Below are 72,089 nucleotides of genomic sequence, written 5' to 3'. Positions count from 1 at the left end.
AAATGTCACTTCTTGTTCACATTTCCAATAAAAATTTGCCTTTAAACATTCTAGAATCTTTCTCTATACAATCTCTGGTAACATAAAAGACACATAATTTTAGTTAAAAAATTCCTTAAGATTATAACATAGTGTCAGAGTGCGCACAGTGTGACTATGTGATTTAATCCAGGAGCAAATACAGTAAACAGAGGTTTGTATTTTAAATAGTGGTTTGATCTACAAAAAATATGTACTTTAGTTAGATCTCAAAAAAGCAGCAATCAACAATTACATCACGGAAGCACACATGGAGAGAGAGATACATCCCAACAAGGCCTCCTCTTAGACTCTTAAAGTGATATCAGCCCAAAAACCTTGCTGACTCATTTCCAGTATTACATCATCATTGCAGATGGTCAGCTCTTAAATCATTACCCTGACACATAGTATATATTTCAGCCCTTACCACATATTTCCCCCATTATTCTATATGTATATTATAACCAAAATTTTTAGCCCACTGTAACATGTATGTCTTCACTTGTTCTTCTTCTGTTTCAAATTTCAAAAAAAAGTTTATACATTTTAGCAATTACATGTACATCATTTGTACTTGATTCTGTTTCAAACTCAGTCTTACAATGCTCAAAATCATAAATTATTTTGTATACTTTAAATTTTATCTAACTGTAAATGAGATTATCATTGGCAAGTATATCCCCCAGTTACCAATTTTTCTCTTTATTTTATATTCCTGTTGACAAAATTCTAGTATCTCATGATAAGTTGGACATTTGTGGCTGCCTATTATTTCTTATTATAAGGGAAAAGAAAACAGAAAAACTACTTTTGCTGAATGTGTTGCCATTTCCAAAGTTTAGAAATGAAGTATGAAGTATACAGGGTGAGCATGTCTTCACAAGAAAAAATGATAACTAAAACAAAAAGTCAAACAGACAACTTTTCCATAGTTTTCTATGGTTTGATAATCTGTGTTGAATCCAAGCCAGGAAGGCAGTTCTTCTAATATTATTCTTTTCAGTTATCTTGAGTCTCATCCTCTTCAAATATAAATTAATCACCTTAAGCATTCCCTGCTTTGAAGAATATTGCCATTATAAAATATTTCTGCACATTGATTTTCAAACTTCTTGTAATAATATTGTCTGCACTATTTCAGCACTCAAAGTTACTCAGTCTATGATGGGAACACTGTCTAAAAAAACCAAAGAAGATAATACCAGAATAAATTATATTTCCTCACAACCATTCCTCATTTTGCCTGTGTTTATTTCCCCTGATCAACCTTCAGCCACTTGATAGTTCCAACTTATATTATATAGGTAGACCTCAACTTACAATAATTCATATAGTAACCATTCAAAGTTGCAACAGTACTGAAAAAACTGACATAATCATTTTTCACACTTACAATCATTTAAGTATCTTCATCAGAGGTGGTATATAGCAGGTTCTGACCAGTTCTGGAGAACCAGTAGCAGAAATTTTGAGTAGTTCGGAGAACTGGAAAATACCATCTCTGACTGGAGATTTTACAGTATCCTTCCCCTTCCATGCCCACCAAGCCACACCCACAGAACTGGTAGTAAAAATGTTTGAATCCCATCACCGATCCCCATGGTCACATGATCAAATTGATCATGGATGGTTGGCAACTGGCTCACATTTATGACTGTGGCAGTGTTCCAAGGTCATGTGATCAACTTTTGCAACCTTCTTATGAAAGTCAGTGGGGAAGTCAGATTCACTTAACAACTAACGTATCAACTACACTGATTCACTTAACAACTATGGCAAGAAAGATCATAAAAAAAAAAAATTCACTCATAACAAATGTTTCACTTAGCAATAGAAATTTGGGTCTCAGTTGTGGTAATAAGTCTAGGACTACCTGTATCACATTTCCCATTATCCATAACAAGAATAATAATGGAAGGTGTGGCATATTGCAATCAGAAGTGCATCAGTTTCGGGAACACTTGTCTTTCCTTTAGTTCATTTTGTGCTGTTGCATATCGGTCATCTCATGAATAGTTCCATATAGTACTGTAATTATAATCCCATGCTATTTGTGGTAAAAAAAAAAAAAACATTTTGCAAAGCTTGCAATTGAAGGTATACATTTTATGCAATCCGATGAACAATTTGATTTCTCTTCCCTCCAGGATTTTTAACTTGATCAAGGAAACAAGAAAGGTGAAAACACTTTCAATGGTCTTTGACTCAAATATTATGTTAAATAAGAAAGTTTAAGTGATTCCCAGCTTTGTTCTGAGTAACTGATAGTTTCTATCTGCAAAGTTGATGAAGGGAATCTTGTATATGCTGGAAAAAATGTGAAGGCTTTCAGTCACTTTTGACCTAGTCATGCCTACTGCTAAGAAGTGGATCCTGCCATATTTCAAGGTCAGGATCTCTAAACAGTACCTATCCATACTTTCTTTATGTAGGTCATATTCCTTTGGACATGAACAAGATCGTTATTTGTATGTATGTGATCACACATTCTCCAAAATAAACTCTCATTCATTCTTTCTACTGCAAGTCTAGCTTAATTAAAATCGTTTCTCAGAAACAATATACTCTGTATATTAAATGCTGAAGAGACAAAGCCACATGAGACTCTTATTTCCTGCAAGTTCAGCGTATGCATTTCTTAGAAGCAGCTAAGCAACTAAGAAATTTGCAAGATATTACCCATATCAATTTACCTTATCCTTATTCCTCCAAATTTTACTTAAATATTCTCTCTGCATAAACACAGATTACAGATTTAGATCAAAGACGAACAACTTTAGTCAAAGGCCTATACCAATAATTTTCAACCTAGGCAAAGGTGTTTTTTCCCAAAAGAAGGCAACTTGTTTTTTTTTCTTTTGAAGACCTTTTGCTTCTCATCCAAAAAGCTTCTTCAGCTCTGACAGGACAGTGGGGAATGGATTTATATTCCCTGCAGACAGCTGGTCATTTGCATCCTTTTAGAGGGTCCTTGAAGCACTTGGAGGTTTATCTACATCCTCAGAGTCATCTGAGTGGTGCTCCTGGTTGCTGTAAGTCTGCAATTTTTCTTTTGGAAATCCATTCCTACTCCCACACCAATTCAAAGGGTATCCATTACAAATTGTATAGCTAAAGTCTGTAGAGACTCAGTCATCCTGGTCGTGGTTGTCCCATAGTGCTTTTTCTTCCATTGCCCACTTTCCTGTCAGAGCTGAAGAAGCTTTTTGGATGAGAAGCAAAACATCTTCAAAAGAAAATACAAGAAAGTGCAATTGCCTCCTTAAAAAGCACCTTTGGGATAACCATGACCTGTATGACTGAGAATCTCTACAGACTTTTAAACAGGGGTGCAATCAACTCCAAGAATTCCCTGGCCAGCTTTGCTGTAGCTTGGCTAGCTGAGGAATTCTGGATGTTGAAGTCCACGTTTCTTCAAATTGCCAAAGTTGAGAAACACTGGCCTATGAGGTTTAAAAATAAATATGTTTTTACTGTATTTCAATGTAATATGCAGAAGAAGAAAAAGATGTGAAAGAAAAACAGAGAAAATAATGAAAATTTAGCCCCTCATTTAACGATTGGTTGCTTAGTGACTATTCAAAGTTACAACAGACCCATCCCCATATTCAAAAGCTAGCTTAGAACTTGGTTCCAGAGTTCCAACTGCAGCCCTCTTCTCTTCAGTCACACGACTGCATTTCAGATGCTTGGCCATCTGGTTGCCTTTATGGCTAGTTGAAATGTTCTGTGGTCATGTGACTTCATCTTATGACTTTTTTTTTTTACCGGTTTACAGGCTTTGGGGTTGGTTTCCATCAAAAAAAATTCCCACGAATGCCTTTACTTAATGATCATGGTATTCACTTAGTGATTATTGCAAAAAAAAAAAAAAAAAAGTTGTAAAATCAGGTCAGTCACCTGCCTGGAATTATAATATCACAACTTATGATGGAAATTCCAGGCTGAATTACAGCCATAAGGTGAGGACTTTTTGTTTTCATGTTTATTACTCTTCCTTTCTGAATATTAAGGAAAAACAATTATTTGTAAAATGGACCTTTGACCAATTAAAGTTGTTCACCTCTGAGGTAATGGTTTTTTTTAAGGTCTGTCAGCTATAATTTATTGATGTTGTGCCTTATGCCAATGTAGGTAAGATCCAAGCAAGTGGTTGGTAGTTCAGAGCCTAAAGTAGAACAAGGTTCCTGTTTCCTTTCGTATCTGTTTATCTCACTGGTCTTTTCTTCTTAGAGGAAAATGGAAGAGACAGCAGAGAGACAAGCGTCGTATCCTCAGGGCTTTTGAAATTAAATCAAAGGCTGTAAGAAATGAGGTGAAGAATTGCTTGTGGCCCCAAGGCTCCAGGCTGCCTGCCCACTTGGAGGGCAGGAAATAAAATTCTAGATTGGAGCAAAACATTATAGCTAAATAGCTCTACTGTTTCTCTTTCCTTGTGCCAAATTCTGTATTTAAAAAAAAAAGAGTTTTCTAAAATGGGAGGAAATATACTGCTCCAAATGAAAGGACTAAAAAGGTAATTAGGTAATAGGGTAGTTTGCAGTAACAGAGTTTTTATTATTAACTTTAATGTTTTATTTAAATGAAATGACTATTAAACCAAATAGGATCTTTCAGCAGCATGACTGGCAAAGTAATAAAAGATTGCAAAAACAAGTATATGTTAATATACTCAGACTGTAGATGATGATAGATAGATAGATAGATAGATAGATAGATAGATAGATAGATAGATAGATAGATAGATAGATAGACAGATAGAAAGGCAGATAGAAAAGCAGATATATAGATTACATGATAGACACCACAGAAAGTTCTACATCACAAAATCAAACAACATTTCTGTGTTTCTGCAACATGTAGTGCTGTAGTTATTCTTGTGGTTGTTTTACTTATTGTATAAGTAATATTTGAAATAATGTCCCTTCTTATCTATTTGAGTGTATAGTATAGTTTTAAATAAAATGTACACTGGACATAGCTGAGAGCCATTTCAGCTATTTACTTCAGAAAAAATACAACATTGCTTACATTTCCAAAAGATAGTTGGAAGATTAGATTTTCATTATAAAATTTTCTGAAGAGGGTGAAACAGTCAAGTTTCTAAAAACTGGCTGATTTATTGAATTCTACATATGCAGGGAATTGGCATGGTTCTAAATTTCATGGATTTCTTTATAATAGTTGCAGTTGCATTCAGGAATTTATGAACGGGTTGGTCTGATCAAAATGCTTTAAGGACAGCTAATAATATCTTAATTTCCAAAATACCATATCATATTTCCTTAAAATGTTATATACTTATATAATAAATTTGGTTAATTAAAAAAGGAAAGAAAAAAGATTTTTTAACATATACTAAAATAAACTTTGATAGTGCTATAAAATGGAATTTGAGGAAACTCTACAACTCTGTAGAAAATATGCCTGATAAATTCTGGAAAGCCTTTTTAAAAAAATCAGTGATTGCTGCATAATGATGCATGATTTCCACCACAGGATGGATTAAAAAATTTAAAATTTTCACAAAAGTTTGACTCCCAGGCCTCTGACAGCACTGCAGCTGAGGAAAAATAATACAGTCATCTTCTCAAGTCTGAAGTGAGTTGACGGAGACCATTCAGTATAAAATGAAAGGGGTTGCAAGCAATTAGCTCTCCCACTGCTTCCATTTTTCTCAAAATCATTTAGTTAACAAATTGTAGAAAACAGACAGAAGTGGAATAAGCTAACAACCCTGCCCTTTAACCTCTGGAGGAATAAGTTCTACTGCTGATTGGTTAATGAGGGGACATAAAACACAGAGATTTCCAACCAGTTTCTGGGGACTGTCCTTAAAGATTCCTAAAACTGATATAGCAGTGAGCTGGTTGCTGAAGGCTTGGTACTGTGGCTGTATCTGAATTCTTGGTATGAAATAAGGTGACCAACTGTCCTCCTTTAGCGAGGACAGTCCTCCTTTTGTAAGTTCTGTCCTCTCTCGAAAAGTGTCCTCCTACATGTCCTCCTTTTTGATATTTGAAGACTAATCTGTAAATCTCCATATTTGATCAATGCCGATCCGATCCGTTGTGTGTGATGTATTTATATTTGTATTTGACATGACGATTCGTCAAGGCTCAGTACAGTGCGGCAAGACGCAATTATGAGACGCATGCGCTCTACACAGGAGAATTGTTTTGAGAGAGTATGCCACGCGCAATAGTGCATCGTGCACAAGAGTGCGCCACACACAAGAATGCGCCGCACGCAAGAGTGCGCTGCTTTGGTTTTTTTTCTTCAATTTATTTGTGTCCTCTTTTTCATTGTAAAAAAGTTGGTCATCTTATATCAAACCCTTTTTCTCATTGTAGTTACTATATTTCTACTGTATATTCTAACATCTGCCAGCTAATTCGAAACACTTTTTTTCATAATGAAAAAAAGAACAACTGTTGTTATGAATATATGGTGCAAAAGGGTGGGAGGCTTTTTGCTTTTTAAAATCAAACATGATAGTTTTTCTGAGGGTAGGAATGGCCCATTTCTCCTCTTTTTAAAACCAAGAGGCCACTGATTAGTTGGAACCAGGAGCCTTCTTAGATCAGGTTTAGATAATTCTGCTATTATTTTCTAAAATATAGATTGATCTTACCAATTCCTTTCAAGTGAACTATAGTGTGTCATTTAGTGTGCATTCCATATCCATATTGCAACATACAGGGCTTTAGAGTTGCATCAAAGTAGAACAAAGTTTGCCTTAAGTGTTTAAGAAATAATGTTCACAGTTGTAAAGGATATTTCAAGGACTCTCTGATCTTTTATGGCCAGGGAGCATATCTCGAATTTTGACAGCTGGTTGTCAGTACCATAGCTTCCACTGTGGCTTGCCCTGAGCAAAGGCCCAAAAGTCAGCTAAGGCATGGAGAATTGCCAGTGAACACATTTGCAGACATTTATATTTGAGTTATGTATTGTTTAACTATCCACCAGCCTTTTATTTTACAAGGAAATGATGTATGTAGGTAAAGAAAACTGCTTGATTTAATATGCAGTGAACTATTACACACCGAACAATATAATTAAACACAAAAACCAGTCATTTTTCTACATAATAATTCCTAATCCCAGGTTTGCTTCAGTTTATTTTCTTGTCTCCTCTCGCTATTACTTGAACTCAAAAGTTTATAATATTATTTTTACAACTAAGATTTAAGTGACATTTTTATATCTATCTATCTATCTATCTATCTATCTATCTATCTATCTATCTATCTATCTATCTCTTATTTGTATAGTCATCCATCTAATTTGTAGTGCCTCTATAGTAATTACATTTTGCCACTCTTAATATCACCAAGACATAGTTCCTAAAATGGGTTCTTAATTTTGTTGGTTGGAGTCATACTTTATCTTCTTCAATTGTCCTTCAGGTATTTCTTCTGTCATTTCATCTCCCAGAACAACTTAGACTCTGGAAGTGTCCTAGGTTCATTGCTAACAGGAAGCCATACAGGAACAATTTGATCCAAGAAACTTATATACCAGATGTGACAGAGGCCTCAATCAAATTGCCCATTAGCTCTTCAGGAAAACCCTCAAGGTCCCTCAAGGTCCCTTGGAAGCCACCAGATCTCATTGGTCACCTGGCACAGGCCTATTATCTCCCATGTCCCAGGCTATCCTATAGCCCCAGTATTGACTGGAATTCTACCATCCAAATCCTTAGTTTCTTAATCCAGGTAGGATGATCCAGATGTTTCCACTCTGGGGTCTAATTATTTTAGACATCATGAAATAGCACAATATAAAATTGGACATTTGAATAAATAACCATGAACAGGAAAGCAAATTTACGTTTTTAGTTGCTTTCATTCCTAGTTCTTGGGATTGCATCATTAATGCCCTGTCATTTTTATATAATTGGTTAGTATTTTGTTCAGTTTCACAAACATATTTTGTTTTTTCTGATTGACATCTCATGGTCTCAGCAGTCTCTAGAGTAGGGAACTATGATTTTGAATGGCATTCTTGGCAAAATTATTTTCATGTGAAATGACACACTTCTCAAAAAAGTGAATACTACCATGGCACAAATGTGTGTTGGAGTCTATCTGTTTGAATTCACTGGTTCCAACTTAACAATCTACCAAACAAACATTGTTTACCCATGAAAGATGTGGCTTAAAGAATATGTGTCCTGGTCAGACTTCATGCCAGGCATGGCAATAAATCTCAATACTTCAAACACTCAATCTTCTATTCAGGAACTTCCTTAAGGCTGAGGCTTCACAGACATGACACTGATAGTTAAATTGTTTTATTGCAGAAAAAAGGTCATATATGCCCCAAAGATCTGATACCTTTAGAGTATACAAATCAATGCACACATTCTCACAAATCCTACTTAATTCCCTTCTCACTTGCTTCTGGTTTCTTAGAGTTGTGTAAAAAAAAACAACCTTTTTCTATCAAAGAACTTGCAATAGAAATATCAATGCATAGTCATATCATTTAGCCTAGGAAAGGTTTTTCTAAAAAAAATTATATTAAAATCTATGCAAATTTGAGAAAGCGGTATATAAAGAGTTTGCCTAATAGGAAGATTTGAAAATGTTTGCTAAGACTGTTTTATTTATGCCTTACCTTTTGTTCAAAAAGGTAAGAAGGACATTTTTTGGAATACTTTTTAAAGAAAGGAATCTTGCAAACATCAACATGAAGTGTAAAATCAAGTTTACAGATGCATGAACTTATTATGTTTATTTTTTAATAATAATAATTGTAATCTACTTCTCTACTCTCCGATTAGCTAACAGAGATAATGTAATAAAAGTATTGACATAATATATTGAATTTTACATCAAAGCTGAGTAACCCCGATCTCAAAAGACCCCCTACCCTCTTTTTTCTACTGTTCAGAGCTCCTTTCAGTCACAAAAATGGGAAATTTTGGTCACAATTTCTAATCATTTTGTTGATGGGAATGTAACAAGTTGCACCCACACAATGCACACTTAGCCTGATTAACAAATTAATAAATTATCTTATGGGGGGTGGGTGAGCACAGGATGTTGATATATTGAATTATAAATTAATCAGACGGATTGAATATATGTATCAGGCTCAGCATCAAAAATACTAAGCCAGTTAAAATTTAGCATGTTGTGGTATGAATATGATGAGGTCAAGTTAGATGTGTTTTAAGCCCCAAACACAGTTCTGTTGGCTGGAAACACTATGGAACTTAATATTGTTCTTCTAAATGTACCCTTATCCTCTTATCCTTCCCATGTAGACGATACAACCCCATGCATTTTGGATCATTCCTTCTCACCATTGTGGTATCCCAGTTTCCGGCAAGTTGAAGTGATACTGATCTTTAAGAGAATGTATATTCTTGCTATGCTTTCACCAGTGTCAAATTTAATTGCATCAGAGTATCAGTTGCTGAAGCAAGGTAAAAAGTGTAATGCTGAGAAAGGCCCAGAGAGGAAAAGAGATTTTTCTAAGCACTAGCGAGAAGCTAGGACAAGAAAGGCTATATGATTAAATTTATAAGTCCCTGCATTTAGGTTTTTGTCGAGTCCTACCTAGGGGTGCTTACTATATCTACTAAGAAAATTCAGAAGAGGAGGATGGAAGGAGCTCAGGTTTGGTAGGCTACAGGTCTTGCAAGCAGGCTCCTGAAGTGCCAATTAAAAATCAATGCGATGTATAATTGAATCTTAGTGATTACATATGCACCAGCTTGTCTCTCTTGCTCTTAGTCGAGACAGAAGAGAGTAATGCTGCTCTATTGATTAAGCCAGGACTTCTGCGCTATCATCAATATGAAAGAGTCTGCTGAATCCCCCTGATAGACTCTTGGCTAGCAGCACATGGAACATGGAGACTGGAGGATAAACAGCTGACTCCAACAGAGGTGGCCAATATTCCTGGATCATTTAAGTAAGTTGCACGGTGTACCCATGCCGGTATCTTGCTATCTACCTCTCCAATAAGTGGTGAAAGGGACTCCATTGGCAAAGAGAGGGAAAAAAGAGATCAAAGCTTTTCAACATCAGGTGGTCACTGGAGCTTGCCTGTCTCCTCTTCTGGTCAGGTTTAGATTCTGCTATTGTTCCTATCAAATTCTGTAAAAGGGATCAGTTGTTGTGGACCAACGTTTCTTCACTCGGCACATGGGCAAAAAAAGAATGGCTTACATTTCAGAAGCAGATGCTACATTAGAGAGGAAGAGGTGCTTGATAAAATCTGCTGCCCCCCCCCCCCCAGTGTTGGTTGAGGAATAATGGCGATTGAACTTCAGTGTTAAGTGCCCAGCTGGGAAAGATGCCCAATTGTTGGGGAATTTTTCAAAAACAATACAGTGAGTCTTGTGCAAATCGATTGTCCTAGATTCAGGTTTATTTTAAGGGGAAAAGTTGAATCTAATTCTGTACATGGTAGAATCTATTATGTATATGAAAGGAGGGAGATAAAATAGAATTATAACCTGGGAGCTTTGAAGCTCTTGACCACTGCAAATTAGTGACATTTAGGGGTGCAAGATAGCAAATGCAAGATAGCAAACGTGCTGTTATAATCCAAGTTGTAATTGTGCTTCTGGTTCAGGTAGTGCCAGAAAGGAAAATCCTTATCCATATTTTAATGTTTTATTCAATTTGATGAAAGAACCATTTGGAGAAATCCAAGGATTGGAATGTATCTGATATGCTTGTATTACTACAGTGTGATGTTGAGACAATGGCCAAGGGCTATATGAGTGTCCTCTCTTTCACTGTGCAATCAGAGTCTTCTAGATTCCCACATATCCAATAAATTTCAAAGAAAGAAAAATCTTCCCTTGGGGTTTTCTCAAGATCAGCATTAATGTCCTCTCTAAGAAGGACTTCTAACCCTCAGAAGCTGACTTGAAGTAAACTGTAGAATTTACAGCCACTAATCTGATAGAAAAGGGTGACATACCATCTATATCTGGTTTTAGATGTAAGCCAGATATTTTCCCTTGGGAGATTTATGTGGCCGGTGAGTAGATCTGAATCTGTTTCATTGCACCTTTGATCTGCCTTTTAGAAAATAACTCATAGATTCCGGAAGGTATTTTTTAAAAAGTAGACCTTGAAATAATGCTTCTGGATCTTCTGATTGATAAATGGGGAGCATGCACTCAGCAACATTTCCTAGGAATTAATCCTGAAATTGCTTTAAATTTCCCTTTGTAAAAAAATATGGGTATTTAAAATGATTAAAGGATATTTTACTTGTGCTTACTACCTGATCATTTGCCCAGCAATATTTCAGATGCTAGCTATTTGCTGAGACAATGAAGGAGTTCCTTCGAAAAGAGTCAATTACTTTGCTCAAAATGGATAATAAAAATGTCCTACAAACTGAAATGTAGTTCACTTTGGATGGAAATTATATCTCCCTGGAGAACATTAAATAATTCAAGGAGAAAAATGTGTTCTATTAGTTACCTCTTTGTTGCAACAGTATATTGTTGGAAAATATACTCTATTAAATTTACTTGACTTTTAAAAGACTGTCTGGCTCAACAGAATTAATGGGATAATACTTTTTGAATGACCTGTTCTGAACAAATCTAGAATGTATGTATGTATGTATGTATGTGCATGTGTGTGTGTGTGTGTGTGTGTGTGTGTGTAGAACAGTCAAAATTCTATACATATAAAGAAACCAATTTTAGAAAACTGTATTTATAGTATTTTGTAAATGTACAAAAGAAATTGATGATTCAGAAATTTAATGATTGAAAAAAATGAGAATTAAATAAGAGATTAAAGAGATTTCTGGAAGCGTTAAGAAAGAGAAGTGTCAGATCCAAACATCCAATGGAATTACTTCTAGGTAGTTCTTTATTTTTGTTCACCCTACAAACAGAAATCTTATCAGAATAAAAGAACCATTTGTATAACTATTAGATATGAGTGACAGTTCATTCTCCGAGCTTGTGGGTTGTGTTAAGTTTGAGCAATGAGAGGCTGACCAGAGCATGAGTGCAACAGTACTTTATTTTACAAATAAAGGGCTGACCGTGCTTGCCAAGCCTGGAACTGGCTCGCAGCAATCAGCAGCCAGTTGGATCCCGCAGCCTGCTTTTATAGCTGGCTGCTGGGGAGAACCAACCAATGGGAATGGGGGAATAACGCCCACACAAAGTGAGTGGACCTGAGTGAGAACTCCTTGAGTCCTCAGGACATAACACCCCTTCCCCCAGATGCGAACACGCATAGTCCTTGAGGTAGATGGGGGGTTTGTGTTGGCGCCGGAGCGGCGCAACTCGGGAACATTGTCTGACTGTTGGGTATCAGTCTGTGACGGTTGAGCTGGCATAGTGTCGCCAACACTCTCTCTGGACTGGGCATCCTCGGAAACCACGGGTTGGTTTCTGGGGTCAAGCTCTCGTGGGTTGGATCCGGTTGGTCAACTCTCTGGGCACTGTTGTCCGAGTTTGGGCTGGCCGGAGCGACCGCTGGCGCAGAACTGGTCACTGGGTGCGGTGTGGCTGGGTGGCGAATGAGGCGGTTCCCCTGCGACTGGAGACTCTGGATTCTTGTTTGCGAGGTTGCTGAGGCGCCTTCTGAGTTGGTCTATGTGTCTCCTCCAGGCGCGACCATCCTCCAGCCTGACTCTATACGATCTCGGCCCGGTGGCGGCGATGACCTCGCCGGAATCCAAAGTGGGTCCCCAGCGAAATTCCTTGCGAATATCGGCTCCTGTAACATAAAATGTCTAACCCCGAAGTGGAAGCGAGGGAGAGTCAGGGCAGTATTGTGGGTGCAGTCTATCTAATACAGTCCTCAGGCGCCGGCCCATCAGAAGTTCCGCTGGGGACTTATTAGTGACTGCACAGGGGGTTGAGTGCTGGCTCATCAGGAACCGTGAGAGTTTGTGGTGCCAGTCATCTCTGTCAAACCTAGCGAGGAGCCTCTTTGGTGGTCCTGGCGGCCCTTTCAGCCAACCCATTACTCGCAGGGTGAAATGGGGCTGTGAAAATGTGGCGAATGCCTAGGTTGGCTACAAAAGCGGCTGAATTCTACTGATGCGAACTGTGGGCCATTATCGGAGACCAAGGAGTCGGGTAGTCCATGTGTAACGAACAGGCGCGTTAACACGTTGGTGATTGCTAGTGTGGTGGTCGTGGATAGCTGCGCCACGTCTATCCATTTGGAATAAGCGTCCACGACCACTAGGAACATCTTTCCATGCAGGGCTGGCCAGATCGATATGGATTCTAGACCAAGGGCGCTGGCGCTCTCCCATCTGGTAGGGGTGGCGATGGGGGAGCAGGACGGGATTCCTGGCAAATGCTGCAGGAACTTACCCAATTGACAATGTCCTCGTCTAGAACCCGGCCACCACACGTAGCTGCGTGCCAGCGCCCTTCATTCTCACAATGCCGGGGTGTCCCTGGTGCAACGCTTCCAGGACTCGGTGCGCATGGCGAGGTCGGAATGACCACTCGAGTGCCCCACAGAGAACAACCCTGCAAACTGGACAGCTCCTGCATGCGAGTCTTAAAGGGTGCAAATTTGTTATCAACATTGCCTCCCGGCCACCCCCTCCTCACCCAGTCGAGCACCTGGGCGGCGTTTGGTCTGCCTTGGTTTTGGCGGCGATGTCAAGGCGGTGATGGGCAGGTCCAACTGGGTGATTTCAAAAATGGCATTGACAGGAGCTGGGTCTTCAGCCGGAGCGGGTAAGGGCAGCGACTGAGCGTGGGATAGAGTTTTGCCGGGCGGTGGATAAGTTTGTATGAGTAGGCCGCTAGGAAAAGTGTCCACCTTGTCATCCGAGGGGAGAGGACTTGAGGTGTCTGTTTGTCGCCGGCCAGTAGGCCCAGGAGGGGCTTATGGTCGGTGACCAGTTCGAAAGTGGCCAAAAGGAATTCGTGAAACTTTTTCCACGGCTGCAACAACTGCTAGGGCTTCCTTGTCTATTTGGCTGTAATTTCGCTCCGTGGCGAGGCGTCCTGGAGAAAAAAGCGATGGGGGCCTCGGCGCCATTGGCGAAGTCGGTGACTAAGGACCGCCCCAATTCCAAAAGGGGATGTCTGCTGCCAGTACTAAAGGAAGGTTGGGGTCGAATTGGATGAGCACTGCCTCTGGCGTAAGTAGTGATTTGGCGGCGTTAAACGCCTGGTCTTCTTGTGCCCCCAGTGCCACGGTGACTTTTTGTCTAGTAATCTGTGTAGGGGTTCGGCTACTGAGGCTTTATGGGGCAAAAGGATGCATAAAAGTTTAGGAGCCCCAAGAAAGCTTGTAGCTCCGTTTTGGAGGTCGGTGTGGGAGCTTCGTGGATCGCCCTGACCTTGGACTCCAGGGTGAATGCCAGAGGCGTCAATTTTATAACCCAGAAAGTCCACCTGTCTAGTGGCAATGGCGCATTTTCTTTTTTTAACCTGAGGCCATGCTGTCTGAACCTCTCTAACACTGCTCGCACTCTCTGGAAGAGTTGGGGTCTGTCCTGGCCGAGACCAAGATGTCATCGAAGTAGGTGCACTACACCAGGAGGCCCTGTAAAATCCGCTCCATGAGGATTGAAAAATACCGGGGCAACACTTACGCCAAATTGGAGGCGCTTGCATGGAAGGCACCCCTGTGAGTGGCGATGGTCTGAAGTTCCGCTGTTTGGTTATCAACAGGGAACTGTTGATATGCTTGAGACATGTCAATTTAGCAAAAATACTGCCCGGTTGAATGTGTGCAATAAGTGCTGAATGGCGGGACACGGGGTAGGTGCTAACTTGTAAATATTTATTGATTGTTGTCTTGTAGTCCGAGCAAATTCTCAGGCTACCATCTTTTTGAGGGTGTGACAATGGCGTCTCCCACTTGGCGAAATCTGTTGGCTCAATGACCCCTTGTTTTAGTAGTTTATCCAATTCAGCGTCTAGTTTTGGTCGAATAGCAAATGGAACTCTACGTGGTTTTAATCTGATTGGGACTGCCTGGGGGTCAACGGTGAATGAGATGGGGGTTCCATTATAACACCCCAGCTCCTCGCTGAACACATCTGCGTAGTCAGCGAATAAGGAGTCAGTGTCTGAGGTTGAGACAGCATGGACTCCTGTTAACCCTAGGCCGAGGTGGGGAAACCAATCGAGCCCCAATAAGGTGGGTAGATTGCCGTTAACTACCACTAGAGGTAGGTGGCCTTTAAAAGCTCTAAAACTGACAAAGAACTTGCCTCTGCCGATCACGGGAATGGCCTTCCCCTAGTAGTCCTTCAGACCGAACTGGCATCTCTGAAGCCGGGTAGTAGATAGAGCTGGGGTGGAGTCTCTTGAGGGTGTTCCACGAGATTATTGAGAGCGCTGACCCTGTGTCAACCTCCATGTGCACGGTTTACCTTCTAGGGAAACGGAGAAATTTTACTAACAGAGTGGCAAATCGCCTGGCAAGGCGGTGCGTGCGACAGTTTAATACTTGCCTCTGTGGTCCCGAGTGCGAGGGCGGGGGTCTTTGCGCAGCGCTTTGGGAGGCTTGGCAGACTCTGCAATGTGCCCCCTCTTATGGCAGTTGTTGCAAGCGGCTCCTTTAAACTTGCAGGTGGCCCTTTGATGTGATCCCCCACAGGCTAGGCACAGGGTGATGTGCTTGGGTGGATCGGTGTATTCTTGTTTGGCCCCTACCTGCGACCGTCTGTCATTGGTGAGGCGATGGACATCGTTCTCATCGTTGTGGCCTTCCCCTGCTTCCACCTCTTCGGAATGGACTGGGAATGCTGCTAGCTTGGTGCTTGGGCCCTGAATTTCGGTGGCTGAGTTCGTTGCTAGCTCGGCTGCTAGGGCCTCCTCTACCACTTGCGCGAGGTTGAGGTCTTTTTAGCTAGCAGTCGCCTCTGTAGGTTGAGATCCTTGACCCCACAAACTAATTGATCGAGGAGCATGTCCTCCAGGTATGTTCCAAACCCGCAGTGCAGGGCTGCTATTCTGAGGCGGCCATATATTGGTTGATGGTCTCCTTACTTGATTGCTTCCTCATTCGGAGCGTGAACCTCCTGGCGATTTGTGAAGGCCTGGGGCGTAGTGGTTTGTGAGGATCTCAAGCAACTTCGGACCACGGAGCGTTTTCAATTCTCTCGGCGCCCACGAGTGCTGCAGCGGTACCGTAAATGCGGTGGCTCCACAGTAGATTAGGAAATAGGATTTTTCGATGCTCTCCGCATCCGACAGGCCGACCGCATCGATGTAATGATTGAAACGCGGTTCTTATCGATTCCCACTTCTCTTCGTCTGGTTTAAACGCCGGGGAATACTGGATTGGAACTCATGGTGCTGGAGCGGCTGGGCTACCTGCGGAAAAATCTCTCTGGGACTACGACGCTCATGAGTTACTAGTGATATCAGCTCTGGAGAGGTTTTTGCTACCTCTCTTTCTCTCTCTCTGGGTTACCACGTTGGCTGCTAGCCGTTGGAAGTGTCTTGATTCGCGCCAAAAAAGTGGGCGTTAGTGACTCTCTACAGCGCTGTGCTGTGATTCCTACTGGCTCGAAATTCAAATGACACCCGTTTGAATTTCGCGCCAAATGCAGAGCGGCTGCGGCTGCAGCGCTTCACTTTCCCGTAAGCGGGGCTAACAAGCGGCTACAGGCGCTTCTAACTATTGACTCAGACCGCTTTCTCTGGCTGCAGATCTGCGTTTGCTCTTTTTGATCGCTCGTTTCGCTGGCTGACCGTTCTCTCTGGCTGCGGATCAGCGTTTCCCTTGTCGCCAGCCGATCGCTCTCTCTGGGCTGTAGATCGGTGGCTAGTGACTCAGCGGTTGCAAGGTGCTACTGGTAGCCATCCCACCCTCGTCGCCAGTGTTAAGTTTGAGCAATGAGAGGCTGACCAGAGCATGAGTGCAACAGTACTTTATTTACAAATAAAGGGCTGACCGTGCTTGCCAAGCCTGGAACTGGCTCGCAGCAATCAGCAGCCAGTTGGACCCCGCAGCCTGCTTTTTATAGCTGGCTGCTGGGGAGAACCAACCAATGGGAATGGGGGAATAACGCCCACACAAAGTGAGTGGACCTGAGTGAGAACTCCTTGAGTCCTCAAGACATAACAGGTTGGTTTCTGAACATTTTGTTAGGTAACATCTTCAGGGGAGTTTAATGAACCCAAGCTACATATATTTGCTACTGTTACAAAAACTGTTAGATATTTTCTGGGAACTGCTGGGAGGGTTGTCAGGGTGGGATTCAAGTTTTTTAACAACTGGTTCTGTGGGCATGGCTTAGTTGGTGGGCATGGCTTAGTGGTCATGTGACTGGCTGGGTGTGGCCAACTCAATATCACTCACATCGAGGCACGCATCTCCTCGCCTGGCCTCTCATGACTGTGGGGATGCTGCAACAGTTGTAAGTGTGAAAAATGGTCATAAGTCACTTTTTTCAGTGCCATTGTAACTTTGAATGGTCACTCCACACAAGCAAAGTACGAGCAAAGGAGGGAAAAAAATACTCCAGAGACATTCCTGAGACAGGAAGTCTAGTCCTGCCGAGAATGTAATAAGGGTTAACGGAGAGGCAGTTTCTATAAGCAACACCAGAATGTTTCCTTCCTGCCTTCCTTACAGGATTAGGCCAGTAATTTCTTCTAACAACTGGTTCTCCGAACTGCTTAGAATGTTAACAACCAGTTCTAGCAAATAGGTGCGAACTGGTAGAATCCCACCCCTGAGTATATATAGGGAAATTCAGGGCTAAGAGAATAAAATACTTTAAACAGTGGTAGTTGTTGCCAGCAGTTTAGCTAATTTAGCTCATTTAGACTAAGGATAAATTCAAGGAGGATCAACAGCCAATGGCTATTGAAAATAGTCAATTGTTGCTGGAAAATGACAATGGAAGTTCAGTTCAGCCTCAAAACATGTATCCATTTAGCCACTGTATGACCAGAATGCTAGACCAGATCAGCCCATGGCCAGGTACAGCAAGATTCTCTTGATATTCTTATGCCAATAATAGCAAGTGGAAAAACACTGGGGTAGGAAAGGAAGAGAAAAAAATAAGTTAAAATTGTATTCTAACTGGTCAAGATTTTCACTTTTACCTGGAAAAAACTGGTAAAATAGTTAATTTCCAATGTTGCCCACAAAGCAACATTGCAAATGTTTGCTTGAAAGGTCCTTCTGATTAAAAGTCAAATAACAAGAAGCCAGAGGAGCTAACTTCTTGAATTTTTCAGCCCGGAATTTCTGCAAACTGACTTAGTCAACTTAATTGACCCCATATGATACTAATGAGGAGCATATCCTTTCTCCAAAACATTAGTATAGTGTAAAACATTAAAAACTTTGCACCAAAATGTCTTAGTTTACAGGAAATCTGGTGTCCTTCTGCCTGGGCCAAGTATATCGGCTCCTCCTGATAGAAAACTGTTGTCAAACTTCGAAGATGAAAGTCTTCAACAGGTTCCTTTCAGAACACTAAAAATGGGACCAGTGAAAAACCCACTACTTAAATCCTCCAGATTTCCATCTCTGATCTTTATCTTGGTTCAGAGTTATATCCTATTTGGAAGGAAAAAATTTCCATTCCAGATCATGTATCCTTGGATACTCATTGTTTCTCCTTAACCATTTCTCAATTTTCATCTTTTAGCTATGCTGCTAAAATTCATGGTCATTTCTATTAGTTCACAGGATGTTTTTCAGTGGAAATTTTCAAGCAATCATTTCAACGAAGCATATTTGCAAATCAAAGCAAGTATTCCCTTTGAAACACTGAATTGTCTGAGATGGCATTAAGGTTCAAGTCACAGTCACAGATCACCTTTATGCCTGCAGCTTGAAAGTGGCTAAAGAAGCGCAGTTTACAGCATCTGCAACCTTCTTCTGCTCCATATTAGGGACAGGAATTAGGAATTAAGGAATTACTTTCCATCAATTAATGTTTCATCAGAGGAAACTGAGAATCTTGATACAGATATTAAGATGTTATGAATGATTCCTGTGATATTCTATGAATGTGAAAATTTGAGTTTGAAAAGCAGGACAGAAATAATATTGATGCTTCTGGACTTTAATGTTGAGACGACTCCTGAGAATATCATGAATGGTGGGGGGAAAAACCCAGAGAAATGGACTGTACAAGAAATCTCTTCAGAATTTTCACTTGAGGACCAAATGACTCATATTATCATATCTTGGACATGTTCTGTCTCTGGAGAAGTCTATAATGCTGGGAAAGTTGGATGGAAAGCAGGAAGGTAGTGCAGCTGAATTACAGCAGAGGTGGGTTCACCACCGGAAGATCTGAAATTTCAGGTTGGAAACATATCATCCTGGAGAATGTATACCTATAGGCTTACTAAGGATTGACCTGATGTCACTTAATAATGCAGAAACTATGTTATTCAATTTACAACTGTTTGAAGTTATAACAGACCTCCAAAAGGTACTTATGATCAGGATTCAAAGATCTGACCCCATAGTCTAGTGCAGCGGTCACCAGCTATGGCCCACTGGTGGTCTGTGAGAAAATTTTGGTGGTCCGCAGAGAAATGTCAAAGCACCCGCAAAGCAATTAATCCAGGCTGTGCAGGAGGAACACAAGGCTGCGCCACTCACATGGCCCACGGGAACCCTCCCCGCCCACTCACTCCTTACCTGGCAAACTTGCCTGCTAAATTGCTATTTTTCCTTTTTCTGACTATCAGCTGTTCTGCTGTGCCAGGAGATTTAGATTAGCTAGAAAGCAGGAAACCTTTGGATTTCTTGCTTTCTAGCTAATCTTTAGATCTTCGTCTCTGCTTAAAAGCAGAGCCAAACCTCCCTTAGGGCTGAAGGTTCTAGTATTCAGTTGCAGACTCAGATAGCCAATGGCAGAAACACAGATCTCTCTAAGTGAATCTGTGATTCTGCGAGCAACTTAATCTGCCTGCCTGCTTTTCCTGGTTTTGGGTAAAAGATTCTCTTTTTTAAAATAAAAAAATTCAATATTTACATACATGGTATGTTGTGAATTAATTTTGTGAGTTTGCTTGCAAGCAAATTTTATGTGACAGTCTCAGCTAACCAATGGCAGATAGATCTCTGAATGAATCTATAATCTGTGAGCAACTCAATCTCTCAATCTGCCTGCTTGCTTTTCCTGATTTTGGGTAAAAGTCATTATTTTTAAATAAAAGCATCAATATTTACATACATGGTGTGTTGTGAGTTAATTTTGTGAGTTTTCTTGCTAGCAAATTTTATGGGTTTACTCGCAAGCAAATTTTATGTGACAGGCTCAGGTAGCCGATCTCACAGATCTCTGAATGAATCTGTGATTCTGTGAGCAACTCAATCTGCCTGCCTGCTTTGCCTGATTTTGGGTAAAAGTTGCTCTTTTTTAATAAAAAATTCAATATTTATATAAATATTTATAATATTTACATACACACCATGCCCGCCCAGTCACATGACCACCAAGCCACACCCACAAATTAGGCCACACCCACAGAATCGATTGTTAAGAAATTTGAATCCCACCTCAGTGTCTGTGTTTGTGTATGTGTGTGTGTGAGACAGAGAGGGGGGGAGAGAGAGATGTTAGATTCTCTCTCTCTCTCTCTCTCTCCCACCAACAGCAAGCCACCTTCAGTTAAAATTCATATTAGTGGTCCCTGGGATTTAAAATTATGAGTTTGGTGGTCCCTGAGGTCCAAAAGGTTGGAGATCTCTGGTCTAATGGCTGCATTATTGCGGGTGCTTGGAAACTGACCTGCATTTACTGTCCTTTGTAGGATTGCAATATTGCAATATTGCAAATATATATTTTAATATTTCAATCTTGCAATAAAATGGGGCAAAACTCACCTAACGAATTTCTCACTGAACACTCACTCAATTATGGTCATAATTTTGTGAGTTTTATGGTCATAATTGAGTTGAGGACTACCTGTATTCCCAAGAAAATAACTGTTTTCTCCTGTTCCATTCTTTAGTCTCTTCCAACTCTTCCCAAGTTTCTTCCTTGTTCAAGCAAAAGCTGTTTTATTGAAGGGAAAAAAGTGTGTTTCAGATCAGCCTCATTCCATCCAGATAAGAGCTTCTACTTAACATAATTTCTCTTTTTAAAGTCATTGCATTGAGAGCTCTAATCTGGCATCTCCTACATAAATGTATAATTAGTAGGGAGGGCAGAAAACTAATGCTATTTATACATCTAGAATTTTAAAGTTACTTTGCACTGTTCAGCACTGATGTTTTGAAAATAACAAGGCTGGGAAATGTTAAGTTGTAAGGATGAAAATGATGCATAGATTAAAACAAACAAACCAAACAGAAAACACATTAAGGTTTTCCTCTCCGATTTCTCTCCTTTCCTTTTTCAAAAGCCTTTAATTCTAAGGATCGGGGATTGTATAATATGTGATGTTGTGAATGCAAATCAAAACAGGCTTTGGTTTTCCCCACAATATTTCAAAAGATCCCGATTCATTATTGACTTTTGCAGCAACAACTAATATAGGCCTTTGACTTACTCTAATGTGATTGCCCCCAACCACAAAGTAATCTGAGTTATTTCCTTGTTCTATTCTTTTCCAAAATTTCTCTTCACTTTTCCTATCAATTTACTCCAGTGGTGAGATTCAAACTTTTTTACTACCGGTTCTGTGGGTGTGGCTTGGTGGGTGTGGCTTGGTGGGCATGGCAGGGGAAGGATACTGCAGAATCCCCATTCCCTCCCCACCCCACTGACCTGCTTTCCAGCTCCGTTCTCCTGTGCAGGGCAACCAAAGAAGACCCAGCTGATCAGCTGGGACACGGGAGGAAGAGAATAGATGCGAATGGGGCCAGTCAGAAGTGTCATTTACTGGTTCTCCAAACTACTCAAAATTTCCGCTACCGGTTCTCCAGAACTAGTCAGAACCTGCTGAATACCACCTCTGATTTACTTCCTTACTCCCAACTCAGTAGCTCATCATGTTCAGCATTTATTATATTTCCATTAATGTTTTCAAACATGTTACAAGCCCCAAATCTTTCTTATTCATATTTTTCCATCCTGCAAATTTTACATATAATTCTAATTCTCACAGGGCAGCAGGTTAGCATTATTAACAGAAATATCCAGATTAAATGCAGACACATTTCAACACAGGGGACATATAGTATTTTGATCTCAAAGGTGAAAGATCAACTTTATTAGCTAAGCCACCCACATCCCAAAGAATATTAAATGAATTAAAACCAGGCATCCTGGCCTTGTATATGCCATTCCTGTCAGTAGTATAAATTATGATCCAAGAGGTTTTATTTCTGCACTTTCAAAAGCCGAAATCTTTTAAATACTAGCTCTTTAAACAATCTCTGAAGTTGATCTAATTAGGGCAATATTTATATTCCCTTGACTACATATGGACTTAATAATTTTTGACTGAAATTGTCCCTTGAGGGCATACAGTAGATAGCCATGGATTTACTATATTTTCTGATGAAAGCAAACACATATCTTGTAAAAAGCAAAAAGAGAGCCTCTCCTTTCAAGTATGCCTGATGACAAGATCTCTCCTGAGTCATAGTCATTTCTGAAGCATTCTGAAAAAAATTGCACTAAAGATTTTTTTATTTGATGGGGTTAAAGCATCAATGATTGTCTTTCAAATGTTATGGGACTAAGCAACCTGGTTATTCTAGGGATCTAATTTATGGGGAGGGAGGGAGGGAAGGAGGGAGACATACAAAGGAAGAACTGTACTGAACCTAAATAAAAGTAACAGCCAGGTGCAACAAAAAGCTAGGGAGAGAAAAAAGGAAGATAATTTATAGAGCTCTTCCATATTTCCAATAGTACTAACTACAAGAGGGATCTTGGAGTCCTAGTGGACAATCACTTAAATATGAGCCAGCAGTGTGAAAAAAAAGCCAACATACTGTAGTCCTACTATGCTGCATTAACGGAGGGATAGAAACAAGATCACATGAAGTGTTCATACCACTTGTTAAGGCCACACTTGGAATGCTGCAACCAGTTTTGGTCGCGTGATATAAAAAAAGATATTGAGACTCTAGAAAGAGTGCAGAGAAGAGTAACAAAGATGTTTAGAGGACCAGAAGCTAAAACATACAAAGAACGGTTGCTGGAATTGGATATGTCTACTTTGATGAAAAGAAGGACTAGGGGTGACATGATAGCAGTGTTCCAATATCTCAGGGGCTGCCACAAGGGAGGGGGAGACAAGTTACTCTACAAAACAACTTAACGGCAGGACAAGAAGCAATGGGTGGAAACTAAACAAGGAGAGAAGCAACCTATAACTAAGGAGAAATTTCTTGACAGAACAATTAATCAGTGGAACAGCTTACACTGTATGTTTTTAAGAAGAGATTGGACAACCATTTGTCTAAAATGATACAGATCTTCCTGCCTGAGCAGGGGGTTGGACTAGAAGACCTCCAAGGTCCCTTCCAACTCTGTTATTTTGTTATTCCTGCTAACAATAGTATGAAGAAACCCACTAATTATTTTTAAAGACTTGTCTTCTTGACATTACCATTGTCTCACTTCCTGTCCTGTGGAAGGAGTGATTTTCCCCTCTGCTCTTGATACACATCTGACCATACAAAATTTGCTATGGCACCTCCTTAGTTATACTAGTCATAAGGAAGTTAGTGGTTGAGATCTGTCCAGCTCTTTCTGGCCACTTGACTTTGTACAATCTCTACTCTGTTCACTCCCAATTATCTTCCACAGTGCTTATACTTGGACACCTGGCTGTTACAGCTGGAGGAATGAAAGAAACAGCCTCACATAGCCTCCTTTTATATCGTTGAGGAAGCTGTTAATTAATGTTTATTCCTAAGAAAGCACGTACAGGGCTATATGGTTTGCATGAGAAGAAAAGTTCGTTTATCCTTCAACCTGGGACATCTTCCCATTACTGAAGTCCATTGTATATGAAATCCAAATGAATTTATCCCCAAGTATGTATTAATTGGATGCCCCAACCTTTGTAGGAGACTAAGAGAGATAGTGGGACTATTTTTTTTTGGTTAGAAGAAACCTATGCAAATAATAATAATCAGGTACACAGTTAAAAAGTTTTAGCAAATTTATCAGCTGAAAGCTGGCCTTTTTCAACTTTTTTTAGTGTTGATCCAAGAATAGCACTATTCTTAGAACAGCTTTGTGAAATAGTAGAAAGCTGTGTTCAAAACGATATCTGCGCATAGCCGGGCTTCCTTTGTGCAAAATTATATATTATTTTTTTCTGATATACTCCACATTTCCCTCCATGATGGGAAAAGGCATGGACATAGTCATGGGACCTGTCAGAGACAGGAAATTAATGCAGCACTGCAATTCCTCGCACATTGCTCAATGGAATGGGGGGTTATCTAACCACTATTTCCTGGTTTTCATATGGGTCATTTCATAATCCCACTTGATCAGAATCAACACTTGACCAGTTAGGCTTCTAACTCTCCCTGGAGCTGCTTGTTTATGACCAGTTATAGCAGCCTTTATCTAATTTCAAATGGCTGCATAGCATCATTATGCTGTGTTTATCTGTAATTGCTGATTGGCTGGGACATAGGAAGGAGAAAGAAATCCTCAGCAGGAGAATTTGGCACCGGAGCAAAGAAGAGAGGAGAAAACATGATAATGAACAGAAGTCTCCCTCAAACAGAAAGATAGTTGTTAATTTGGTGGGGATATTTTGGCCTGGAAAAATAATAATTTGGGACCTGGGAGAAAATAAAAACATCCTTTGATATCTCTAGCTAAATGATGCAATCTTGCAGTTTAAACGTGAGATGCTCTTTGTTTACAGGTTCTTCAAACTACTCACCATGTTGAAGAGTTGAAACATAAAGAATCGTTTATAAGAATCACCACTCTGTGTCCACGTCAAATCTCTTGGGCTGTGTTTATGGTACAGCTAACAGCTTCATGCCACCCACACAATGTATAACTGGCACCACACTGTCCCGTCCCCCGTTCCCCCAAAAAAGGCTACACTGGCTTTATGGAAAAAATCAGGGAACTATCCAAAAGAGGCCAATTGTCCGAAGACAATATTATAATTTGTGGGAAAGCTTGCGTTCATTCTTTGTACCAGCTAGGGGAACAAATACAGTCTTTTCTTATGCTTCACTGTTGCTCTATTTTTTGACTATGTGGCTGACTTCTATTACAAATCTTTCTGTTTAAAAGTCTTTCATAACCTTTCTTTTATTGAGCTTTCTAAGAAAATATAGCTTTACAAAGTTCATATTAGGTCAGCAACTGGCAGCAGTCCCTTCACTGATTCCCAGTTATGTTCACTCATTCATATGATGTCATCATGACTAATTCTGAGAAAGATATGAAGGGAAACAAGCAGAAGAAATGTGTTTTTTTTCTGGAATCCCATTAAACCAGGATCAGGAATCAAGACATTGAAACTAGGAATTGGGATCAAGAATTCCTGGAGCTTGCTTTGCAGTCTGCTGAATATGAAATGCCATATTGTCCCATTGTGACTGTCTGAGAGGTGGACTCTCAGATACATTAAGTGTTCGAGTTTGGGGACCATGTTATGAACTGGAACTGCAGAAGCAATTAGCACTGTACAAAAAAGAGTCTGCTATTGGTCAAATTGTATTTGAGCCTTGCAAACCTCAAAATATATCCCTCTATACTTTTGCATAAAAATATATGGACTTTATACATTGAAAGCAAGGGGGGAAACAAATCAAGTAAACTAGACATTAGACTATGTAAAGTCTTTTAGAAACTTAGTTCACCCTCCCCCAACATTCCACATGATGTGACGGAATTATTATTCCCAGAATTCCGCAAACTGGTCGGCTGGCTGGAAAATTCTGAAAATATAGGCTCTTAATGCACATGGATATTGTAAGATGCGGTTAGGTTACGATAAACTAATTAGGCATTAGAATAAATTACAGGATGAAAGGATTAGATTCAAAGGCCGCTAAACCTGACCTGCCTTGCTATATCCCCTTCTAAAAAGGCCCCTCTCCTCTTAGAGAAATTTTTCTTAATCTCAGCAGTTTTAAAATGTATGAACTTCAATTCCCAGAATTCCCTCAGCTCCAGGATTCTGGATGTTGAAGCCCACACAGCTTAAAGCTGTTGAGAAACAATGCCTTATATATCCAACTATGGCTTCCATGTTTAGGGATTCTGTTCCACTGCTTTTGTGATCCAACAAAAATTAAGAAAACTAGGTAGCAAAATATGTGACGTCTTCCCTACCCACCCCCTACTCCTGGGATCTAGCTCTGAATCTTCCTTCCTGTGACACTTTTATAGCAAATGGGAGACTGCTATTGAAATGGCTATGAGTCCAGCTTTTCCTTTTGACAGTCTGTAATCAACTGACCAGACATTGTTGTAAAGTTTCCTTTGTGTTCATGACAAATCTCTTAGGCAAATAAGTGAGGCAGAAGTGGTGACAGAACAGGGAAAGGAACAATAAGATGCTACGAGAATTGCTGGAAAAAGAAAATTCAGAATTGGACTATCATTAATTGAAACAATTGTTGGAAGAAATATCCTTCTGGGTTCAATTCCAAGTGGGGAAAAACACACTGGAAACATGGAGGCTGTTTGGAAAGATGGTTTAATGGTGGACAGGACCACATGGCTTGGAGCTCCAAAGTGAAAAGGACGATCACATGCTTCAAGATGTTGGGTGAAGGAAAAGAAGGGAGGGCTGAGATGCTGAGGGTCTCTGTTGCCCCCCACTTAGTGTTTCCTGTTCCTGTGCAAGAAATGTATCCCATTGGCTGTCAGTGTCAGTGTTCCCGGGAAGATCCATTCCTGTCAGTAACTCTAAGACACACGCCATCTCAAAGCACTTTTATAAGAACAGTACCTGGCGCACACTGGGGAAATCCGGAACTAAATCTTCCCAGCTTCCCCACAAAGTCCCAAGTTACAACCCATCCCCTTTTTTCTTCATTACCAGATCACATGCATCAATCCCAAACTAATTTTTAATTTTTTCTGCACCACACTCTGTAACCTTGAACTATCAAAATAATATATTTTGTCTACTAAGAGCTACTCAGTTAACAACACCCCCTCCTATTTTCTTCAACTATGTGGCAGTGATGAATTCCATAGCTGACAATCAGACTCCCAGGGCACGGCTCTTAACTAACTCCGTAGGCTTTGTCTACACATGGCTTTACCTGAGTGTTGGCTGATACAATCTTCCCAGGCCAGGTGGTGAGACGGATAGAGGCCTTTATTATGTAGAATACTCTGGCCTAGGCCTTAATGGCCCATTAGCAAAGATGAAGGTGGGGGGCTGAGTTTGTGCCTCTGAGTTTCTACTTTACTCTTTTTAGGGGAAATATTCTGCCTTTTTACTATTTCCTAGGATATTTCATTGTTCTAGGAGAGGGGTGGCTGCTAACAAGGTGGACGAGTTTTGGGAAGACCGAATCTAGCTGTCATATATTGAGATGGCCTTTAGCTTGGAATTAGTGGAGCAATTGCAACAATCAATTCTAACAATGTTTCTGATTGCATAGGTCTCATCATAAGATGCCAGCAGGTTTCTTCCCAGAAAAATATAGGAAGGATTGTAACCTAAAAACAGTTCTAAAGACTGCAACCTAAAGACAGCTCTTCTTTCCTTCTCAACGGTGATGCTTTGTCATCCCCTTGCAAGATGGGCACTTCCTTCATCAGATGTCTTGGCATCTCACCTTCTCCCTGCATTATTGTTTAGGCTTGCTGCCTCTTCTCTCCTTTTATTGCACCTACAAATCTGGTTGTCTCACAGCCCAAGAAACTCCAACCTACACCTGCTCCATCTTCCAACTTTCAATGATAAAAAACTACTTGCAGAATATGGGCAAGAAAGTCAAGAAGTGGCTGTGATGCATATAAAAAAGCAGGTAGAGCTTTGATAACATCGTTAGAGACAACTTGACTTTCTTGGCCATACCCTTCAGACATCCTTCTCCATTTGTATGCAAAATTCAGCAAACATTTGCTAAACTCTGGTGGGCAATTGAAAACAGAAAATGTTGCTGTGCTGTCCTGGAGTTGCTAGGTTCTTAGACTGGTTTACTTCAACTTCCTAGGCTCTTAAAATTTTATATAATTATTATTTTTAAATAACCAGTATGCATGAACCAGATAAGATTGACTAGGTTATGATCTCAGATGGTTAATCTCTCTCTTTTTTTCTCTCCCTTGGCTGCTCCTCCTTAGTTTTGAAATTACATTAAGTCTCCTTAAGGACTGAACCTTAATTCTATAGTTGACTTCAAAATGGCCACTGATTTTCAGCAACCTTGATTGTGGGATTTCCAGAAAAGGTTTCTTGTCCATAAAATCCTTATCTCTAATTTGAGATCTGGATTTCATTTACAGCTGGACATCTAGTTGCCAAGCGGTTCTTGTACCAGGCTTAAATATTGGAGGCATAGGAGTAATACTTTTATTTTTGATGGCCTCTGGGCTCCTGCATCTTAAGATCTTGCCTCATATTTTCATGGGCTAGGAAACCAAAGGCTTCTCATTATTCTCAACATGCCAGAGTTCTCAAAAAATGCTTTAACTCAAACATGTTTAACTCAAAGCAGGCTTTTATTAACTATGGTACTTACATCCGTATAAGCTGCTATGTTGTTGACATTTTCTAAACTAAAGGGGCAGGCTGAATGGAATTAAGACAAGAAAAAAAATATGCTGTCTGGGTTAAGCAAGTAGAGGGTCACTGCTGTGAATAGACAGCGCTTTGATGAGATTTTTGTTCCTCTAATATACACAAAAATATGTTTATGTTTAATTTTATTTGGTAAAACAGCTTCCTGCATTGAAGGAAATAATGACTGCATAAAAAATGGAAAGGTTGCAATGATTAGCTGTCAAGGCACAAAAGTGAGAATGTTCCTTTCAGATTTAAACATTTATTTATTAAAGAAACTTCAATGTAACTGCTTGTTGTTGGTCGCTTTTGAAGTTTGGGTCATTTGGGAGATTTTTTTCCTCTCCCATACAGTTTGTCTGTATTAGTATTAAAAAAACCAACAACTTTGAATTCTATCTTGATGGATAAGGTGCTGCCAAGCTTCACTCAGTGACCCTGTTTTAAATCTAAACCAACTTGATTTTTTTTAATGCCAAAATAGTTTCAGGAATACAGCTAATAATGAATTTTAAAAGCTGCTAAGTTTTTATTATTGCACCAACAATAAAGGATATAATGGTATGCTTATTTTATTAAGTATTGTTTTGCTTTCTCATTTATTTTGTTAGTTGTCCACTTCAACGACTCTGAATATAGATAGCGCTATTTGGAAACAGGGAAGGACAAAACTTTAACACCAATCAAAAAAGAAAACATTCTCATGTCAAAGAATATCTCCTAGTTCCACAAGATATTTACCTGAAAATAGTAAGCATGGTAGCATTTTGCTTTCTTGACTGAAGTTCTACAGAAATATCAAGATCCCACTGCCGTTCAGTGCTTTCAAAGAATATGTAGTTCTTGATAAATTCCTTAAACAACTGATGCAATTTCAACTTATGTATGGTTTGATCAAAATGAACTAAGTTTGACCTGCATCCTCTTCACACACCTTTACAATTTTATGACAGCAATTTCTTTGTGATTCGGATCCCCAAATTTAGCACTCTTCAGATATATTTGATGATGGTTTTCATCATTATTTATTCAGTTGATATGGTGTCAGACTCCCAGTGACTTTTTAATAGCATAGCCATGATAGTTAGGGATTATGGGATTAAATCTGGTATCACATATAAAATCAATATCACCACTAATGGTCTGATTAACACATGTGTGTGCACACACATAAATTATTCAGAGGAACATAATATATTGGGCAAATACCACAGGACTAACTTTGCAATAGTTGTATTCATATTCATATTGCATGTAGGTAGGAAATCTTTACAAAGCAAGATCCAGAAGCAAAGTTCTAGCAATAGAAAATTGCCTGCATTTGAGTGAACTGTCTTTTGTCCACAGTCTGTTATAGAACTCCATCACTGAAGTGGATAGATTCTCCAGATCGTGAGCTCAGCTACCTGTTTATTACACCCAGCGCCTTTATGGGTGGTCAAGGCCACCAGGAATGACTTGTTGTTGGATCCATGTAGTGATACCAACTTTTTTGAGGGAGCAAGCTGTCCCTATAAACTTGAAGAAATACCCTTCCCCAAGAATTCATACCTAGACCCAACAACTCTGAACAATTTCCATACAGTCTTCAACATTTATTTTTTTAGTGAAGATCATAGAGAAGATGATTGGGCTTCACCTCCAGACTATTCCAGAAGAATTGGACCATCTGGATGTGTTTCAGTCAATTTCATAGGACAGAGAAGGCGTTGGTTGAACTTGTTATGATCTGTAATAAAATTAGAATGTATCAGCACTTCAGGACAGATCAAATAAGAAAACCAATGCAATGTAGGTCAAGATGACTTTTATTGTAAAGCTGTATAACAGAATCTTACAAGACTGAATATGTTTCCCTCACCCCTTCTTTTATATTCATATCAATTAGGGAGGGGTTGTTTAATATGTTTATTCACATTATATTCCTGGCCCAAACTCAGGCCTCTTTTCTCTGACTGTTGCCATGGTAACAACTCTTTCCCTTTAAGGCCATTCCTTCTTCCCTCCACAGCAGGGGTCACCAACCTTTTGGACTTCAGGGCCACCAAACTCATAATTTTAAATCCCATGGACCAGAGACCCTGGGAAAATCCCCCCAAAAAGTCTGCAGGAAAATTCCCCACCCCATTTTCCTACCAATCAATCATTTATTTGGGTCCTTTGTGACCTTTATTTGAGTCACAGGATACCATCCCCAGCTCTGTTCTCAGGGGGAGAGAGAGAGGGAGGGAAAGAGAGAGAGAGAGAGAGAGACTTTTGGCTTCATGCAAGGAAAGCAGCAGAAGCAGCAGAAGTCTTTCTTTCTCTCTCCCAAACTCCACTAGAAATGATTTTTTGAGAGACTTGTCGCACCGGTGCATCCTCTTCGAGCAGGATGCTTTGCAGGGTCCTAAAGACTCATTTCTGGCAGAGTTTGGAGGACAGAAAGAAACACTTTTGCTGCTATCCTTGTGTGCAGCCAAAAAGCAGAAGAAAGAAATGGAAAGATGCAGCCTGGTGGCCAGGCCAGGCGCGTGGGGCAAGTGGGACAAGTTCCGACCCTCTACCCTTTCTTCCCTCCCCTCACTACCTCATGTTGTTCACAATGCAAGGGACAAAAGCCTTATGTTCCTGCGCAGCCTGGATTAATTGCTTTGGGGGGTACTTTGTGGGTGACATTCTCTGCGGACCACCAAAATTTTCTCCCAGACCACCAGTGGTCCCTGGCCCACTGATTGGTGACCACTGCTCCACAGGATTGAAGTGATGCATCTTTCCATGTGCTCCTTAATCTTTCAGCAGCTTTTGGTGCTGTTGATGATGGTATCCTTCTGGGCCAACTGTGAAGTTTGGAAGTAAGGGGCATCATTTTGTGGTGATTCTTTTTTTCATTGTGGCTTTTGTTGGGATGAAGAAGAAATTAAGCAAACTACACTTTACTTCTGGGCTGCCAGAGGATTCAATCGTCCAACATCTATGTTATATTATTGTGTAAGATCAATTGGTTCTACATTATATTATTGTGTAAGATCAGTTGGTTCAATTCAGATATCATCAGCATGAAATATGAAAAAAGTTAAGTCATGGCTGCTATCTACTGACTGGATTTTAGTCCCTCAGCATAGTTTACCATAAAAAATATATTTTGACTTTTTCCAAGAATTTCTAGGTGCCAAGGTTTAAGTGAATTTTCCTTAGCTTGTGATATCAGAAACAGAATCTTTACACAAATTAGCAAATAAATATACAAAACTGGGCTTATTTTTGAATGTTGAAGAACACAGAAATTAGTTCTTCAACATTGGAGGAGAAGCAGGACAGTGAGAGCCAACAATTAGTACACCGCAATAATAACAAATCGAAACCTGACAAAATAGAATTAAGAACCATATTTAGCTCCTTAAGTGGAACAAACAATGTCTGAATAATCTAATTTTGGATGAAGCAATTGAATTACAAGCCTTTGTTGTATACAGTGCCAATTTTTAAAAGTAGAGGGGAAAAACACAAAGAAAATCATATGGGAAAAGCAGAAATAATTCCAATAAGGTGAATTTCATATTCCTCAGACAGAATTATTCTTCCTTTGAAAAATACCTGAGAATTTCTTTTTTATCCACCATAAATTCTAGATTTTTTGCCTGTTATACAGTTTTTTTATTTTATCTTAGCTTCATAACTGTCACCACAGTGAATAATGAGACTGACCATTGAGAAAATGCCAGAAAATTTCTTCTTGGAGTTACAGTAAATAAGCATTTTCCATTCCCTTTACTTAGTATATAAGGAAAACAAGCGATCCTTTGCTTTCTGTTCTGGAAATAAATATCAGTTTTCAGCATATATACTTTGGGAGATCTGTTGAAGTTTTCTTTATTTCTCTAAATGAATATCTTGAGATGAAACAGTTTACTTCATTCAAGTCCTAACAAATTAATAACACATTAGAGAATCTGTATGGGAAATGAGATAATGAAACAATTCTTTTCCTTTTTTTCTTTTCTTTTCTTTTCTGGCACTATCTCCTTAAAGCCAAGCATATGTTCTCTTTAAATTTTCAGATTTTAGATATTTTCTGAAATAAAATGAGCTATAATCTTGGCTAATATACTTTCTGTTCTGTCAAACAGATTATTAAGACAAATTCAATTTCACTTTTTACTACCTTTATGCATACTTTTCTTATTTCTATATCATTTTGTATTTTTAAAAATTGTGTTCAATCCACTGTTGCATTTTGGTCAGCTATTTTCCATTGTTAATATTTCTCTAAAATAAACACAACCCTGATGCGGCTCTCAATGAAATTGAGTTTGACATCCCTGATCTACAGTGACAAATCTTGGCTGCTCTTGGAAAAGCCAGATTAACATGTGGATTAGAAACCACAAGGAAATCTACAGAAACTAGTTCTGTTTAGACCAGGGGTCTGCAACCTTAAACACTCAAAGAGCCATTTTGACCCATTTCCCACAGAAAATAAAATGCTGGAAGCCAATAATTTAACAAATGGTGTGACTGGGTGGGCGTGGCCAACTCGAGGTCACTCATTCCCACTCAGTCACTGCTCTGGAATATGGAGCACCATCACCATCAGGTCAGGTGAGGAGTGATGAGGAGGGGAGGGGCCAGCCAGTGGTGGGATCAGCTGACAGGGAGCTGCAGCAGAGGGCCAAAAGAGCCGCATGTGGCTCCAGAGCTGCAGGTTGCAGACCCCTGGTTTAGACTAACAAAGAGAAGGATTAAGGGTGACATGATAGCAATCTTCCAATTTTGAGGGGCTGCCACAAAGAAGAGTGGGTCAGCCTATTCTACAAAGCACCTGAAGGCAGGAGAAGAAGCAACAGATAGACACAAATCAAGGAGAGAAGCCTCTCAGAAATGAGGAGAAATTTCTTGGCAGTGAGAACAATTAATCCGTAGAATGGCTTGCCTCCAGAAATTGTGGGTGCTTTGTGGAGGTTTTAAAAAAGAGACTGGACAACTATTTGCCTGAAATGTTATAGGGTCTCTCCTTGGGGAGAGCTGGACTAGAAGATTTTCAAAGCCCCTTGCGGCTCTAAGATTCTATGATTTATGATCCCATGTTTGTTTATCTACTGCAGTGTTCACTTAATGGACTGCTAGAAAAAAATGTAAAATGACGTCTGGTCATGTGGTGACTTGCTTAATGACTGCAATTATTTATGATCATAATTGTGGCTCACTTACCATTGCAAGTCAAGGAATTGGTATATACTGTAATGGATTAGCTGCAAAATGGGTCATTGTGGACATAACAAATCCTTTAAGGAACTGTGGGAAGAAATATCCATCTGGTTCAGTTCAAGGCAGGAGAAAGACACTGGAAACATGGAGGCTGATTGGAAAGATGGTTTATTGATGAAGCAGAACCATATGGGTTCTGGGCAGCTGACAAAATGGAATAGGAAGTGGGTGGCTTTTATGCCTTCTCTTGGGCTTTGCACTTGAACTTCCTGTTCCTGTGCAAGAACATATATTCTATTGGCTGTCAATAGACTCACATGGGGCCATGTAGGGGTTATGTAGGAGTCACATCTGGCTCTGTAGGCAAGGTACAAATCTTAAGTGTTTGTCTGAGCTTGGTTGAAGTTTCTGAGGGTGCTGCAATGAATGGGCTTGTGTTCTCAAAGGGTGTTGGGCAATTCCTATTGTGGCTTAATGGCTTTTTCCTGTGTTGGACCTTGGGTGATGTCTATTTGCTTATGAACAGAGCTATCTAGATACTTGTCTTCTTTCAATAAGCTGACATCTGCTGTGGACTATTAAGAAAAGGTAGAGGCTGCCTTTTGAGGTCTCCAAGAGCAATGTTTCTACATTTCTCCCTTTGGGACATATAATAATCTGCCTTTTTAAAAAATATTCCTCAAAATATTTCATTGTTCTAGGGTGCTAACTAGAAAATTCTTCTTTGTCATACAAATTCTGATGTTCACTGTCTTCCAAGCACAAAAGCACACAAAAGAATAACCCGGCGGTGTTAATGAACAGCTTTCGATTTTATGTTTTTATTTGATGTTCTAAGCACTTGGTTCCCAGTTGCATTTCATCTTGCAGTCCAAGAGAAGCCTACATGATATTTAGCGCTCTTGCCCTGAAGCTGATAAGAGGGTCTGGATTATCTAAACTCTTTAAGTGCTAAATGTCAGGCTGGAATTTGGATAACTGTAGCTGAACAATGTAAGTTATTTAAAAATGCCTACTTAGACCCACTTAGGAGCCTCTTAGATCTAATGCTGGGAACAGGGTAATAGGTTCCTTTCTTAGAAATCTTCTTTTGCAGTGTAGTAATCCCTGTACTGTTCAAATGCTGTTTGTCTTTGATATATTTACTAAGCTAAGAGATAAAATGGTACAGAGTCCGAACAAATTTAGCAGAAGTCCTTTAAATGGTACCTCTGTTTCAATCCCAGTGCTTACTAAATGTATTTTTGCCCTTCTTCTGAACTCACAGCCAAGAATTTCAAAAGCAGCCAACAGAGAAAAGTTTCAGGGCTTTGAATCCTCCCGGTGAAAAATTCTTGCAATTACCTGGCCTATTCCTCTTTTATTTCTCCCGAGAAAAACTTGAGCAACGATAAGTCACCTTTTCATGCTAATGGTTACATTTGAAAATTTGAGAATATGGCAGGGGCCCAATCACAAACATTTGCCAGAGGACTGAGTGCTTTACAAAATATCTATGGGAAGTGTGATCTGACTTGAAAAGCTCATTTTTTTTTCAGTTGGGATGTTCCCCAGAATTCTTAGTAGTGACCATGAAGATGAAAGATTTCTGAGAATTGAGGTTGGCTTCTGCAGAGAGCATCAAGAGTAAAGAGAACTGGAGCTAAAAAATAAATCTGTAAACTTTTGTTTCATGTATCTGTCCAGTTCATGACAGAAAGGCAACCTACAAAGCAAGATCAAAAGAATAGTTAGCCCTAAATTTTCTCACTAATGGATAGTGATCAGCTTTCTTCTGAGAAAATATGCATGCATAAGATAGCCCTAAATTTTCTCACTAATGGATAGTGATCAGCTTTTTTCTGAGAAAATATGCATGCATAAGATTGCAAGGCTCTTCATGTCATTTTTTGTAGGGTTTCATGAAGCATAAACTAGAAAATATGGTAAACTGGAGATGAATAGCTGCTAATTTCAAACCAATATGGACAGCCACAATTCTAGTATGAATTTACTCTCTTGACATGTGAACTGCATTCAGGCTCATGATAAATTTCAGAAAGGTGCAAGTGGTAAGGAAGCAATTTAAAGTTCATACACTATATGTGTGTGTGTGTGTGTGTGTGTGTGTGTGTATCCCAAAATATATTTGTTTGAAATATAGCTGGATGAAATCTAGCTGGATGATTTTGGAGCCGTCTACCCTACCTCACAGGCTTATTGTTATAGGGAATATAAGAAGATTAAGGAGTGTTGAATAGAATAGAATAGAATAGAATAGAATAGAATAGAATAGAATAGAATAGAATAGAAGAGCAGAGTTGGAAGGTACCACTGCTTCTTGTCCTGCCCTCAGGTGCTTTGGAGAATAGCTTGACTGCCTCCTCTTTGTGGCAGCCCCTGAGATACTGGAATACCCCCTTGAGTTATTTATAATAATAATAAAAGTAGGAACAACAAAATAAAAAAAATGACAATCAGGTGGCAACAAAAAGGTAGAGTTTTGTATCTTTACTGCCTTTTAGCAGTTTTTGCAGTTCAGATTTGGTAAAACTATCCTACTTTTACCTCTCCTTTCCAGACATACTGTAAGATGATCAGTAGTACCCACATATTCTTACCTAGATCAAATCAAACTAAGAAGAGTAGAACTTGTTTTTGAGTAAACCTGGATGAATGGCAAGAAAAATGGTGAAAGGCATTTCATGTGCTGCTTAAACCTCCAAAGTAAAGGCTGGATTGAAGAACAGCTCCTTGAAATGAATTTATCTTTAAGGGAGAAAGGCAACTCATTCGTATTAGAGTAAACAACTTTTTCTTGAGTATTTTCATGTAAATGTCCACACCCACAGAACCGGTTGTTAAAAAATTTGAATCCCGCTCTTGCTCTACTCCTTATTAATTTATACTCTGTCTTTATTATTTTTATAAGTAACTCCTTCCTCCTCCTAGTTTCCGTACAATTGCAACCCTATGAATGAGTTGGGCTGAGATAGAGTGACTGGCCTAAAGTCACTCAACTGGCTTTTGTGCTTTAAGGTGACATCTGAATTCAAGAGAAAAGGATTTTCCCCTGTAAAGGGAAAGCAAAAGGGATAGACTTTGCATCACAACATCATAAGACATTTCAATATGATTTGTTCTTCCTTACTCCTTCTCAATGAAATGAGGAGTGTCTCCAGAGAAGGCAGATGGCTTCCTGCCCATTTCAGTGGGCAGATGTAACAAATGAAGTGAGAGAATTAACTAGAATGGATGGACTATTGAAGACAAGGAGGGAAAAAGAGGATGTCAGCAGGGGTGGGATTCAAATTTTAAACAACCGGTTCTGTGGATGTGGCTTAGGTGGTGGGCGTGGCTTGGTGGTCATATTATTGGCTGGGTGTGGCCAACTCAATATCACTCACATCAAGGCATGCATCTCCTTGCCTGGCCTCTCATGACTGTGGGGATGCTGCAACAGTCATAAGTGTGAAAAATGGTCATAAGTCATTTTTTTCAATGCCATTGTAACTTTGAATGGTCACTCCACCCGAGCAAAGTACCAGCAAAGGAGGGGAAAAAACCTCCAGAGAAGTTCCAGAGACAGGAAGTCTAATCCTGCCAAGAATGTGATAAAGATTAACGGAGAGGCAATTTCTGTAAGCAACACCAGAATGTTTCCTTCCTGCCTTCCTTACAGGATTAGGCCAGTAATTTCTTCTAACAACCGGTTCTCCGAACTGCTTAGAATGTTAACAACCAGTTCTAGTGAGTAGGTGCGAACTGGTAGAATCCCACCCTTGGATTTCAGCTTGTTCACACAGAGAGAGAGAGGAGAGAGAAAGAGAAGGAAGAAGAAGAAGAAGAAGAAGAAGAAGAAGAAGAAGAAGAAGAAGAAGAAGAAGAAGAAGAAGAAGAAGAAGAAGAAGAAGAAGAAGAAGAAGAAGAAGAAGAAGAAGAAGAAGAAGAAGAAGAAGAACAACAACAACAACAACAACAACAACAACAGTCAGGAATAAGGTAGCTCTTTTGCTACGTCCTATGCTTTCTCTCAAAATGGGGGGGTGTTTTCATACCCAGGATGGACAAATTGAGGGTGGCTGGATTCTTAGTCCACATCTACCCCAGAAGAAGAAGAAAAGACAACTTACTCCAATATTCATTAGATACATTTCTAGACCTGTCCATTGACCAAAGAAACCAAAGCTTAAGTCCTTGCTGCTCTCTGTGATTGGTTGTTTTCTTGCAAGCGTCTCATTCCCCAAGTCAGTAACCTTATCAGCACTGATGATGTTATCTAGTCTGGCTAATGAAACATCTGCAAAAAGAAAAAAACAAGTTCAGAGAGCACAAGGACTTTTCAGTTCAACCCTCAGCTACAAATATTTTCCTTTATTGAAACCAAAGCTTGCTATGCAAACTGCTTTGTTCTGACCTGCCTAGAAAACGATCATTCTCCATAGCATTTGTGTGCCATATCATGTTAGACTGGAAACAGCAGGACAGAGTTCTTTCCAAATTATGAGCTGCTTTGGGAGGCAAAAATCATCTAAGAGGATTAAAATATAGTAAATAAAGATAATCAATAAACAAAGCTATATGGCTCTTAACTTCTTTTTCTCTTTCTCTGTCCCTCCCTCTCCCTCTTTTTCTCTTACACTCTTATATCTAGAATGATTGTCAAGAAGAATTTGCTATAATCCTGCTAATAGTACACATAACTCAATAAAACATCTGAAAGGGAGGCTTATCTTGGCTTTCTATCAGTGCTGCTTGAAAGAGAACGATGCTGAACAAGTGAAGTTAGAGGGAGCCAAGAGGCTGCGGCTCTGTTTTTCATTGAATCAAGACCATAAATGTTTTGGTGGCATCTGCACAGATGCTGAGGATATAACCATCAGTTTAATGATAAGGAGAGATGAATTAATCATAATGGACTTCTTAAGCCCTGTTGGATGTGTTTCTTTCCTGACAAAATAATCACCCGAGTTTGTCTATGTGTCTGAAAGCGCTCAGTTAAATCTTTTTTAGTCTCCAATCAGAGAAGTTGACATTTACAAAATGATTACAGGTCTTCGAGATTACCTCTGAATGCTTGGTACTGTCCTGTTGGATATAAGTCCCAATTCACAGTAAATTCTGATTTAATTAGCAATGTTAATGTCATTACAATATTTTCATTTTCTGCTTTTATGGGACTACCAGATCTACGCTACAAACCTCTGGAGGACCCCAAGGTGGCAAAGAAACTCTTTCCTTCCATCTAGTGGTCAATGGATGTTTTTAGCAGCTCAGGACTGGTAACCTAGCTAGGGTGAATGACTGGCTAGTGGCTGAAAGCCTTTCCTCCCTATAACCTCTTTGATGACCCTGTTCAAATAATGTGGGTCTATACAGACGGGCAATAAGTTTCAACTAGCATATCCCAGTCTGGAAAGGAACTTCAAATCCAGGCATAATCTGAGCCAGATGTCCGAAACATTTCAGTTTGCCCGCACATCTTTACAAAAGCTACATCTTCAACCAACTTTAGTCGCTTTGAGTCGCCATATGCGAATGAATAGGTGGCAATATTAAATACATACATACATACATACATACATACATACATACATACATACATACCGTCCCTTGGCATTTAATTTATTAGCCCATGCTGAGCCTGTGGCTTGGACATCTTCTGTTTGAGGCAGGTGTCATCTGATGCTGTCTTAGAGGCATTCACACTGCTCTCGGTTTGGCACTAAAATAGGGAAAGACAGAAAGGACAGCATCATTTCCAATTCTCTCCGCTCTTGACAAAAAAAAAATGCAATTAGAATGAGATAAATTTAAAGAATTTATTTGATGAATAATCTGAAAAGAGCATGGATTTCTGGGAGAATCAGAATTTGAGTTAGCTGTAATTGTTCCAATCAAAATCTTGCCTACTATCTTGTAGACATTGATCTTCATGAAGGAAGGCAAATATACATTTCCCGGGACAATGCTGCAGGATCCTATCTGAGTTGGTCACGGGTCACTCTGATCTTCCTTTGTGGATGCCTCTTGGAAGTGGTGCATAGGTCCCCAAAATCAAGATGATTGCCACCACTTCACTCCCAAGGATATTCCTTTTGATACAGCCCCATGGATATTCCTGGAATTAACCATTCTTCTCACAGCAGATCAATGCAAAATCATGTTAAATTCTAAAATATGGTATCCTATCCTATCAGTCTGTCTGTCTTTCTACTTGGTATTCCAATTTTCTTCCCAGATGGATCAAGGATCTTTTTTTTATCCCATTAAGTAGGCTAGACTGAAAGTTCAGATCCAAGTCATATTCCATAGCTGCAAACATGAATGGACTCTTCTTCATCCAAAAGCAATCCTAGAGCCAGTAGAGCCTCAGGATTATCCCGAGTGAAACCATGTTCACAAGTAGAATAGAACAGAATAACAGAGTTGCAAGGCACCTTGGAGGTCTTCTAGTCCAATCTCCTGCTCAGGCAGGAAACCCTATACCATTTCAGACAAATGGTTGTCCAAACTTTTCTTAAAAACTTCCAGTGTTGGAGAATTCACAACTTCTGAAGACAAGTCATTTCATTGATTAATTACACTGCCAGGAAATTTCTCCTCGGTTCTAGGTTGCTTAGTCATCCAGTTATGAATGTGTTTGGTGGTGATGCTGTCTAACCCACATTTTTCTATCTTATCAAGTAGTAGGTTGTGGTCTACTTTATCAAATGCCTCCAAGTAAATTATATCCATAGCATTCTTCTGGTGACCTTCCCCTGAAGGCCTTTAGATGAAAACCCTGTTGTGTTCCACTTGGATATCCTCTGGAGATGGACTTACAATCCTTATTTTCCTTTTTAGATTCAGCAGAAATAAGAATATAGAGAACAGAGTTAGAAGGGACCTTGGAGGTCTTCTAGTACAACTATTTTGTGTTCCTTTCTACTGTTTTCTTTTTTTTACAAAGATTAAATATGTTTTGGTAAATGTTTTATTAATTGTCTCAGCATCGTTTCTCCAAAGTCATCTCTGTAGTATTTCTCTCTCACTCTCCTTAATCCTTCTATGAGAAAGCTGTGGCCAGTCAGTGAAAACAATGCACCAAACACTGCATTATCTTATGTTCTCCATTAATTCAAACACCAAAAATCCAGTTTCCACTCCATTACAAACTGGAAAAGTGAAGCTTGGAAAAATTGAGACAACTAAAATGATCAAGACTCTTTACACATCTTCCTTAGGAGAAAATTGGGATTAGAAGAGACAATATTCAATAGTTCTTCACACAGCCCATAATTAACCTGTGGAGTTCATTACAAGGTGAGAGGGGGAACTAAATGGGATTATTTTAAAATGGAAGGATATAAATTCATGTGGCTAAGTCTATCAGCAGCTATTACTCTTGGAAGCTCCATATTATCTCCATGCTGGAAACACCAGCTTCAAAGGAAGATTGGCAAAAGGAGGATGCATCTCTGTTTCCTTGTTGGTGAGCACTCTGGAGAAATCCATTTGAGCACTTTGAAAAATTAAACTCTAAATTAAGATGAATCTTGATCTGAACCTGCAGAGCTATTCTTAATCAGTGGTCAGCCAGGCTTCATTTACCTCTGCTGGAAAAAAATATATTCTGAAAATAGAATAGAAAACAACAGAAAGTGGGCAGAGGCAGGTCAAAACAATTTCAATTTCAATTCACATCATTCTTCCTTGTGGATTGAAAAGAGTTCCCTTTATGTCTCATTAAAAATAACAACACGGTTGCTAGGCTTTGGGATACACATCCAAAGATCTTGGATTAATTATAATCTTAGGATGCACAACCCTAATTTAATATGGAACAACAGACTGTATCTATCTTGGACAGTTCCCTCCCACATCTCCCTTCTGTGTATTAGTAGCTCTCATGTTATGACCATTTGTTTAGTGACTGTTCAAAGTTACAGCAGTGCTGAAAAAGAGATCTTACAACTGCACCGTTGTAGCATCCGGACAGTAAAAAGTTGGGCAATTGGCAGTTGGCATTTATTTACAATGGTTGCAGCATCCTGGAATCATGGGATCACCATGTGCAACCTTCCTACCCAATTCCAATAAGCAAAATTAATGGGGGAAGCCGGATTTTCTTAACAACCATGTGATTCGCTTAATGTCCAGAGTGATTATCTTAATAACTGTGGCAAAAAAAGGTCATACAATAGGGCCCCACTCCCTTAGCCACTTCATTGAGCAGGAAAGTTCCAATCCAAATTGTGGTTATAACTTGAGGATCTATCTCTATTGAGCCTGGGTGTGGGGCGTTACTTACAATTGAATCTAGTATTCTAGCTTTTCACATTCACACTTCTGGGATAGAAATCTTTAGTCCATCAGACCACAGGACTGTGCTTTCCTCTTTGTCAGTAATAAGATGCCTGCACTTTAAAGCTTGGGAGAAATCATTAGAGATAACCTTGTGAAAAGCCCACAGAATTCAAGACCATTCCAGTGCTGGGAGGATTACAGAGACACAAGCTGATGATAGAGGAAATGTTGCCTGTTTGAGAGTCGTCTCTTTTATTCCTTTCTCAGATGCCTGCCTTTTCTTTTTAATTTCAAAAGAGGGATTTGGTTTCCATTAGACTTCAATGCAAGATGGTTTGCAGTGTCATAGCCCTGTTGCTGTGTGCCAGGAGGGGGGAGGGGAAAAGAGGCATCTGTAGTATTTATCCTTGTTTTTTCAGTGCTTGTGTCTGCTAAGATGTTGTCATTCAGTTCAAAGTGACAAATGTGGTGTCATGTAACAATATCCAGACTATCTTGGAAATGACAGGACCTGCCTTAAAAAGTGCACAGGCAATGTTAGAGAACTCAGTTAATATTCAGAAGCCCTTTTCATTGAAAGAGGGAGAACAGCGGTTTGCAATTCTTTCTGGGTCAAAGGAACAATCTCATCCTCGAGTGGTATGTTGGGGCCTGAACTATAGAAGAGAGCTGGTGAGGAAAAAAAAATCAAGTTAATTTTTTTTCTATTTCATTTCATTAAAATTACCAGTACATCTAGTCATGATTGCTTCTGAGTCATGTGTTCTGTTCTATCGCCAGAACAAAGTAGACTGGAGACCGGAGTTGAAATCAGCTCTTTATTTACAGTCAGTAAATTCAACTAAACCCGAGCCGCGGCAGCCTCTTTTATAGCAGCTGCTTGCGGCTTGCAACCAATGGCATCATTTTAAACCTCCCACCTTTTAGGCGGCCAGTCATAATGCTTTGTTAACTAGCTAGCTAGGCTGTAGTGATTGTCCAATCGGAACGTAGTATTACGAGTATGTAAATGTCTATATACAACACCCCTCCCCTCTTGGTATGGTCCAGCCCCGCCTATTTGCGTGACTTTTGTGGGTCCTACTTGACCTGCACAGTTCAGTTTCTGTGTTGTCTTCAATTGGCTCGGACGGGATCGCTGTCTCTCCCATCCTTCTCTCTGGAACCTCCTGGAAGGGCGAGTCAGCCATGCCGCTTTCGCCGATCCTTGTTAGGTCGGTGGATGGGCTTTGCCGCTCCCTTCTGGTTTACCTGGACAGGTAGAGTCAGCTCGGCTGCTTCTCTCCTGGTTCTCTTCCAGCTTCCTCCTTTTGAAGAGGTCTATTGGTAAGTAGTTTGTCTTTGGGCTTTCTGTTGCTGGCCTGTTTTTGCTTGTGTTAAAGGGGGTTCTTCCCTTTCTTTATTATTTAAGGGTCCCCCCCCCTCTGGTTTTATTATTACTTATTGGCTGTTGTGTATGGGTTTGTTCTATGTTTCAGGGTGTATCGGTGTTGCGTTCAAGGTTTTGAGACTATAGTTGGTCTATGTGCCTTTTCCAGGTTCTGCAGTCCATCGTTTCCAATCGGTATGACCGGGGGGCCTGTTATTTGTGTTATTGTGGCCGGTAACCACAATGGGTCGCCAGTAAGATTTTTCGCGTATACCAAGTCACCTGGTATAAATGTGCGGTACTTACTGGAGGAATCTGGTGGCTTCTTGGGGTTGTAGGTGGCATGTAGTCTGTCCAAGTATGTTTGCAATTTTCTGCCCATTAAAACTTCAGCTGGACTCTTGTTCGTTGATGTGCATGGCGTTATATGTTGAATTGTGAGCATTGTATTTATTTTATCTTGCATGTCACCTCCTTCAATTTTTTCTAATGCTTCTTTCGTATATCTAACCATGTGTTCCGCCTGTCCGTTTGTCGCCGGGTGAGCTGGCGCTGTCAGGGCATGTCATATGCCTTGTTCTGCAAGGAATTGTTCAAAAGCTAAAGCTGTGAACTGTGGGCCATTGTCCGAGACTAATATGTTTGGTAATCCATGCATGGCGAAAAGTTTCTTGAGTTGTTTAGTGACAGGTTCAGTTGTTGTTGAACTCATGATGCTGACCTCTAACCAGTTTGAGTAGGCATCGACGATGATTAAGAATGTATATCCCTTGGTAGGTCTGGCGAAGTCTATGTGGATCCTTGACCAGGGGCCTCTGGGTGTCTCCCAGTCAAGGACTGGTGCTGAAGGGGGGTAGGTCTGGACAACTGGCATTTATTACATGTTTTTACCCATTTCTCAATGTCTTTGTCTATTCCTGGCCACCAGACGTAGCTTCTGGCCAGGGACTTCATTTTTACCATGCCTGAGTGTCCCTCATGTAACATGTTCAGCACGTCTTCTTGTAATTTTCTTGGAACAACAACCCTATCCCCCGCATAATATACAATCTTTTTCAATTGACAGTTCAGTTTGCCGGGTTCTAAAAGGTTTGAAAGTCTTGTTTTTGTTATTTTCCAGCCAGCCTCTCTCCACCCAGTTCAGGATTCGGGCCATTAGTGTGTCTTTGGCGGTTTCCCTTGCGATGTCCGATGTGGTGATGTGCAAGTTTGGTATTGTTTCAATTTGCAGGGTGCGTGTGGTGGGAGCTGGGTCGTCGTCATGGTCTGGTAGAGGTGAACAGGTCAGTGCGTCGGCTTGGGGTATGGATTTTCCTGGTCAATAGATTAGCTTATAGTTGTAGGCTGCTAGAAATTCTGACCATCATGTCATTCTTGGAGATAAGATGTTGGGAGTGCCTCTGTCTCCTGCCAGGATTCCTAGTAGTGGCTTGTGGTCGGTAATTAAGGAAAATGTCCTACCATAAAGGTATTCGTGAAAATGTTTTACACCTGAGATAGTGGCCAAGGCTTCTCTGTCCAGTTGGCTGTAGTTTCTTTCATTTTTTGATAGCGTCTTGGAGTAAAAGGCAATCGGTGCTTCTCTGCCATTGGGTAGTGTGTGACTAAGTATTGTGCCTATGCCGAAAGATGATGCATCACAGGTGTCAGTCAGTGGCAGCGTGTCGTTATATTGGATTAATACTGATTTGGACTTTATTAAGTCTTTAATTTGTTGGAACGCGGCTTCTTCACATTGGCCCCAGTTCCACGTGGCTTTTTTATTGAGTAGTCTATGCAGTGGTTCCGCTATGGTTGCCTTCTGTGGCATAAAAACGTTATAAAAATTAATGAGTCCCAAGAATGCCTGTAAATCGGGTGTTTTTTCTGGTCTGGGTGCTTCTTTTATTGCTTTTATTTTTTTTTCAGTGGGGTTTAGCCCTGCTTCATCTATAAGGTATCCCAGGAACTCGACCTGATTTGTGACAAGTTGGCATTTTTCTTTTTTGACTTTTAGTCCTGCTTCCCTAAATCTTTTCAAAACTGCCCTCAGCCAGTCTTGTAGTTGTTTTTTTATTTCCGGCGGATACTAACACATCATCAAAATAGGGGACCACCCCTTTTAGTCCTTGTAGGAGGCGTTCCATCAGACTTTGGAAAACATCTGGGGCCACGCTGACACAAAATTGTAATCTGTTGCATTTAAATGCCCCCCCATGTGTTACAATAGTCTGCGCCTCTGCCGGCTCGGGGTCAACTGGCAATTGTTGATATGCCTAGGTGAGATTGAGCTTTGCAAAAACTTTTCCTCCCCCCAGCGAGTGCAAAAGGTGCTGGACTACTGGAACGGGATATGCGCTCTGCTGCAATGCGTGGTTCAGGGTGGCCTTATAGTCACCACAGATGCGCACGGACCCTTCTGGTTTCACTGGAGTCACAATCGGGGTTTCCCATCTGGCATGGTCAATTGGCTCTAGCACCCCTTGAGCGATGAGTTTGTTCAGTTGCTCATTGATTTTTGGCTTTAACGCAATTCCCTTTGCGCATCTGGCCTTTAACTGAATGGGAGCTATGTTCGAGTTTAGGCTAAATGAGATAGGGGTCCCACGGTACTTGCCTAAAGTCCCGTCGAATATGTCCTGGAACTCCTTCATCAGGCTTCCTTCCCAGTCTGTTTCGGTGATGCTGTTGATTCCTGTCACCTTGATCCCCAATGGTGCAAACCATTCTAACCCAAGCAGGCTAGAGCAGTCTCGATCGATGATTGTCAATGGGAGGACTTCGGTATGTTTCTTGAATTTTATTTTAAAATGTCCCAGTCCTACTACCAGAATTTTGTTGCCTTGGTAATCTTTTAACCTTAGGCTTTGCTCTTCGAGTTCTTTTCTTTGTATATCCAGTATCAAGTTTTTTATTGTATTCCATGATACCATTGACAAGTATGAGCCTGAGTCCACTTCCATTTCTCATGGCTCCCCTTCTATTTTTATGGTTATGCGAACCTTCTTTGCGTCTGTTGCTCTGGCGTTCCCGATGATAATGGTTTGATGTGTTTCTTCTTTCTCGTGGAGTTGTTGACTTCTATTTTCTCGGCTCCAATGGCTACCAGTTTGTTTCTCCTTAGTCCTGGGGAGGTGGGTGCTGCCTCATCTTTTAGGACTATAGCTCTTTCTGTTTCGGCAGACCCTTGCAATATGCCCCCGTTTTTCACAGTGCCTGCAGATGGCATCCCAAAAACAGCACTCCGAACGCGGGTGATTTCTTCCACATCCTGCACACTGAAACTCAGGTTTTCTTTCTCTTCTTTCGCGCCAGTTCTGTTCTGACTGGAGCCTATTCACCTCTTCGTCTTCGCCTTCGGTATCGGTTGAGGAATCGATATCTTCATGGTGGGTGGTTGCGGTAGTGTGTTTCTGGTTACCTTCCATTTTCTTTTCTCTGCTCTGGCTTGGGCTGCTGGCCATATTCATTTGTCACATCGTAGCCGCTGATTTCTTTGTCGCTTCCGCTGCGGTTGCTTCAGCGATGGCTTCATTTACGGTGATGTTTGGTCGATTTAGTAGTTTGCTCTGTAGGGTAGTGTCTCTCAAACCAAGGACCACGCGATCTCTCATGACTTCGTCCATGTTGAGGAATTTTCATGCTCCTCCAATGTCCCTTAGTGCTGCTACGAAATCCCCAATACTCTCTCCTTCTCGTTGATCCTGTTTATAAAATTCGTGTCATCGAATGAGATTGGAAACAACAGCGTGTAGTGGGCTCTAAGCATCCGGTTCAGGTCTGGCCATGCCATCTGTTTGACATCGTGCAGTTTTGCTAATGCTTTTGCCATTTTAAAAATGGTCGGTCCGCAGTGTGTCAGGAATACAGCTCTCTTCCTTTGGTCAGTGATTCCTTGTAGTTCGTTACTTTCCAGGAACATCAGGAACCTGTCGATATATGACTCCCAGTCTTCTTCAGCTGGGTTGAACGCTGTGGGTGGTGCGCTGTTGCCAGCCATCTCGTCGATTTCTCAGCGTACGTTGCCACATGTTTACGGTCTTTGTTCGCTCAATCCCACCCTCGTCGCCAGTGTTCTATTGCCAGAACAAAGTAGACTGGAGACCGGAGTTGAAATCAGCTCTTTATTTACAGTCAGTAAATTCAACTAAACCCGAGCTGCGGCAGCATCTTTTATAGCGGCAGCTCGCAGCTTGCAACCAATGGCATCATTTTAAACCTCCCGCCATTTAGGTGGCCAATCATAATGCTTTGTTAACTACCAATCACTATGCTGTAGTGATTATCCAATCGGAACGTAGTATTACGAGTATGTAAATGTCTATATACAACATGTTCAATAACTGTGACATCCCATGTGAAGACCTAACTCTCTGGAGAAAGCTTATAATGCTGAGAAAAGGAGAAGGAAAGAGAAGAAGAGGACAACAAGGAGCAAAGTGGATGGAATTAGTTAGATGGGCATTGTTAGAAGACCTGAAAGATTGCCTTGGAGAAAATCTATCTATATCAGGGGTGTCAAACCCAAGGCCTGCAGGCTGAATCCAGCCTGTGGGCTGCTTAGATCTGGCCCACAGGGCTACCCTGAAAACAGCATCCCTGTGAGTTCTGTTTTCACTGGCAGAGTGCTAGAAAAACAAACTACTAGCAAAAGTAGATCCACCCCCAGCCCCGCCTAGGCCACCACAGGTGTCCCCGACATGAGTGATATTGAACTGGTCATGCCCACCCTGGCCATGCCCACCTGGACAGCTCCCCTGCCCCCCTGAGCAAACACAACGCTGATGTGGCCTCAGTGAAATTGAGTTTGATACTCCTGATCTACATGGTTGCTAAGAACTGGCAGCAAGTTGAGGGCATATAATTGAACAATCAGTTAATGCACTTAGATTTTTAGTTCGGTGAATATTTTTTTAAGGTATTTGGGACAGGAGTTAGGGACAGATTATATTTTTCTACTCCTAAATCAAGTAATGAAACATTTTACATTTTCTTTCCTAGTCCTTGAATATAGTGAATTGAGAATCCGTGCCTAAATCCCCAGCTCAGGTTTTACTGTGGTCGAGCAATAAATAAAAAGTTAGGTCACCTTAGAGTCCATGTAGGGATGTTTTAGCAGCAGTACTGTGCTTTTTGAAAGGTAATATGTCTTTTCTTTCTTCCAGGACTTGTTTCAGTTACCAATAAAGCCTAAACCCTGGCATCTCATATTCAAATAACCAAGTACAACAAAGTCTACTCTTGATCGATCTTTTGAGGGAAGCCAAGATTAGAAGGCTGCTATCACATAGATGGGCTGACTGCAGTGGGATTTTATTTATATGTTGAATAAGCTTATCAGGATTTCCTCGGTGTACAAAACAGAGACACAAAGCAAAATTTCCATATGGCAGCAATAAAATTTCATGAAAAAAATTGGACATGTAGGAAGTAGCCCAAAGCTAGAAACCGTCACTTTGCATATTTACTCAGCCAATGAATATGCATGGAAACCAAGTGTCTTGGACAATAGCATTACAATATACCCAATATTTATGGCACAACATGTTTTGATCCATGAATTACAGAGAAGGGTTTTCTAGCACTCTGTGGACAACATAGTAGGATGTATATATTATCCAATAATCAAGGGAAATGACTTATATTGCCATCAAAACAGGGAGCTGAACAATTACTGAGGTTTTGAAAGATACCTCTGAGCTACAGTGAGATCAAGGAATGAAATGGCTATCTTTATATTTTGCATCTCATCCAACCTCAGCAATGACATTCAATTGGTTTAAATTCTGCATCATTTTTGCTGCAAATTTCTGAAGATCCCCTGGGATGTTTTTCTTCTTCACTTGGCTTATATAGCAACTTTCCCAAATTTGATGGGAAATCACAGTGTGGATTACAAAATCTATCCTTCTTACAAAGAAGATGATAGTAGTTGTTCCAACATATCTGCAAGTACTGTGTCGGATTGAAGGCTGCATAATTATGCTTACCTTGTTGTTAAGGGAGTAAAGTTTGGGGCTCATTCAAGTCCTCACATGAACCATGTCATGCATACTTAAATATTAAGGTAAGAATTATACTTGGCGGGAAGAACTTGAATGATTGTAAACTATACGTGATCACCTTTTGTGACCTGACATGCAAAGCCAATTGGGAATCCTGATTAACTTAACAACTGCAGTGATCCACTTAACAACTGTGACAAGAGAAAATTGTGAAATGGGGCAAAACTCCTTTAGCAAATGTCTCGTGTAACAACAGAAATTTCGGGCTCAGTTGTGGTCATAAGTTGAAGACTACCTATACACCTATTCAGAACTTAAGCCATTGGTCTTACAAGCTTCAAATAAATCATTGTATAAAGAATTGGACGAATGTTTGTAAGGCCGACATACAAAAATATCTCCCGGTGGAATAGGTGATGCCATTTTTCAAAGAAGGGACCGGCTTGTATCCAAAGATGCATGCAGAAACACTTCCCTCTGCTGAAAAAAAACTGGACAGCCTAGCACTGCAAGGGCTCCAGACATGATTAGGAGACACTTGTTAAAGGGAGCATATTTCTAAGGCTGATTTCTGACATTTCCCCAGAATTACAATCCCCAGAATTCTGAATGACATGCTACAATTGCTGGCCACATTGATACTGTGAGAGGGATTTTGGAGTCCTAGTAGATGTTCATTTGAATATGAGCCAGCAGTGTGCATCCAAAAAAGCTAATACAATCCTGGGTTGTATAAACAAAGAAATAGAATAATAGATCACATGAAGTACTAGTACCGCTTTATAAAACCCTAGTAAGGCCACACCTGGAATATTGCAACCAATTTTGGTTACCGTACTACAAAAAAAATGTTGAGACCTTGGAAAAAGATCAGAGAAGAGCAACTAAGATGATCAAAGGCCTGGAGACAAAAACATATGAAGAACTGTTGTAGGATTTGGGGTTAGCTAGTATAAAGAAAAGAAGAATTTAGGGGTGACATGACAGCAGTATTCTAGTATTTGAGGGGCTATCACAAAGAAGAGCGGATCAAATAACTCTATAAAGCACCAGAGGGCAGGACAAGAAATTGGAATTTGGAAACTAATCAAAGAGAGAAGCAACCTGGAATTAAGGAAAGACTTAACAGTGATGACAATTAACCAGTGGAATAGTTTGCCCTCAGAAATCGTGGGTGCTCCATCACTGGAGGTTTTTAAGAAGAAACTACCAGTAGACAGCTACTTATCTGAAATGGTATAGAATAGATTATCCTGCTTGTGCTAGAAGTCCTCCAAGGTCCTTTCCAGCTCTATTCTAACACTCTGTTGTAGAAGAATAGCCTGTAGCCTATAACAGTGGTGGGATTAAAAAAAATTACTACCAGTTCTGTGAGTGTGCCTTGTTTGGCGTGGCAAGGGAAGGATACTGCAAAATCCCCATTCCCTCCCCATCCTACTAACCTGCTTTCCAGCTCCATTCTCCTCTGCTGGGCAATCAAAGAAGATCCAGATGATCAGCTTGGACTCAGGAGGCAGAGAATAGATGGGGGCGGGGCCAGTCAGAGCTGGTATTTGCTGGTTCTCCGAACTACTCAAAATTTCTACTACCGGTTCTCTAGAACTGGTCAGAACCTGCTGAATACCCCCTCTGGCCTATAAGCAACTAAAAAGCAGAACCTATTCTGGGCCAAAAGCATGAATTGTGTACTTATACACAATTCCTCTGTTGATCGGTGGATCGGCACTTGGAGCATTTTAATCAGTGCAGCCCTCCCACAGACCCAAACCTTGCACTGCCCAAACTAAACAAATTGCAACCATAAAGGCTTTCTCATCTCCAAGGATCCTGAACAGCACATCAAATCTCTCTTGAAAGCTCACTCCAGAAGGGAAAAAAAAGAGAAAACCCCAAGTCTTATGCATGCACTCTAAACTTCTGCAATTAACATAGCTATGTTGTGCGTTAAGCAGGCCAAAGATAGAAACAGAATGACTGAGACAGTCCTAATTGTACCAAGGGAAATTACATGTCACAAAGAAAAAGACAAAGCCGAGCTGTGTGGCAGAGAAGAAAAGCTAAGTCAGCAACAGCCCAATTCCAGAACATCCCCAGAGGCAGCCAGGAAAGGCAAGGCAGGAATTTGCCAACAAGTTCACCCCACATGCAGCCATGGGGCCCTGGGAACCCACCCCATTTTCTCCTGGAGCCATCACAATTGTCGATTTTATGACAAAAGGAAGTGAAATGAAAAAGCACAGTGTCAGCCTGGAGGCCATTAACATAACACTTGCATGTCATCTCCATAAACGTCTGCTTTTCCCAGTAATTAAGGAAATTAGGGGGAAGGGACACAGTGGATTTTATTTTAATTCGATTTGATTTCTGGGTTGTGGTCAAGAAAGCCCATATTTTAAAGTCTTTGTGGAAATCTCATGAACTGCCTATTACACTCATATATAATTTCATTTTAATGTATGCCAATTAGTGTACTTCAAAGTGACAATAAAGTTATTCTATCTATCTATCTATCTATCTATCTATCTATCTATCTATCTATCTATCTATCTATCTATCTATCATCTATCATCTTTCTATGCAGATATAGGAATGTCTTTATTTCAAGTCCACCTTTATGGATGTGGGAAAGCTCTGTCTACTGAGGACAATAGATTCTAATACGGTGTTTCCCTGAAGGGTTAAGTTTCTTATGTGTGGAGAGAAAAAACACAACTATCCAACTGCACCCACAAATTGAGAAAATCCAGGAAAAGCTGAATCGTGTGATTGTGCAGTAGGCATAAATTGTATTAGAATCCAAAACACTCCTGAATGCAGCCCAACATCAAACTGCGGTAAGCAGTAAAAATTCAGTTCTGATACCCCCTGCACCACACCACACCCGCACCAAGCTCTCTCATGTGCTATTTGGCAAAGAAAAAGTCAGTTCCTTCAGTCCCTTAAAATTTAAAACAGTACCTGGCGACCATCAATAAGAGCTATGGAAGAGAAGTAGCCACTCTCATATCGGAGAAAGGTCTGGGAAAAGGAAGCAATTAAAAGCAGCAGAATTCAAACAGTAGCGTAAACTAGATTCCAGACAATCTGACTCCATCTCTTCTCCTCTTACCGTACAATAGGGGCAGGCACCCTTCACAACTAATTCAGAAGAAGTGCTTCAAATCCTTTCTGAGCACAAAACTTCTCTGCTGTTCATTAAAGTAGTCCATCTTTTTTTCAGACTTCTGTGTGAGCTTGGAAAATGATACAATACTTTAATTACGAGATTCGTTAAGGTAGTAGTACAGGTAGTTTTCGTCTGAGAAATCATTCATTTAATGACCGCTCAAAGTTATTATTATGGTGCTGGAGAAAAGTGACTCGCAACCAGTTCTTGCACTTACAACTGTGACAGAGTCTCTGTGATCACAATATCAAAATGTGAGCGTTTGACAACTGACATGTATTTACAATGGCTGCAATATTCTGGGGTCATGTGGTCACTTTTTGTGACCTTCCAAGCTGACGTCATACAAACAAAGTCAATCAGGGAACCTGGATTCACTTAACAACGCACATATCCACTGAACAATCAAAGTGATTTCCTTAGCAATCGCAGCAGAAAGTTCATAGAATTGGACCTGACTCACTAAACAACCTTCTTGCTTAGCAAAGGAAGCTTGTAAGTTGTTGTAAGTTGAAGACTACCTGTATCCTTTTTTAGATAGACAGGAAAGTCTGCAAAAAGTTGCTGCTGCTTTGATGAACTGAATCTTCAAAGCAATGTCTTTAATAAAACTTTTAAAGCAGAATCCTGAAAAACAACAGGCTTCTTTCAAAGTATACGTAGCCCTGCTGTACAGTACTCTGAACTGGCACTTTCTCTTTCCACTTGCAGTCAGTAAATGCTATTACTAAAAGTGATCTCACCACTACATCTGTCACATTCACACAGTTGGCCCTCAGAGCAGTCCATGTGTGCCTTCAATAAACAGAACGTTACATAACAGTTAATGATGAACTAATTTAGAATCTGTGTTGGCACAGCTGGCATTCTAGATTCAGAAGCGTTTGTAAAGATAAGAACTATACATTTGGGGGAAAGGAGATCTCTCCAGCTATCCTGTAACATGTCCAAAATAAGATTTTATTATAGTCAGGGGTGGGATGCAAATTTTTTAACAACCGGTTCTATGGGCATGGCTTAGTTGGTGGGCATGGCTTGGTGGTCATGTGACTGGGTGGGTGTGGCCAACTCAATATCACTCACATCGAGGCACGCATCTCCTCGCCTGGACTCTCATGACTGTGGGGATGCTGCAACAGTTGTAAGTGTGAAAACTGGCCCTAAGTCACTTTTTTCAGTGCCATTGTAACTTTGAATGGTCACTCCACGCAAGCAAAGTACCAGCAAAGGAGGGGAAAAATAACTCCAGAGAAGTTCCTGAGACAGGAAGTCTAGTCCTGCCAAGAATGTAATAAGTGTTAACAGAGAGGCAGTTTCTATAAGCAACACCAGAATGTTTCCTTCCAGCCTTCCTTACAGGATTAGGCCAGTAATTTCTCCTAACAACTGGTTCTCCGAACTGCTTAGAATGTTAACAACTGATTCTAGCAAATAGGTGCAAACTGGTAGAATCCCTGATTATAGTCAGTCCATGAATTTGCCAACTTCAGAAATGAGAAAAATTGAGAATTTTGAGTAATAAACATAAATTGCCCGTAGGTTATTTTTGTCTTCATTTAGAGCCAGTCTACCATGTTTCTCCAACAATACGGCCTCCCTCAATAGGAAGTCACAGCATGTTTTATAGGCATGAAATGAAATTAAGTCCCTGCCCCCAAATTAAGGCCTATATTAAAACATGCGAAATGGGGCGGGGGGGGGGAAAGGCGGAGAGCTTGCTGTTAGGAAATACTTTTGTTGCACACCCGGATATGGTGCTGCCTGCATTGACCTCGGCATTGGTGGGGCACTTCGTATCAGGAGACCTTCTGCCACCATTGCTTTCCCTTCTCCCTGTGCTGCGTTTGGAGCAATGCTGCGGTGTTTGGCGCAGCCACGTGGCGTTTGGCGCAGCTATGCGCGGCCAGCCAGGGCTCCTCCCTGCAACCGGAGCCTGGCGGAGACACAGCTTCAGGCACTCCTGTCGCCCCCTTCCTGGGCATTGTTCAAAGGCAAAGCCCATTCTTTTAAAAACGACGTCCTACTACTGGTACAACAAAGCCTCCCCTGCCCAAGAGGGCAGCCCAACCCCACATGGGGAAGCGAATCTCACGGGGCTGCAGCGCAGGATCAGCCCACCCCAGGAGAAGCGCCCAGCCATCATCCCTGCCTGGTGCCAGACAGAGCGCAAAGAGCTTCACCTGGGGCACCCAGTGCAGCTGACAGGCGGGCCCTCCTGCCTGGGGCAGAGCTCTAGCCAAGGCAGCGAGTGCCTCCCCGCTGGGCCCTCCACTCATCCCGCCAGGGCCGTGCCAGAGCCAGGCAGGTTGGGGAGAGCTGGAAAAGCGAGCCGCAGGTGCGTGCCTGCCTGCCAAGTGAAAGAGCCAGGCCAACCCGAGCTTGGCATCCCAAGTGCCTCCAGCCCAACCCTGAAGTGGCCACTGGGAGAGGCTGCCTGAAGCAGTGATAGCACCAACCCATCTGTGGACAGGGAGCCAAGGCAATGGCCCGTACCACATCCTCCTCTGAGCTGAGCCCCCCCGAGTGAGCGCCTGTGCCCGATGCCCATGCCATTCCAGCGTTTGGAGCTGCCGGTGTGTTTGGAGATGCATGGGGACAGGGACAGGCTGGGCAAGGAGTGGAAAGGATGGGTGGCTTTGGGCTCTCCCAAGTCCCTCCAGCCAGACCCTGAAGGGCCACTGGGAGAGGCTGCCCGAGGCAGTGATAGCGCCCATCCATCCACGGACAGGGAGGCGAGGTGATGGCAGCGCTGCTTCCCTGGCCAGTGGATCCAGAGGAGAGAGCCCAAAGCTGCCCATCCTTTCCACCCCTCACCCAGTCCATCTCCATCCCCACGCATCTCCAGCCCTGGTAGGATGAGCAGAGGGCCCAGAGGGGAGGTGCTCGCTGCCTTGGCCAGAGCTCTGCCACCGGGCAGGAAGGTCTGCCTGTCAGCTGCACTGGGCGCCCCAGGCAAAACTCTTTGTGCTCTGCCCGGCGTCTTTTAGTCCAACCCCATGCTCGAGCAGAAAACCCTACACCCTCAACTTCTGATTCTTGTAGTGATGAGATTCTGGTGGAACAGATACCCTGTAAACTATACAGACATATATTGTTCCCAAGGCCCGTTTTTGCTTCCTTAGAAATTTGCCAACTCATCCAACTCAAGACATCTACAATTTATTCTGAAGTGATTTTTCCAAGGCAAATCTCAACATTAACATTCGCCAGGCCAATTCAGGATCCGTTCAGCATTCACAAGCTTTCTTGGCAGAGATTCTTTTAGTGTGTGTAGACAAAGCTGGTGTCCTGCTTATGCTCCACAGAACTTTGCATACTGTGGTATTACAGTGGTATGTGAGAATGATCCTGGAAAGTAGGGAGAAGAACTGTAGCATAGTCAATGATCTGATAAACAAAATCTGATAAATGCAATGAAAAAGAGTAGTGGTGGAGTGCAGCAAGGGTCTCAAGAGGCACCTTCCCAGTTTTCAAGGGAGTAAAAATTAGGGAGGGGTACTTTCAGTCCTGCATTTTTCTGTTTCTGCAAGCTAACAATAAAGATAGTGTTAGCACTCATTCTGCCTCGAAGGGCTAACAGATATGTTGTACTCTGTACCAAATAAGGACTGGGGAAATTAAAATAGCCAACTTTCCACAAAAGTAGGCTTTTACAAAAGTAGTGGTAATAACAATAACAACTTATTAAATGTATATTTTAATCCTCAAGTTATAACTGTAACTGAACCTGGCAATTGTAGTGGGTTAAGTCATGATGGCTACAAAATTAGCTATGTGATTAGATCCGACCTTATGACTTTTTCACAGGGGTCATTCAGTGAATGCATTGTTTGCTATGGAGTGGTTTTTGTCAAAAACCAGAAGTAAAGGCCAGTTACCAGCAGAACTATTGTAAATTGTGGTCACACAAATGATTGTAAATGTGAGCCAATCACCAAACACCCAAAATGCAATCACCTGACGTGTGTGTATGTGTGTGTGTGTGTATGTGAGAGAGAGAGAGAGAGAGAGAGAGAGAGAGGCAGAAGCAGAGGCAGAGAGACAGAGAGAGAACTTTAGAACTTTGAAACTAGATTGTAAGTAGCTTTTGGGGAAGTCCATTGTAGCTTCACCTGGTCACTAACTGTCTAGTTGTGAGTCTAGGACAGGGATGTCAAATTCAAGGCCCATGGCCACATCTGGCCCATGGGGTGCTTACAGTTGGCCCCCGGGGCCATTCTGGAAACAGCAAAGGACCACTCCATGATGCTCCTGCCACCAAAAACAGGCTGCTAATCTCCATTTTCAGCTGGGATGTCCTCCTGCAACCCTCTGCCAGTGAAAATGGAGCTCGGGAGGTCCACGTGCAGAGTTTTCACACTTTCCCATCAAACAGACAGGGAAAGTTAAAATCAGTCTTATTTTGTGGCCTTGAGGTTTGTGGATCACTGGAATTGTCATCCTAGGACAAGTGGTCTTCATTCAGCAACCACAATTGGGACAAGGTCATTAAGTGAAGCAATTGCTTCGTGAAGCCACAGTTGTACTTATAATCTTACTTCACATTTTTTTTTGCTTTATTGACCTGCAAAGGCCATAAATGAAAGGATGGATCACCAATTTATTTTCATCATTGTTGTAACTACATCACTAAACAAGGTAGTCACTAAATGAAGACTTACCGTAATTACAATATCAAAAGCAAGCCCAAATTTAAATCTTAGTTCCATCCAACTATATGGGAGTTTAGAAAATATCCTGTTTTCTCTTTCAACCTGATTATTGATTCCAACAAGAATTCACTAGATTCATACATTGGACTAAGCCTTGATATATTTTGCCGTGCATCCAATATAAACCATATATTGGATAGATATATTGAGATGCGCTACAATGATTGAAAAAACATAGCGCATGGATTCAATCAATCCAAAACCAAATTCTAAGCATAAGAAATGTAATCTACTTTCTCTGACAATATAATATCTCAGTTCTTCTGGTACTTGGAATTCCCCTTTAAGCCACTTTAATGTGCTACAAGTTCAACTGACATGATAATCGTTCATGAATGTTTGCAAAGGAGTAATATTATTTTCTATATGGGACAACTTGTGTAAATACCTATCATGCTCAATATATGGTATACTATATGCCTTACATCTTAGCTTGCTTTAATTGCTTTAATTAATAGCGTTTGCATGTTGCCATATTAAACTATTGTTTATACCACGGAAAGGCTCTTTTGCCCATTGCTGTGAAATAATCTTTCTTACATTCTAGTTCAAGTTGTTTAATTCACTCATTCAAAGGTGATTCCCATTGGTGCTTGTCTGAAAATAATCTCACCTCCCCCTTCATTTGCTCAAATACAGATGCTCCCTCAAGTGGAATTGATTCAATATTGCACTAAGGGATTTATATGCAATCACTGGTGCAGTAAAACTGGATGGTTATAATGGCAACACTCCAGCAATGTGCTATGCAAAACACTTTCAAATCTGATGGCTTTCTACTATGGAATGCTGTTAACACCATGTAACCAGACAGATTATCTAGCTATGCAAATCTGTTAAAACTCCAAAAGGAACTGAAGGATTAAAGGAGTTAGTGACTGAACAACTTTTTTGCTGCTTAGCTGAATATATATTCAGGAATCATAAAAGGTTCTACACAGGGGTGGGATTCTACCAGTTTGCACCTATTTGCTAGAACTGGTTGTTAACAGTCTAAGCAGTTCAGAGAACCGGTTCTTAGAAGAAATTACTGGCCTAATCCTGTAAGGAAGGCAGGAAGGAAACATTCTGGTGTTGCTTACATAAACTGCCTCTCCATTAACCCTTATTACATTCTTGGCAGGACTGGACTTGCTGTCTCAGGAACTTCTCTGGAGGTTTTTTCCCCTCCTTGGCTGGTATTTCACTTGTGTGGAGTGACCATTCAAAGTTACAATGGCACTGAAAAAAGTGACTTATGACCGTTTTTCACACTTACAGCATCCACACAGTCATGAGAGGCCAGGCAAGGAGATGCATGCCGCGATGTGAGTGATGTTGAGTTGGCCACATCCACCCAGTAACATGACCACTAAGCCATGCCCACCACCTAAGCCATGCCCACAGAATCAATTGTTAAAAAATTTGAATCCCACCCCTGGTTCTACACCCGTGCTGATGAACCTATGGCCTGCGTGCCACGTAGAGCCCTCTCTGTGGGCACACACGCTACTGCCCCAGCTTGGTCCCGCCACGCATGCACATTTGCTTTCCATGGCCAGTTGGTCTTCGAGTCATCGCCATACATGCACAGGGATGTGTATTTGCAAATGTGGGGTGTGCGCACATGCACAGAGGGACATGTGCAGGTTGCATTTTGGGTATGTGCCTGCATGCATACATGCACTTTGGGCACTCGGTGCCAAAAAGGTTTGCCATCACTGTTCTACACTGTCTCTTTTGAATTCCATCCTTTTCTTTCACCTTATGCAATTATGCATTTCTTTGTATTAAGAAAAAACCTATTTAGTATTGAATTTATATCCTACCTTTCTGTTTATTGCAAAGCTTAAGGCATTCTAGAAAGTTTTTTTTTAATGCACAGCAGGGAATAGAACAAAATTATAGCAGTGTAATTAAAAACAAAATCCAAAATTAAAATCAGTGATTAAAATAATTAACCATGAAAAGCTAAATACTGTGAAAAAAAGAGAAAAATGTACCTCTTTGGGGAATACATCGCACGTAGCTTGAGAACCATAGGCTTTGTACGAGTCCTTACTGCTCTCTGAACTTGGTTGTTTTCTTGTAGACATTTTATCACCCAAACTAGGTAACATTATCTGTGCTAGAGTTAGGACTAACACTGACAATAGTATCTAGTTTGGTAATGATATGTCTGCAAGAAAAACAATCAAGCTCAGAGATCACCAAGGATCCCTCAGAAGCCTCTTTTTCAAATAGCCATGATTAAATTCTGGGCAACAAGTGTATCTTTTGAAGATGCAGCTCTAAGTAACCAGTCAGGCTCACAGCATAAGAAAGCTTCCCACAGATCTCTAGCCAGGCCTTAAGTCATTCAGGAATTGAAGGATAAATACAATTGGCACCCAGTGTAATTCTCAACTACAGACATCATACATTTTGACATCATCTATTTTGCATTGGTTAGCATCTTGACAAGTTGCATTTTTATCAATTACAGTTTCCAGACTCTCTTTCAAGGGTAGTCACACATAAAGCACATTGCTGCACTCAAGATAATTATAACCAAGCTGTCATGAAATCTGTCTGATTCAGAAGGAGAATTAAGTATTGTACTAATAAAAAGTATGCAAACATGCTTTCACCATAGCAACTCCTTGGGAATTTAGTGATACATGCAGGTTAAAAGACCCAAATTGCAAAGCTGACCTTTCTTGGGGAATGCAATCCAATCTATAGCATACTTCATTTCAATCCTAGTGTCCAACCTTTTCCAAGCCACTAGCATTTACATCTTGTCTGGAGTTAATGTCAACTTATTTTCCTTCACTGGGCAGCGTTCAAAGAAACTGATTACTTCCTTGCACTTAGAAGGTAGACAGCAGTAGAGCTGGGCGTCATTAGAGATGGCATCACATATCAAAGCCCTAAATAATCTCATTGTTTCATTTGCATATTAAACATCTGAGAAAATGAGAGAGAACTGTAGAACATCATAGATTAATGACTAGTCATCAAACGGTAATCCCTGAGCATCAGCTTCTGGGTATATTCTTCTGGAAAATACTAGAACCACTGCAAAATAGTGTCCCTAGTCCCAATCCTGCCATATAACCTATTGCAAACTCTTCCCCACAACAGTTTCTAGAGAAGTCATCTACTAAGTCAAGTAATGTTGAAGTGGATCCAGAAGACCATGCAATCTGTTGCATTTGAACTTGCACCACTTTTGAAAACATCAAAATATTTCAGACTGGCCTATAATTGAGAAGTAGTTTTTTTTCCCCAGTAAATATCTTATAGTTTTCTTCGAGCATACAGAGATACATTCTGTGTTCAAGAAGTGATTGAACATCTTCCTGCAATACATTTTAAATATCCAGGAAGAAGAAGAAGAGTTGAATAAGCAAGTGTCTTTCATAGAATGTGCAAAGACAAGAAGCAACCTTCATGTCTTTGCACATTCTATCTTGAGATGAACAAACTCTGATTGGGCTCCTTGAATATGACCAAACCAAATTCAAATTATAAGAAAGATGATTTAGATTAAACTAGGGACAAACAATGCATCCTTTATAAAAAGCACCTGGTTTGAAATCAAGAGATCATGAGTTTAAGTCCCACCTTAGCCATGAAAGCCCACTGGGTGACTTTTGGCTAATCATTCTGTCTCAGCCCAACTCATCTCACAGGGTTGTTGTAGGGAAAATAGGAGGAGGAAAGTTAGAATAGGATAGGAGTTGGAAGGGACCTTAGAGGTCTTCTAGTCCAGCCCCTTGCTTAGGCAGGAAACCCTGCACCACTTCAGACAAATGGCTATCCAACATCTTTTTAAAAACTTCCAGTGTTGGAGCATTCACATCTTCTGGAGGCAAGTTGTTCCATTGATTAATTGTTCTAATTGTCAGGAAATTTCTCCTTAGTTTTAAGTTGCTTCTCTCCTTGACTAGTTTCAACCCATTGCTTCTTGTCCTGCCCTCAGGTGCTTTGGAGATTAGCTTGACTCCCTCTTCTTTGTAGCAACCCCTGAGATATTGGAACACTGCTGTCTTGTCTCTCCTTAGACCTTCTCTTTGTTAGACTAGACATACTCAATTCCTGCAACCATTCTTCATATATTTTAGCCTCCAGTCCCCAATCATCTTTGTTGCTCTTCTCTGTACTCTTTCTAAAGTCTCAGCATCTTTTTTACATCATGGTGACCAAAACTGAATGTGGTATTTCAAGTGTGGCCTTACCAAGGCATTATAAAGTGGCATTAACACTTCATGTAATCTTGTGTGTTGGATACATTTGCTATCTTGAATTATTGTAAAAATAATAAGTGTGGGATACAAATAAGATAATAAATAAATGTCTTTTTAAAAATTATAGAAAGTACAGTAGATGGATAGATAAGTGGGTAAATAGGCAAATATTTTGGTAAACAGTGACAATACATAGGCAATGTATTGAGAACTCCTGAGCATTTATTATTTTTATTTATTTATTTATTAGAATTTGTCAAACAAAAATGAGAACAAGAATAAAAGAATAAAAATACAATGACAGAGATGATAGGCACGTTGGTGCACTTATACATGCCCCCTCTACTGACCACTTAATTGTACCATTGGAAAGGACAGTTTAAGTCATTTAATTTCCTGCTCAATGTAGCAATGCAAGTGAAAGCAAATGGCTGCTAAACCATTGCTTGAGCACAACTGATCAAGAGGAGCACACCATCTCTTTAAAAAATTAGGCCTACACCAGATTATATATTTAGGACTAATGGACAGTTCAAAAGTGACATAGGGTCAGTTGGAAGATGGTGCGGTTAGAGGACTTTCAGCAGTAATTGGATGGCCATCTCTGAGAGTATCCATAATATATGATTCCCTTTCTCAACCTCTTCTCTTTTCTCACAGTGCAGGCATATTTTCTTGAAACGGGAGATTTTGAATCTTGGCAGATGGAGCTAGGCTGTGAAGAAATTAGGAGTGAAAAAAAATAAGAAAGATGTTGGCAAAAGTTTAAAGACAACTTTCCTGTCCCTATTTCTTTGCTCTAAACCATTCTATTGTAAAATTGATATTTTCAAGGGTTCATTGAGCGGATTGAACAAAGAAATATAAGATGAAAACAGATGAAACATGGGGAGAGAACAGAATTGCTTCCCCTTATCCTTTACTAATTTCCCAAAGTAGGCAGGTATGTGAACAAGGGAGGTTAAAAAAGGGCAAACCATGGAGAACAGATTTAATTTCCTCATCTTGCTAATCCTGGTCTTGCAAGGTCAAGAGCTCATCAAACATTGCAACAGAATGTAACAAGGAGCTCATTTGTAGATCGTGGCCCAGTATGAACAAGAGAGAATGAAGAAAGTGAAGAATAACTTTCCTAATGGCAGATCCCATCTCCTCTTCCAAAAAAACAATTTTTCTATTGCTAAGCAAGAGGGCCAATCATTACTGATAAAAAACCAAAATGGAAAAAGAGAAGGGGACATTTTGATAGCTAATCAACTTGTTGGGAAATCAAATATATAGTTGTAATGTATTACAAAACAGCCTTCTCTTTAACCCCTAGAACCAGTCATATTGTCCTAATCACTTGGGACCTTTACTCTTTAAAAATGCATCCTAAGCCAGTCAAGACAAGTTCTACAAGGAGCCTCCTAATTACCAGATAATTGATCCCCTCTTTCTGGCACAATTCTACAAGCCAATGTGGGAGGGAAGAGGCTTCCCATTTAGTGCATTCCATGAAGAATTGCCCCTCGAATGGCCTTGAGTTTCTTCTGGGTGGTGCAAATTCAGTAAGACAGATGAATTCTGAGTAGTAAAGGTCAAAACTGGAACCATGTGAACTTATTCACAGCATAGATAATGTTAATAAATTGTCTTCCAGTGTCAAAATAAGATTTAAGGCAACCGAAATACTACATGGAACTTTATTTAAATCTGATGGGCAGGCCTGAGTTAATGATAAAACTGAAACTTACATCAAAGTTTAGCCAAATCAAAGCTAAAAAAAATTAATTAAAACCTGGGATTTGACCTTGTACACCATCCACATCGGTTTATCTTTCTTCTTTATTGAATGTACATCCTGCCTTTCTATCTGTGAAGAACAAAATATCAAGGTAGAAATGTCATGGTCATGAAGTGGGTTTTATGAGCCTTAAATATATGGCTCTTTCACCCAAATGAAATGTGTAGATTTAGCTTTATGTAGGAGCTGACCAGACTTGTTAACCTTTTGTTAACTAGAGGAGCTTTCGGATTCCCCTATGGCTCCAGATTTAAACATCCTGTCTGTGAAACTATAAACAACCTTAGAACAGGGTTGGATGCAACTAAAGATCCATATAATGCGGTGTTGTGTGTTTATATAATCAAGTTGATGCCTCCTTCTATTATTACTTAATGCTCCTGTACTTGTATGTTTGATAGGTATCAATCAATTGTAAAAAAAAATCTGATTTTTAATAAATATAGCAATAGCACTAAGACTTATATACCGCTTCATAGTGCCCTCTCTGTGTGGTTTGCAAAGTCAGCATATTGTGCCCATCAATCTGGGTCCTCATTTTACTGAATTTGGAAGGATGGAAGTCTGAGTCAACCTTAAGCCGATTAGGATTGAATTGCTGGCAGTCGGCAGAGTCAGCCTGCAATACTGCATTCTAATCACTGTGTCACCACATCTCTTATACATCTTACTTCTTTTTTTAAATTAATCCTGTCCATATCTATCTCCTGGAGCAAAGAGGATGTCCCATGATCTGATTTTACCTTTACTGATAATGAACAAAAAGTTTAAGAAAAGATAGCCAGTATCTAAATGAACTCAGAGAATGATTGAGAACTGTTTTGTCTCATAAGTCACCAAAAGAAGTAGGGAGTGAATGGATGAGTAAATGAATTAATGGATTGTAAAAATGTTGTAATTGAACTGTGCTGCTCAACATACTGTAAAAGCAACATATCCACCCAATAATTAAATTTGTCACACACAGGTTTAATTCAGAGCTCAAGTTAGATCCATGCTTTAACTTCTTGAAGCTCACAAGGGTGAACTCAGTAAGACAAAATATATCAGGCGTAATAAGATTTGAATGTTGTAGGACTGAATAGCAGAGGACAAATATAGATATTATTAACTACTTAGTATGATAGATATCTATGGAGATTCCCCATCATCCAGGTCATGGTTATCCCAAAGGTGCTTTTTCAGGAGGCAACTGGAAAGTCCATATTTAGTAGATAAATATGATTTTTGGTCTGTTGAGCTATGAATTTATTTATAGCAGCATTTCTCATCCTTATCAACTTTAGGATGTATGGACTTCAACTTCCAAAATTCTCCAACGGATTGCTGCTGCTACTACCACTAATACTACTATTCTAATAATATTCTAATAAGAGTTTTATTTGTTGGTGTCACAAGTGTAATTAGAGACGTTTTCATATATTTGGAGAGTTCATAGAGATGTGTTGAGTACAAATGGTCATATTGCCTTCATCCAGGACAGAATCTATTTCAAGATAAGAAACGTACTTGCATAATAGCCTCTTTACATGATGAAGGATATTGAAAAAAGTGGGGTTGTTATTCAAATAATACTATATGCACAGTGGTGGTATATCAACCTTAAATAAACAAAAGTTGGAGGCCGACAGATGATATGCTGAGCCATTCTCTGCTCTCCCTCTACATCTAGAGAATACCTGGAAGGATTTCTTATACCATCCATATTTAGACATGGAAATGTTGCTTGTCCATAATCCCTGATTCCTAAATAGGGAAGGGTGGAATCTAAAAAGTCTAGATGACCACAGGTTCCTCATACCTCATTAAAAACCTTTTGTAAATGGCTAACAGTTTCACTGAGTTTATCTAGATTTACTTTCTCTGGGACTAGAGAAAAAACAATCTGAGAAAGGTTTCTAAAATATTCTCATGGAATTAATGTTGGAAATTCAGAGTAATGAACTTCGTTTTACTCTTATTTTCAGATTTGTTGTTGGAAGAAGGTTTCACTCATTTCACGTATGAATTTCTTTCAAGCTTAACTGTTTCCCCCAGTCACTTCCCCCTTCTTTTTACTTACTCATATGCATGTACCTAGTCATTGTAAGTTCCAGTGAATGACAGACATCACCATTCTTACAACGAATGACACCACTGAAGGTAAGCTAATATGTTGGAAGGTAGCAGCATGTACAGGAATACCAAGGGGTTTCTGAAACCTAAAAATAACAAAGGGTCAAACAGAAATGTTGATTTATTTTGACTCAGATTTAGTTCTAAAAGCCCGTGAAGTAGCTGCGTGTGTTTTAAATCTGGGGTAGCTAGAAGCAATCCTACATCACAAGGACTTTGTACTTAAATGCCTGTCTAAGCTGAAATAAGTTAAAATCAAAGAATCTTTTACTGGTTCAACAAATAGACTTTAGCAGTAGTAATTTCAGTGCTATTTCTATCTAGACACTGAGGCCCTGGAAAATCCTACCTGTAGGCCTGATAATTCTGCAGTCACTTTTGCAACATTGTACACAGAATGTTTTATTTTATTTATTTGTTAAATTTTTACACCATTCCATTCCTCTATAAGGTGACTTTGGGTGGCTTACAAGTTATAACACAAACAGAAAAATAATTAAGATAGTAAAATGTTAAAACTACCCAAATTAAAAATTTAAAAACTATACTGAAATCAGAACTAAGACACGGATGGGACAGGAACGAGATCTTTTTACCCTCAGCCACCTCTAATGAGGAGCGCTCCCCCTCGGGACCTCAGGCCAAGTTTTAATACCCTTCCAGAAAGCTAAAAGGATGAGAGCTGCCGTTTTCACTTCCAGTGGTATAGTGCTCCACAGGGAGGGGCCACAGTAGAAAAGGCTCTTCTCTTTAAATCCATCTGGTAGAATTCCTTAGCAGACGGCTTCTGTAGCAGACATCTGTCACTGGTATGAGTAGGATGGGCTAGTCCCATTAAGGAGAGATGGTTCTTCAGACATCCTGAATCTATGGCTGGCTTAATCCCTTCCTAGATTTCTCTCATGCAGGACTTAATCATCTAGTGGTGGTGTTGCCTCTAGCCTCCTCAGTTCTTCTTTCTTTGGTCCCCTCCAGCTGCTCATGACCTTTAAAATTACAAATGCCTTTCCCTTCCGATAAGAAAAATTGAAAAACTGAATAGTGGAACCAGAAGGTTGGGAATGGGCTTGAAACATTCATTCATCTAGTGTCTAACATTCATTAATCTAGCATCTAGCACACAGATGCTGCTCCTTTTTTTAAAGTTCCATCTTTCAGAAGTTTCTGCTTCATTGATCAATTTTCCTGACCATTTTGTTCTGGATTGTCAATAAACACTAGTTTCATCAAACAAGTAGATTTACTATCAGTTATCCAAACTCCAGTTTTCTCATAAATTAAGTTTAGGTTTATACAAGCTAGAGTTCATTCACTTTAAGGAAAACCAGAAGGGCAAGTACCTAAAATGACAAAAAGGAGGATACAGATGCGTCTGGTTCATCTGCCAATCCTTCCATTCTCAAAGTCTTTTCAGAAGTGTGGTGGTGCCAAATTTCTGTCAGGTTGAGAATGGAGACGTGAAATATCCCAGCTGATACCTACCAAGAAGGATAAGTGTATGAAAGATGAAAAGAGAAAAAATAATAATAAAACACAAGTCAAAAGTACACATGCATTTTATGAATGTAAGACTGATTTAAATTTATTGTGGGAAACTTTGATCTGACAGAATGGAAAGGGGTTAGGAAAGAATGTTTCTTCTCATTAAAAGCTTTCTTGAGGTAAAAATTTCTTATCGTGACCAGAATAAAATCTTACAGACCAACTCATTTGCACTTAATAATCACCACAATGTTCTACTGTATGATATAATTGCAACAAGTAATTCCTACCTTCCCTTTTCTAGTTATATTAATAGTAATGATTCCATATCTCCTTGTGTAAGATGAGAACTTAATGGGAACTTTTCTTAGCTCCTAAGTGAACAAAACTCATTCCACAATAGTAAAGAGAAGAAATTCCCTTTATGGGGTACATCCAATTTTTTAACCCAATAAATATCCCATTTCTACATACCTTATGTCGTATTTTGTAATAATACTCCTAACACGTGAGTTCTCTGCACACAAACTGCTTTATTTTTCTTAACTCCTCCCTTCCGGTTCCTTCATACTGTGTCACCTCAAAATATGTCCCTCCCTACTCTCTGTCTAACATTGGTTCCTCTTCACAGTTAAACATCAACAGGGTCTGTTATGTCCCTGGGACTCTCCACAGTCCCCACTCAGGTCTGCTCAAGTTGTGGGGGGCGTTACTGCCTCCCCATTGGCTGACCACCCCAGCAGCCGGCTATATAAGCAGGCTGCGGGGTTCGGTTAGCCGCTGGTTGTTGCAAGCCCGTTCCAGGCTGGCGAGCTCAATCAGCCCTTTATTTCTAATAATAAAGTATTTGTTGCTTGCAATGCCCTGGCTAAGTCTCTCATTCCTCCGAACTTAACACTAGCGACGAGGATGGGATTCTTTCCAGAGGCATAACGCAACCGCTGAGTCACTAGCCGCTGATCCCAGCTAGAGAGAGAAAGCGATCAGCCGGCAACGAAAGCGAACTAGGGAAAGTGAGAAAAACGCTGTAGCCGCTTACTAGCTCTGCAGCGAACGCTGAGCCGCAGCCAGAGAGAAAGCGGTCAGCGAACTAATGAAAGTGAGAGAAACGCCTGTAGCCGTTTTGCTAGCCTGCTACAGAAGGAAGTGTAGCGCTGCGAGCCGCAGCCGCCATTCTAAAAGCGCGAAATTCAAACGGCTGTCAGTTGAATTTCCCGTCTAGTAACAGCGCGTGCTGTAAGCTGAAGTCAGGCGCGAAATTAAAAAACGCTGCCAACGGCCGTTGCAGCCAAAACACCAGCAGTCCCAGAGAGAGAATTGAGAGTTGTAAAAACACCTCTCCAGAGCTGAAGTCACTAGCCTTTTGCTGGCACAAAAACCTTTCCTGCTGCTACCCAGAGAGATTTTCTCAATAGGTCATCTAACGAGGATTTTGTCATGAACTCCCACCCAGCCTTCCCATCGCTCAAATCGGATGAGGAGAAGTGGGAGTCATATAAGAATTGTTTCAATCATTACATCGATGCCATAGGGCTGGCTGATGCAGGGGAGCACCAGAAGAAATCATTTTTTCTGAGCTATTGCGGGGCCATCGTCTTCGACACCGCCACAGCCCTGGTAGCTCCACGTGAGTTAAGAAACGTCCCCTGGACCGAACTATTAGAAATCCTCACTAACCATTATTCTCCTAGACCCTCACAGATTGCCAGGAGGTTCACCTTCTGCATGAGGAAGCAGACTGAAAAAGAGTCTATCAACCAATACATGGCTGCCTTGAGGACTGCAGCACTCCATTGCGGGTTCGGGAGCTACCTTGATGACATGCTCCTCGACCAGCTCGTATGCGGGTCAAAGACCTCCATCTCCAAAGACGCCTATTGGCCAAGAAGGACCTCAACCTCTCCCAAGCCGTCCGAGGAAGCCTTGGCATCAGAGTTGGCTACCCAATCAGCCATGGAAATCCAAGGCCCCATGCACAAACAACCCGCTGCCACCATCCATTCAGAAGAGGTGGTCAACACAGAGGAGTCCAGCGACCAGGCTGACATCCACCGCCTTGCTCAGACCAGACAACCACAGGTAGGAGCCAGGCAAGAAAGCAGCCATCCGCCTAAGCACATCACCCTGTGCCTGTCCTGTGGCGGATCTCATCCGAGGGCCACCTGCAAGTTCAAGGGAGCCACCTGCAACAATTGTCTCAAAAAGGGGCACATAGCCAGAGTCTGCCAAGCTGCTCGCTGTCCCACGCACGGGGCCCCTCCTCCTTTTCACGATCGGGTCCACAAAGGCAAGTACTAAACTGTCGCACTCGCCATTTTGCTAAACATACCTGCAATGCCATTAGTAAAATCTCGCCTCTGTCCTATTAGAAGGTAAACCATGCCTTATGGAGGTTGACACGGGGTCAGCGCTCTCAATTATTTCGTGGAACACCCTCAAGAAGCTGCAGCCCAAGCTATCCAGGAACCAACTCCAGAAGTGCCAGCTCTCCTTGAGGGACTACCAGGGGAAGGACATTCCGGCACTTGGCAAAGGCAAGTTCCATGTTAATTTTAAAGCTTTCAAAGGTTACCTGCCTCTAGTGGTAGTTAGCTGCAACCTCCCCTCTCTATTGGGGCTTGATTGGTTTCCCATCTCGCCTAGGGTTAACAGGAGTCCATGCTGTCTCCACCTCTGACACTGACTCCTTATTCGCTGACTACTCAGACGTATTCAGCAATGAGCTGGGATGCTATAACGGTACCCCCATCTCATTCACAGTAGACCCCCAGGCAGTTCCACTAGACTAAAACCCCGCAGAGTCCCATTCGCCATCCGGCCTAAACTGGATGCGGAGCTAGACAAGTTATTGAAGCAAGGGGTCATTGAACCAACAGACTTCGCCAAGTGGGAGACGCCAATCGTCACCCCCTTAAGAAGGATGGCAGTCTGAGAATTTGCTCGGACTATAAAACCACAATCAACAAATTTTTACAAGTTAGCGCTTACCCAGTCCCTGTCATACAACATCTATTGCACACTTTTGAACCCGCAACATTTTCGCCAAGTTGACATGTCTCAGCGTATCAGCAGTTCCCTGTTGACAATCAAACAGCCGAACTGCAAACCATCGCACCACAGGGGTGCCTTCCGCTGCAAGCTTCTCCAATTTGGCGTAAGCGTTGCCCCGGCATTTTCCAATCCTCATGGAGCGCATACTCCAGGGTCTCCTGGCGTAGTACCCTACTTCGATGATATATTGGTCTCGGCCAGGGACAGACCCCAACTCTTCCAGAGAGTCAGAGCAGTGTTAGACAGGTTCAGACAGCATGGGCTCAAATTAAAAAGGGAGAAATGTGCCATTGCCACTAGACAGGTGGACTTTCTGGGCTATAAAATTGACACCTCAGGTATTCACCCCTGAGTCCAAGGTTAAGGCAATCCATGAAGCACCCACACCAACAACCAAAGCAGAGTTACAAGCCTTCTTGGGGTTATTGAACTTTTACGCATCATTCCTGCCCCATAAAGCTTCAGTAGCTGAGCCTCTCCACAGGCTCTTAGATAAAAACTCTCCTTGGCACTGGGGTCACAAGGAAGACACTGCTTTTCACGCAGTCAAATCGTTACTCACTTCTAACGCAGTACTTATTCAGTTTGACCCCCATCTTCCACTAGTGTTGGCAGCTGACGCATCCCCTTTCGGGATTGGAGCTGCTTTTAAGCCACAGACTACCAAATGGCTCCGAGGCACCAATCGCCTTCTTTTCTAGAACCCTCTCGCCAACAGAGCGAAACTATAGCCAGATAGACAAGGAGGCTTTAGCTGCCGTAGCAGCAGTTAAGAAATTTCACCAATTTCTGTTCGGCCACTCTTTCGAACTAGTCACGGATCATAAGCCTCTCCTGGGTCTCCTGGCGTGACAAACAAACCCCACAGGTGTTGTCCCCAAGAATGACGAGGTGGACCCTATTCTTGGCAGCCTATTCGTATAAACTCATACACCGCCCAGGAAAAACCATAAGCCACGCAGACGCTCTCAGCCGCTGCCCCTGCCTGCTCCAGCTGAAGACCCGGCCCCGGTCCACGCTATCTTTGAGGTCACCCAGCTCGACCTTCCTGTCACTGCCCCTCGATATCGCCACCAAATCCAAAAAGGACAAAACGGTTGCCCAGGTACTGGACTGGGTGAGGAGGGGGTGGCCGGGCACGAGTATTTCTAACGAATTCACACCCTTTAAAATACGCCAACAAGAATTATCTAGTTTGCAGGGCTGTTTGCTGTGGGGCACCAGAGTGGTCATCCCGGCCCAACTGCGCACCCGAGTCTTGGAAGCACTACATGAGGGCCACCCTGGCATTGTCAGGATGAAGGCGTTGGCACGCAGCTACGTGTGGTGGCCTGGCCTCGACACGACATCAGCAAATGGGTAAGCTCGTGTCAACCCTGCCAGGAGTCTAGACCATCCCTCCAATCACCACCCCCACAAAGTGGGAAAGCGCCAACGCACCCTGGTCCAGACTGCACATTGACTTAGCGGGTCCAGTTCACGGCAGAATGTTCTTGGTGGTGGTGGACTCATACTCTAAGTGGATTGATGTGGCCCAACTATCCACCACCACCACTCAAGCCGTCACCAAGGTATTGACCCGCCTGTTCGTGACCCACGGGCTTCCAGACTCCATAGTTTCTGACAACGGCCCCCAGTTTGCCTCAACAGAGTTCAGCCGCTTTTGCCGCAAATCTGGGCATCCATCACATCTTCACGGCCCCCTTTCACCCCGCCAGCAACGGGTTGGCAGAGAGAGCCGTTAGAACCACGAAGGAAGCATTAGCCAGATTCGGCAATGAAAACTGGCACCATAGACTATCCCGCTTTCTTGCTGGGTCAACACGCAACCCGTGCACAGTCACTAATAAATCCCGGCCGAACTACTGATGGGCAGACGCCTAAGAACCGTGTTAGATAGACTTCACCCTAATTACTGCCCTGACTCACCCCTCGCTTCTTCAGCGGGAGCAGAGGTTTTGTTTTGCAGGAGAGCATCTTCGCGAGGAACTATGCGGGAGACCCACTGTGGATCCCTGGAGTGGCCATTGCCATCACCGGTCCCAGGTCATACAAAGTCCAATTAGATGACGGTTGCATCTGGAGGAGACACCTGGACCAGCTTCGTAAGCGCCCTAGTCACTACGCCCTGCGCAGA

The 72,089-nt window shown here is 41.1% G+C and overlaps 2 long non-coding RNA genes across 3 annotated transcripts; both read right to left on the bottom strand.

Annotated features, from left to right (window-relative positions):
- Positions 1-37,875: 37,875 nt before the first annotated feature.
- LOC148123926 (uncharacterized) lies at positions 37,876-52,427 on the bottom strand. 2 transcript variants are annotated; one of them, XR_015739901.1, is made up of 3 exons: positions 52,388-52,427; positions 39,395-39,512; positions 37,876-38,087 (listed from the first exon to the last, which is right to left on the bottom strand). It is a non-coding gene; the product is annotated as an uncharacterized LOC148123926 (long non-coding RNA). The 2 variants fall into 2 exon arrangements; XR_015739900.1 differs by lacking the exon at positions 52,388-52,427 and adding an exon at positions 50,872-51,011.
- A 9,410-nt stretch (positions 52,428-61,837) lies between these two features.
- On the bottom strand, positions 61,838-67,463 carry LOC148123925 (uncharacterized). The gene is made up of 4 exons (XR_015740372.1): positions 67,376-67,463; positions 66,760-66,897; positions 65,367-65,505; positions 61,838-62,233 (listed from the first exon to the last, which is right to left on the bottom strand). It is a non-coding gene; the product is annotated as an uncharacterized LOC148123925 (long non-coding RNA).
- Positions 67,464-72,089: the final 4,626 nt, after the last annotated feature.

The sequence above is a fragment of the Pseudonaja textilis genome, chromosome Z (assembly GCF_049901715.1).
Source record: "Pseudonaja textilis isolate UNSWEBS1 chromosome Z, rPseTex1.2, whole genome shotgun sequence".
NCBI classification, from domain to species: Eukaryota; Metazoa; Chordata; class Lepidosauria; order Squamata; family Elapidae; genus Pseudonaja; species Pseudonaja textilis.
Note: the sequence above shows the minus strand (reverse complement) of the source record. Positions and strands in the feature narration are given on the sequence as shown.